The sequence below is a fragment of the Anser brachyrhynchus genome (assembly GCF_964034855.1).
Source record: "Anser brachyrhynchus genome assembly, chromosome: 10".
In the NCBI taxonomy this organism is placed as follows: domain Eukaryota; kingdom Metazoa; phylum Chordata; class Aves; order Anseriformes; family Anatidae; genus Anser; species Anser brachyrhynchus.
The window spans coordinates 24,951,442-25,022,728 of record NC_137705.1 but is presented as its reverse complement, the minus strand read 5'-3'; the positions used below and the strand labels follow the sequence as shown (position 1 = coordinate 25,022,728).

The following is a 71,287-nucleotide window of genomic DNA, read 5'->3' as shown; positions in this document are numbered from 1 at the left end:
TTACTACTTCGAGAAGAGGCAGGGTTATTAGAATTGGTTTCCGGAATCCGAAACCCCTCCCAGGGGCGCCTGCGTACCAGTCTCTGGTGGTCTCTCGGGGCTTGCTCGGGCTGAATGCTGGTTGTCTTCCTCTCAGGCTTTTGTCCTTCAATTGTCCTTCAGCTCCCCCTTCCTCCTCGTTTGGGAGCCTCTGCGCCGGATTTCAGAAACTCTAGCAACATCCCCTGCAGTAGTCAGCACTTTTCCCTAAAAACCCCTTTGTTCTCTTATCACCTAGACCCGGGCCTCGATGTTAACCCTTCAAATCCCTTAGTGACACGAATTGCTGGACCATTCCTTACAAAAGGAAGGATAAAATATGTAGAGGAGCAATGGCACACGCGAAAGCCCAGCGCCGCGGGCAGAGGCAGCGAAGGTTGACGGCAGAACAGTGCTCGGTTTGAACACGGAGAGGGAAAGCGAGGGGAAGGTGGCCGAAGCCGGCCGCAGTCTCTGAGCTCTCCTCCTCCTGATTGTTTTCTCTCAAAGCCATTTCTGTCTGTGTGCGGGCACCCGGAGCCGGCAGAAGTCCCCGTGAAGTCCTTCGGCAGGACGGAGGGCTGCGTGGGCTCCAGTGAGAGAGGGAGTTAGGAGAATCTTATCAAGTAGAGATAGAGCGCTGACAGCGTTAAACTAGGATGCTACTTAGCGTCTTTGCTAACTATGGTGCATTGTGCCAATTAACTAAAGCAAGAAGCCTTGGGCCCCTTACCAAGGTCAGTCTCCTAATAAGAGAGTGAGCCTGTCTTAAGAAACTGGGAGAAACTGGTCCTGCAGATGGACAAGAGCCAAGGAGCAACTGAGTCTGTGCAAAGACAAGAGGTCAACTAGCGGTGACGAGGAAGAGTCATCAATCTTCATGCCCACGACCTCCCGTGCTGCCCAGCGCTGAATAAACATACCTACTTTACAATCTCACTGATTGTGGAGTCCCTTTTCCGCAAGTCACTAGCAGCGGTTTCTTCCGCAGAGGTTTTCCCAGAGCCGCTTCAAAGCTTCCCTCGCGGAGCTGGGGCGTCGCAGGGGGTCGTCAAAGCACGCACACACACACACACACACACACACACACACAGGCGTTGTTGTCCAAACAGAAAGTATTTACAACAAATTCGACAAGCGGTTTTCCTCTGCCAGCAGCAAATGCCTGAGGGCCCCTACAGCTTCACAAATCATAGCACAAAGAGCCTAAAGCTCCTCTAAAATTTAGGGAAATGATTCAAAATAGATCTGCTAGGGGAAAACGATCACTGGCGGCAGGGTACACAATACACGCGAGTCTCAGCTCTCCTCCTCAGGGTCAGTGCCCACGCCCAAGTGCGACGCTGATGGCACCCGAACATTTGCTGTAGCAGGCAGCAGAGGCAGCAGCTCAGGGGAGCAATTTTAAAAACCAGGAGGCACTTAAACCAACCCTTAATTGACCCAGTTACTGCAGGAGAGTCCCGACTACTCGCCCTGGAGTCCTACTGTCACCAGCAAAAAGCACCAACCAAAGCTTGGGGGAACTTTGGTACAGCACAAGAGAAGGGAGTGGGGGTAGCGTAGCCGTATCGCAGAGCTGCTGCTTTTCACACCATTTTATCATCCCTGATAATTGAAAGTAAGGCCGAGTGGGCTGACCCCACCACCACCACTCCTGGCAGCATGTTTGGTCCACAACGCTAGAATAATTATTTTGCTCCCTCCCGCCCCTACAGCTTCATCATCTCAAAAGATTACAGTCAAAACAATGGCATACACAAATAAAAGTCAAGAGTTGACATAGTAACTCCGGGATTTGGGTATCAACTGTCCGAGAAATCAGAACACCCAGGCTTCACAATGTGCCCAACATCGAGCTGTGCCAAGGGGGGCGGAAGGAAGAAGCTTTCCGTTTAAGCCTTCAGAGTATCGCTCCATCACTACGTCAATTCACAGCCACCACAGCGTGCCGATGGACATCTTTCTGTGCCAAAAGAAACAAGTGCTTTGTCCTCTTGATATCAAAGGTAGCCACCTATAGTTACGGAACCATGCACAAGACCTTAACTCTGACCAGCAGGAAAACTTAGGACAACTGAGTGCAGATCCTGCCAATTTCTACCAGTTCCAACTGTGCTTTAAGTCTCATTGCAAAGCCTCAGTTAGAAAAAGGATCACCTCAGGGTATCCAACAAGAAGAAGAGTTGTTTGCTTTTTTTTTTTTTTTTTTTTTTTAATATACCATAGGACTATGCAGACTATGCAGTTCAATCATCAATCATCTTGGAAAGCTCAAGGAGGAGGTCATCCTCATCCTTCCCTGGGTCCAAGTCGAGCTCGGCTTCCAGTATGCCGTCTGAGAGTTCCCAAAGTAGCATCTCTAAATCCTCGTCTACAGATACGGGCGCGTTGCCTGTGGAACTCAGCCGGCGTGTCCTTGCTTCTTCTAGCTGGGAAGAAGCTGAAGTCGAGCTTGAGAACTCCATTGGCTCCACGGATTCTGCCTGGCTTCCAAGATGTGCTTCAGGTCTTGGCAGAGCAAGGAAGAGAACAATCAGTATATGCCATTTCTTAACGGGAAATCCCTTTTCTGCAAACCGGCTCTTAAAACCGTAGCCAACCCCTCCTGCACTTCAATCTTACCCAGGGATTGTTATTCAATTAACCCAGGGCTACATTTAGAGCCCAATATATTAGCAGGTACATTTTTCAGTTTGGGGGTTTCTCTGTGAAGCCAGAGCACCCGGAGTCTAGCAAAGATGGGAAACCAACATGGCCTCCCGGAAGCCCAGTGTCCGAGAACTACATCTCCCGGCATGCTCTGGGAAAACAATATGGACTCCCGGAAACCCGGTGGCCAAGAACTACATTTCCCAGCACTCCCCAGAAAATTGAGCCTCGCAGCTGGCCGTAGGACGCCATTTTTTGCTCTGTTACATTACCGGTTTCGTGTTTATGGAGGGTTTTCCCGCCGTTTTGGGGGGTTTCCCCTCAATTTCGGGTTTTCAGCTCTCCATTTCAGAGTTCTTCCCCGCAATTTTGGGGTTCCTTCCCCTAATTTGGTGCTTCGCCCCCCCCCCCCACTTTTGGGGTTCCCCCTCCATTTTGGGGATTCCCCCCAATTCCAAGCCCCCCACAATTTTGGAGGCCCCCACCATCCTTTCTTGGCCTGCCACCCTAATATTAAGGTTCTTTCCCCCAATGTTGGGGTTCTCACCACATGTTTGAGGTTCCTTCCCTTAATTTGGGGCTTAGCTCCCCGGGATCTGGGGCTTTAACCCCAATTTTGGGGGTCCCCCCCAAGTTTGGGGATTCCTCCCCAGGTCTGGGGGGGGTCCACATTCAATTCTGGAATTTCACACTTCCATTTAAGTCTTCTTCCCCCCAATTTGGGGGTTCACCCACCCAATTTTGGGGGTTCCTCCCCTAATTTGGGGGGACCCGACCAATTTTGGGGGTCCCCCCCAATTGTAGAGTCCCCCACCCTCCTTTTTTGGGTTCCCCCCTAATATTAAAGAGTTCTTCCGCCAATTTTGGGGGACCCCACAATTTGGCCGTTCCTTCCCCTAACTTTGGGCTTCAACCCTTCGATTTTGGCGGGGGCTCCCCCCCTCTTATTTTGGCCTTCCGCCCTAATATTAGGCCTAACCCCTAAGAACCTTGACCCCTAACGCTATGGCAACCACGGATCTAACCCTAACCCCTACCCCAACAAACCCTAGAAACCCTAACCCTAAAAACCCTTGCAGCCCTAACCCGATAAAATTTACCACACTAAACCCCTGAAGACTGTTCTGGGGGGTCCACATCCAATTCTGGAATTTCACACTTCCATTTAAGTGTTCTTCCCCCCCAATATGGGGGTTCGCCCACCCAATTTTGGGGGTTCCTCCCCTAATTTGGGGGGGACACAACCGATTTTAGAGTCCCCCACTCTCCTTTTTTGGGTTCCCCCCTAATATTAAAGAGTTCTTCCGCCCAATTTTGGGGGACCCCACAATTTTGACGTTCCTTCCCCTAACTTGGGGCTTCAACCCTTCAATTTTGGGGGGGGCTCCCACCCTCTTATTTTGGCCTTCCGCCCTAATATTAGGCCTAACCCCTAAGAACCTTGACCCCTAACGCTATGGCAACCACGGATCTAACCCTAACCCCTACCCCAACAAACCCTAGAAACCCTAACCCTAAAAACCCTTGCAGCCCTAACCCGATAAAATTTACCACACTAAACCCCTGAAGACTGTTCTGGGGGGTCCACATTCAATTCTGGAATTTCACACTTCCATTTAAGTGTTCTTCCCCCCCAATATGGGGGTTCGCCCACCTAATTTTGGGGGTTCCTCCCCTAATTGGGGGGGACACAACCAATTTGGGGGGGGACACAACCAATTTTGGGGTCCCCCCAATTTTAGAGTCCCCCACCCTCCTTTTTTGGGTTTCCCCCAATATTAAGAGTTCTTCCGCCCAATTTTGGGGGACCCCACAATTTTGACGTTTCTTCCCCTAAATTGGGGCTTCGACCCTTCAATTTTGGGGGGGGCTCCCCCCTTAGTTTGGCCTTCCACCCTAATATTGGGCCTTACCCCTAAGAACCCTGACCCCTAACACTACGGCTCCCACGGATCTAACCCTAACCCCTACCCCAAAAAACCCTAGAAACCCTAACCCTAAAAACCCTTACAGTCCTAACCCGATAAAATTTACCACACTAGACCTACGCCTAAAAGCCCTAACCCTAAAAATTAAGACCCTCTAAACCCTAACCCAAAACGTAAAGATTCTCAAAGCCCTAACGCTGGAGACCCTAACCTTAAAAAAAAAAAAAAAAAAGACCTTAAAACCCTAACCCTAAATACCTGACCATAACTAAAACCCTAAGACCCTAACCCTAAAAACCCTATCAACACTAAAACCACAAAATACTTTAAAACCTTAACACACTAACCCCCAAACCCTAACCCTTATAACTCCAACCCTAACAACCTTAAAATCCTAACCCTAAACCCTGGAAACCCTAACCCTGAAACCCAACCCTAGTGCCTTAGCCCTGAAACCTTAAAACCCTAACACCTTATTAGAAACACTCTGTAACCAATACCATAGGCTCAGGCAAGTATCTCAGTGAGGTAGCATTTTTATTCACGATTGCAATGGCAGGCGTCCCACAAGCCACCTACTAGTTCCATAACACAGTTTATATAATTTTTTTTTTCCTCTCGGTGACCAGGACCCTCCCCAGTTTCCCCATTGACTGGGTAATCCATGTTCACAATCTATCCAGTGCTTCACAGAAAATACACAGCTGCTGGCCTGTTACTAGTCAATTTTATTTTTTTCTTGACTGTTTTCCTCTTTGAGGTGGTAATGTTTCTTACACCGTGATTTCCACCCAATTGCTCTAAGGATTCTGGTTGTCTGCATTTTACAAGGTTGTCTGTTAAGCTTTCTTATCACTGCAAGCATATATCAATACCACCTTCCTTCCCTCTAAACGATGTAACTCTGTGCAAAAACATTTTTATTCCCACAACCTTGATCCCCTTACCCTAAAATCCTTATTCTCTTTAACCCTAACAACTCTAACCACAACCCTAACCCTTCATATCAACCCCCCGACGCTAATGACACTGACTAATGATCCAAACCCCAAACCCCAGGCAACCAACAAAGAAACAGACACAAAGCTGAAAACTACAAAAAAGGCAAAACCCTGGATACAGACCCCAAATCACAAACACGCTACCAAAATGCTACAGAAAAGCCCCAGACGCAGGCCCCAAGCACTACAGCTAGGCCCCAGAAGCTCTAGACACATCCCAAAGCCAAAATGCAATCCCCAAACACTACAGAAAAGCCCCCAAACACCAGACACAGGCTGCAGAAGTCTACAAGCAGGCCCCAGCCACACCCGGATGCAGACCCCAACTGTCCACAAGCAGCTCCCAACCCACCCCCCCCATGAACTGGACCCCCCACCACCACCACCCAGATGCATGCCCCAGGCCCCAGGCCTCAGCCCCAGCCCCCACACCCCAGACTCAGGCCCCAAAGGTGTACAACCAGCTCCCAACTGCCCCCCTCAAAGGGAGGCCCCAAAGCCTGCCAGAGGACCCTAGAGCGTACAAGCAGCTCCCAACCCCCCTGGCACAGGCCCCAACCCCCCCCCAGACACAGGCCCCAAAGGTGTACAAGCAACTCCCCATCCTCCCCAGAGGCACGCCCCAAAGGTGTACAAACAGCCCCAACCCCCCAAGACCCAGACCCCTACAGCGTAGAAGCAGCTCCCAACCCCATGCCCCCAAGGCACATGCCCCAACCCCTCCCCCAAGGCAGGCCCTAACAGTGTACAAGCAGCTCCCACCCCCCCCCCAGACGCAGGCCCCAAAGGTGTACAAGCAGGCCCCTACAGTATACAAGCAGCTCACAACCACCCCCCAAAGGCAGGCCCCAACCCCCTCCAGATGCAAGCCCGAAAGGTTAAAACCAGCTCCAACCCCCCAACCCCCCCCGCCCCGCGCAGACGCAGGCCCCAAAGGTGTACAAGCAGTTCCCAACCCCTCCAAGGCAGGCCCCAAAAGTGTACAGGCAGGCCCCTACAGTGTAGAAACGCTCCAACCCCCCCCCCTTCCACCTCGAGGGAGGCCCTCCCCCCCCAGTATACACGAAGCTCCCAACCCCCTCTCAGAGGAATGCCTAAAAAAGTATACAAGCAGCTCCTAACACCCCCCCCACCCCCCCCCCAAAAGAGGCAGTCCCCAAAGGTGTACAAGCAGGCCCTCAAATCCCTTAGGTGTACAAGCAGGCCCTTCAAATCCCTTAGCCCCTGCACCAGCTTTATTGGCGAGCAGCGAGGCTGGGGGGGGAGGGGGGCAAGACAGCCTTAAATAAAATACAAATATAAAAAGTGTTATAAATGGCTGTTATAAATCCAAATAGGATTACAATCAAAGTTTACAATTCATTAAACGAATAGAGGCAAGCAAGCAGCGCTGGGTGCGCCGGGAGTCTCTGCTCCCCCAGGACGCACACCTGTTACGTAAGGCGGCTGGTTTTGATGCTCCCAGGCTAATACATATTCATTACTACTTCGAGAAGAGGCAGGGTTATTAGAATTGGTTTCCGGAATCCGAAACCCCTCCCAGGGGCGCCTGCGTACCAGTCTCTGGTGGTCTCTCGGGGCTTGCTCGGGCTGAATGCTGGTTGTCTTCCTCTCAGGCTTTTGTCCTTCAATTGTCCTTCAGCTCCCCCTTCCTCCTCGTTTGGGAGCCTCTGCGCCGGATTTCAGAAACTCTAGCAACATCCCCTGCAGTAGTCAGCACTTTTCCCTAAAAACCCCTTTGTTCTCTTATCACCTAGACCCGGGCCTCGATGTTAACCCTTCAAATCCCTTAGTGACACGAATTGCTGGACCATTCCTTACAAAAGGAAGGATAAAATATGTAGAGGAGCAATGGCACACGCGAAAGCCCAGCGCCGCGGGCAGAGGCAGCGAAGGTTGACGGCAGAACAGTGCTCGGTTTGAACACGGAGAGGGAAAGCGAGGGGAAGGTGGCCGAAGCCGGCCGCAGTCTCTGAGCTCTCCTCCTCCTGATTGTTTTCTCTCAAAGCCATTTCTGTCTGTGTGCGGGCACCCGGAGCCGGCAGAAGTCCCCGTGAAGTCCTTCGGCAGGACGGAGGGCTGCGTGGGCTCCAGTGAGAGAGGGAGTTAGGAGAATCTTATCAAGTAGAGATAGAGCGCTGACAGCGTTAAACTAGGATGCTACTTAGCGTCTTTGCTAACTATGGTGCATTGTGCCAATTAACTAAAGCAAGAAGCCTTGGGCCCCTTACCAAGGTCAGTCTCCTAATAAGAGAGTGAGCCTGTCTTAAGAAACTGGGAGAAACTGGTCCTGCAGATGGACAAGAGCCAAGGAGCAACTGAGTCTGTGCAAAGACAAGAGGTCAACTAGCGGTGACGAGGAAGAGTCATCAATCTTCATGCCCACGACCTCCCGTGCTGCCCAGCGCTGAATAAACATACCTACTTTACAATCTCACTGATTGTGGAGTCCCTTTTCCGCAAGTCACTAGCAGCGGTTTCTTCCGCAGAGGTTTTCCCAGAGCCGCTTCAAAGCTTCCCTCGCGGAGCTGGGGCGTCGCAGGGGGTCGTCAAAGCACGCACACACACACACACACACACACACACACACACACACACAGGCGTTGTTGTCCAAACAGAAAGTATTTACAACAAATTCGACAAGCGGTTTTCCTCTGCCAGCAGCAAATGCCTGAGGGCCCCTACAGCTTCACAAATCATAGCACAAAGAGCCTAAAGCTCCTCTAAAATTTAGGGAAATGATTCAAAATAGATCTGCTAGGGGAAAACGATCACTGGCGGCAGGGTACACAATACACGCGAGTCTCAGCTCTCCTCCTCAGGGTCAGTGCCCACGCCCAAGTGCGACGCTGATGGCACCCGAACATTTGCTGTAGCAGGCAGCAGAGCCAGCAGCTCAGGGGAGCAATTTTAAAAACCAGGAGGCACTTAAACCAACCCTTAATTGACCCAGTTACTGCAGGAGAGTCCCGACTACTCGCCCTGGAGTCCTACTGTCACCAGCAAAAAGCACCAACCAAAGCTTGGGGGAACTTTGGTACAGCACAAGAGAAGGGAGTGGGGGTAGCGTAGCCGTATCGCAGAGCTGCTGCTTTTCACACCATTTTATCATCCCTGATAATTGAAAGTAAGGCCGAGTGGGCTGACCCCACCACCACCACTCCTGGCAGCATGTTTGGTCCACAACGCTAGAATAATTATTTTGCTCCCTCCCGCCCCTACAGCTTCATCATCTCAAAAGATTACAGTCAAAACAATGGCATACACAAATAAAAGTCAAGAGTTGACATAGTAACTCCGGGATTTGGGTATCAACTGTCCGAGAAATCAGAACACCCAGGCTTCACAATGTGCCCAACATCGAGCTGTGCCAAGGGGGGCGGAAGGAAGAAGCTTTCCGTTTAAGCCTTCAGAGTATCGCTCCATCACTACGTCAATTCACAGCCACCACAGCGTGCCGATGGACATCTTTCTGTGCCAAAAGAAACAAGTGCTTTGTCCTCTTGATATCAAAGGTAGCCACCTATAGTTACGGAACCATGCACAAGACCTTAACTCTGACCAGCAGGAAAACTTAGGACAACTGAGTGCAGATCCTGCCAATTTCTACCAGTTCCAACTGTGCTTTAAGTCTCATTGCAAAGCCTCAGTTAGAAAAAGGATCACCTCAGGGTATCCAACAAGAAGAAGAGTTGTTTGCTTTTTTTTTTTTTTTTTTTTTTTAATATACCATAGGACTATGCAGACTATGCAGTTCAATCATCAATCATCTTGGAAAGCTCAAGGAGGAGGTCATCCTCATCCTTCCCTGGGTCCAAGTCGAGCTCGGCTTCCAGTATGCCGTCTGAGAGTTCCCAAAGTAGCATCTCTAAATCCTCGTCTACAGATACGGGCGCGTTGCCTGTGGAACTCAGCCGGCGTGTCCTTGCTTCTTCTAGCTGGGAAGAAGCTGAAGTCGAGCTTGAGAACTCCATTGGCTCCACGGATTCTGCCTGGCTTCCAAGATGTGCTTCAGGTCTTGGCAGAGCAAGGAAGAGAACAATCAGTATATGCCATTTCTTAACGGGAAATCCCTTTTCTGCAAACCGGCTCTTAAAACCGTAGCCAACCCCTCCTGCACTTCAATCTTACCCAGGGATTGTTATTCAATTAACCCAGGGCTACATTTAGAGCCCAATATATTAGCAGGTACATTTTTCAGTTTGGGGGTTTCTCTGTGAAGCCAGAGCACCCGGAGTCTAGCAAAGATGGGAAACCAACATGGCCTCCCGGAAGCCCAGTGTCCGAGAACTACATCTCCCGGCATGCTCTGGGAAAACAATATGGACTCCCGGAAACCCGGTGGCCAAGAACTACATTTCCCAGCACTCCCCAGAAAATTGAGCCTCGCAGCTGGCCGTAGGACGCCATTTTTTGCTCTGTTACATTACCGGTTTCGTGTTTATGGAGGGTTTTCCCGCCGTTTTGGGGGGTTTCCCCTCAATTTCGGGTTTTCAGCTCTCCATTTCAGAGTTCTTCCCCGCAATTTTGGGGTTCCTTCCCCTAATTTGGTGCTTCGCCCCCCCCCCCCCCACTTTTGGGGTTCCCCCTCCATTTTGGGGATTCCCCCCAATTCCAAGCCCCCCACAATTTTGGAGGCCCCCACCATCCTTTCTTGGCCTGCCACCCTAATATTAAGGTTCTTTCCCCCAATGTTGGGGTTCTCACCACATGTTTGAGGTTCCTTCCCTTAATTTGGGGCTTAGCTCCCCGGGATCTGGGGCTTTAACCCCAATTTTGGGGGTCCCCCCCAAGTTTGGGGATTCCTCCCCAGGTCTGGGGGGGGTCCACATTCAATTCTGGAATTTCACACTTCCATTTAAGTCTTCTTCCCCCCAATTTGGGGGTTCACCCACCCAATTTTGGGGGTTCCTCCCCTAATTTGGGGGGACCCGACCAATTTTGGGGGTCCCCCCCAATTGTAGAGTCCCCCACCCTCCTTTTTTGGGTTCCCCCCTAATATTAAAAGTTCTTCCGCCCAATTTTGGGGGACCCCACAATTTTGACGTTCCTTCCCCTAACTTGGGGCTTCAACCCTTCAATTTTGGGGGGGGCTCCCCCCCTCTTATTTTGGCCTTCCGCCCTAATATTAGGCCTAACCCCTAAGAACCTTGACCCCTAAGCCTATGGCAACCACGGATCTAACCCTAACCCCTACCCCAACAAACCCTAGAAACCCTAACCCTAAAAACCCTTGCAGCCCTAACCCGATAAAATTTACCACACTAAACCCCTGAAGACTGTTCTGGGGGGTCCACATTCAATTCTGGAATTTCACACTTCCATTTAAGTGTTCATCCCCCCCAATATGGGGGTTCGCCCACCCAATTTTGGGGGTTCCTCCCCTAATTTGGGGGGGACACAACCGATTTTAGAGTCCCCCACCCTCCTTTTTTGGGTTCCCCCCTAATATTAAAAGTTCTTCCGCCCAATTTTGGGGGACCCCACAATTTTGACGTTCCTTCCCCTAACTTGGGGCTTCAACCCTTCAATTTTGGGGGGGGCTCCCCCCCTCTTATTTTGGCCTTCCGCCCTAATATTAGGCCTAACCCCTAAGAACCTTGACCCCTAACGCTATGGCAACCACGGATCTAACCCTAACCCCTACCCCAACAAACCCTAGAAACCCTAACCCTAAAAACCCTTGCAGCCCTAACCCGATAAAATTTACCACACTAAACCCCTGAAGACTGTTCTGGGGGGTCCACATTCAATTCTGGAATTTCACACTTCCATTTAAGTGTTCTTCCCCCCCAATATGGGGGTTCGCCCACCCAATTTTGGGGGTTCCTCCCCTAATTGGGGGGGACACAACCAATTTGGGGGGGGACACAACCAATTTGGGGGGGGACACAACCAATTTTGGGGTCCCCCCAATTTTAGAGTCCCCCACCCTCCTTTTTTGGGTTTCCCCCAATATTAAGAGCTCTTCCGCCCTATTTTGGGGGACCCCACAATTTTGACGTTTCTTCCCCTAAATTGGGGCTTCGACCCTTCAATTTTGGGGGGGGCTCCCCCCTTAGTTTGGCCTTCCACCCTAATATTGGGCCTTACCCCTAAGAACCCTGACCCCTAACACTACGGCTCCCACGGATCTAACCCTAACCCCTACCCCAAAAAACCCTAGAAACCCTAACCCTAAAAACCCTTACAGTCCTAACCCGATAAAATTTACCACGCTAGACCTACGCCTAAAAGCCCTAACCCTAAAAATTAAGACCCTCTAAACCCTAACCCAAAACGTAAAGATTCTCAAAGCCCTAACGCTGGAGACCCTAACCGTAAAAAAAAAAATAAGACCTTAAAACCCTAACCCTAAATACCTGACCATAACTAAAACCCTAAGACCCTAACCCTAAAAACCCTATCAACACTAAAACCACAAAATACTTTAAAACCTTAACACACTAACCCCCAAACCCTAACCCTTATAACTCCAACCCTAACAACCTTAAAATCCTAACCCTAAACCCTGGAAACCCTAACCCTGAAACCCAACCCTAGTGCCTTAGCCCTGAAACCTTAAAACCCTAACACCTTATTAGAAACACTCTGTAACCAATACCATAGGCTCAGGCAAGTATCTCAGTGAGGTAGCATTTTTATTCACGATTGCAATGGCAGGCGTCCCACAAGCCACCTACTAGTTCCATAACACAGTTTATATAATTTTTTTTTTCCTCTCGGTGACCAGGACCCTCCCCAGTTTCCCCATTGACTGGGTAATCCATGTTCACAATCTATCCAGTGCTTCACAGAAATACACAGCTGCTGGCCTGTTACTAGTCAATTTTATTTTTTTCTTGACTGTTTTCCTCTTTGAGGTGGTAATGTTTCTTACACCGTGATTTCCACCCAATTGCTCTAAGGATTCTGGTTGTCTGCATTTTACAAGGTTGTCTGTTAAGCTTTCTTATCACTGCAAGCATATATCGATACCACCTTCCTTCCCTCTAAACGATGTAACTCTGTGCAAAAACATTTTTATTCCCACAACCTTGATCCCCTTACCCTAAAATCCTTATTCTCTTTAACCCTAACAACTCTAACCACAACCCTAACCCTTCATATCAACCCCCCGACGCTAATGACACTGACTAATGATCCAAACCCCAAACCCCAGGCAACCAACAAAGAAACAGACACAAAGCTGAAAACTACAAAAAAGGCAAAACCCTGGATACAGACCCCAAATCACAAACACGCTACCAAAATGCTACAGAAAAGCCCCAGACGCAGGCCCCAAGCACTACAGCTAGGCCCCAGAAGCTCTAGACACATCCCAAAGCCAAAATGCAATCCCCAAACACTACAGAAAAGCCCCCAAACACCAGACACAGGCTGCAGAAGTCTACAAGCAGGCCCCAGCCACACCCGGATGCAGACCCCAACTGTCCACAAGCAGCTCCCAACCCACCCCCCCCATGAACTGGACCCCCCACCACCACCACCCAGATGCATGCCCCAGGCCCCAGGCCTCAGCCCCAGCCCCCACACCCCAGACTCAGGCCCCAAAGGTGTACAACCAGCTCCCAACTGCCCCCCTCAAAGGGAGGCCCCAAAGCCTGCCAGAGGACCCTAGAGCGTACAAGCAGCTCCCAACCCCCCCGGCACAGGCCCCAACCCCCCCCCAGACACAGGCCCCAAAGGTGTACAAGCAACTCCCCATCCTCCCCAGAGGCACGCCCCAAAGGTGTACAAACAGCCCCAACCCCCCAAGACCCAGACCCCTACAGCGTAGAAGCAGCTCCCAACCCCATGCCCCCAAGGCACATGCCCCAACCCCTCCCCCAAGGCAGGCCCTAACAGTGTACAAGCAGCTCCCACCCCCCCCCCAGACGCAGGCCCCAAAGGTGTACAAGCAGGCCCCTACAGTATACAAGCAGCTCACAACCACCCCCCAAAGGCAGGCCCCAACCCCCTCCAGATGCAAGCCCGAAAGGTTAAAACCAGCTCCAACCCCCCAACCCCCCCCGCCCCGCGCAGACGCAGGCCCCAAAGGTGTACAAGCAGTTCCCAACCCCTCCAAGGCAGGCCCCAAAAGTGTACAGGCAGGCCCCTACAGTGTAGAAACGCTCCAACCCCCCCCCCTTCCACCTCGAGGGAGGCCCTCCCCCCCCAGTATACACGAAGCTCCCAACCCCCTCTCAGAGGAATGCCTAAAAAAGTATACAAGCAGCTCCTAACACCCCCCCCACCCCCCCCCCAAAAAGAGGCAGTCCCCAAAGGTGTACAAGCAGGCCCTCAAATCCCTTAGGTGTACAAGCAGGCCCTTCAAATCCCTTAGCCCCTGCACCAGCTTTATTGGCGAGCAGCGAGGCTGGGGGGGGAGGGGGGCAAGACAGCCTTAAATAAAATACAAATATAAAAAGTGTTATAAATGGCTGTTATAAATCCAAATAGGATTACAATCAAAGTTTACAATTCATTAAACGAATAGAGGCAAGCAAGCAGCGCTGGGTGCGCCGGGAGTCTCTGCTCCCCCAGGACGCACACCTGTTACGTAAGGCGGCTGGTTTTGATGCTCCCAGGCTAATACATATTCATTACTACTTCGAGAAGAGGCAGGGTTATTAGAATTGGTTTCCGGAATCCGAAACCCCTCCCAGGGGCGCCTGCGTACCAGTCTCTGGTGGTCTCTCGGGGCTTGCTCGGGCTGAATGCTGGTTGTCTTCCTCTCAGGCTTTTGTCCTTCAATTGTCCTTCAGCTCCCCCTTCCTCCTCGTTTGGGAGCCTCTGCGCCGGATTTCAGAAACTCTAGCAACATCCCCTGCAGTAGTCAGCACTTTTCCCTAAAAACCCCTTTGTTCTCTTATCACCTAGACCCGGGCCTCGATGTTAACCCTTCAAATCCCTTAGTGACACGAATTGCTGGACCATTCCTTACAAAAGGAAGGATAAAATATGTAGAGGAGCAATGGCACACGCGAAAGCCCAGCGCCGCGGGCAGAGGCAGCGAAGGTTGACGGCAGAACAGTGCTCGGTTTGAACACGGAGAGGGAAAGCGAGGGGAAGGTGGCCGAAGCCGGCCGCAGTCTCTGAGCTCTCCTCCTCCTGATTGTTTTCTCTCAAAGCCATTTCTGTCTGTGTGCGGGCACCCGGAGCCGGCAGAAGTCCCCGTGAAGTCCTTCGGCAGGACGGAGGGCTGCGTGGGCTCCAGTGAGAGAGGGAGTTAGGAGAATCTTATCAAGTAGAGATAGAGCGCTGACAGCGTTAAACTAGGATGCTACTTAGCGTCTTTGCTAACTATGGTGCATTGTGCCAATTAACTAAAGCAAGAAGCCTTGGGCCCCTTACCAAGGTCAGTCTCCTAATAAGAGAGTGAGCCTGTCTTAAGAAACTGGGAGAAACTGGTCCTGCAGATGGACAAGAGCCAAGGAGCAACTGAGTCTGTGCAAAGACAAGAGGTCAACTAGCGGTGACGAGGAAGAGTCATCAATCTTCATGCCCACGACCTCCCGTGCTGCCCAGCGCTGAATAAACATACCTACTTTACAATCTCACTGATTGTGGAGTCCCTTTTCCGCAAGTCACTAGCAGCGGTTTCTTCCGCAGAGGTTTTCCCAGAGCCGCTTCAAAGCTTCCCTCGCGGAGCTGGGGCGTCGCAGGGGGTCGTCAAAGCACGCACACACACACACACACACACACACACACACACAGGCGTTGTTGTCCAAACAGAAAGTATTTACAACAAATTCGACAAGCGGTTTTCCTCTGCCAGCAGCAAATGCCTGAGGGCCCCTACAGCTTCACAAATCATAGCACAAAGAGCCTAAAGCTCCTCTAAAATTTAGGGAAATGATTCAAAATAGATCTGCTAGGGGAAAACGATCACTGGCGGCAGGGTACACAATACACGCGAGTCTCAGCTCTCCTCCTCAGGGTCAGTGCCCACGCCCAAGTGCGACGCTGATGGCACCCGAACATTTGCTGTAGCAGGCAGCAGAGCCAGCAGCTCAGGGGAGCAATTTTAAAAACCAGGAGGCACTTAAACCAACCCTTAATTGACCCAGTTACTGCAGGAGAGTCCCGACTACTCGCCCTGGAGTCCTACTGTCACCAGCAAAAAGCACCAACCAAAGCTTGGGGGAACTTTGGTACAGCACAAGAGAAGGGAGTGGGGGTAGCGTAGCCGTATCGCAGAGCTGCTGCTTTTCACACCATTTTATCATCCCTGATAATTGAAAGTAAGGCCGAGTGGGCTGACCCCACCACCACCACTCCTGGCAGCATGTTTGGTCCACAACGCTAGAATAATTATTTTGCTCCCTCCCGCCCCTACAGCTTCATCATCTGAAAAGATTACAGTCAAAACAATGGCATACACAAATAAAAGTCAAGAGTTGACATAGTAACTCCGGGATTTGGGTATCAACTGTCCGAGAAATCAGAACACCCAGGCTTCACAATGTGCCCAACATCGAGCTGTGCCAAGGGGGGGCGGAAGGAAGAAGCTTTCCGTTTAAGCCTTCAGAGTATCGCTCCATCACTACGTCAATTCACAGCCACCACAGCGTGCCGATGGACATCTTTCTGTGCCAAAAGAAACAAGTGCTTTGTCCTCTTGATATCAAAGGTAGCCACCTATAGTTACGGAACCATGCACAAGACCTTAACTCTGACCAGCAGGAAAACTTAGGACAACTGAGTGCAGATCCTGCCAATTTCTACCAGTTCCAACTGTGCTTTAAGTCTCATTGCAAAGCCTCAGTTAGAAAAAGGATCACCTCAGGGTATCCAACAAGAAGAAGAGTTGTTTGCTTTTTTTTTTTTTTTTTTTTTTTTAATATACCATAGGACTATGCAGACTATGCAGTTCAATCATCAATCATCTTGGAAAGCTCAAGGAGGAGGTCATCCTCATCCTTCCCTGGGTCCAAGTCGAGCTCGGCTTCCAGTATGCCGTCTGAGAGTTCCCAAAGTAGCATCTCTAAATCCTCGTCTACAGATACGGGCGCGTTGCCTGTGGAACTCAGCCGGCGTGTCCTTGCTTCTTCTAGCTGGGAAGAAGCTGAAGTCGAGCTTGAGAACTCCGTTGGCTCCACGGATTCTGCCTGGCTTCCAAGATGTGCTTCAGGTCTTGGCAGAGCAAGGAAGAGAACAATCAGTATATGCCATTTCTTAACGGGAAATCCCTTTTCTGCAAACCGGCTCTTAAAACCGTAGCCAACCCCTCCTGCACTTCAATCTTACCCAGGGATTGTTATTCAATTAACCCAGGGCTACATTTAGAGCCCAATATATTAGCAGGTACATTTTTCAGTTTGGGGGTTTCTCTGTGAAGCCAAAGTACCCGGAGTCTAGCAAAGATGGGAAACCAACATGGCCTCCCGGAAGCCCAGTGTCCGAGAACTACATCTCCCGGCATGCTCTGGGAAAACAATATGGACTCCCGGAAACCCGGTGGCCAAGAACTACATTTCCCAGCACTCCCCAGAAAATTGAGCCTCGCAGCTGGCCGTAGGACGCCATTTTTTGCTCTGTTACATTACCGGTTTCGTGTTTATGGAGGGTTTTCCTGCCGTTTTGGGGGGTTTCCCCTCAATTTCGGGTTTTCAGCTCTCCATTTCAGAGTTCTTCCCCGCAATTTTGGGGTTCCTTCCCCTAATTTGGTGCTTCGCCCCCCCCCCCCCCCTTTTGGGGTTCCCCCTCCATTTTGGGGATTCCCCCCAATTCCAAGCCCCCCACAATTTTGGAGGCCCCCACCATCCTTTCTTGGCCTGCCACCCTAATATTAAGGTTCTTTCCCCCAATGTTGGGGTTCTCACCACATGTTTGAGGTTCCTTCCCTTAATTTGGGGCTTAGCTCCCCGGGATCTGGGGCTTTAACCCCAATTTTGGGGGTCCCCCCCAAGTTTGGGGATTCCTCCCCAGGTCTGGGGGGGGTCCACATTCAATTCTGGAATTTCACACTTCCATTTAAGTCTTCTTCCCCCCAATTTGGGGGTTCACCCACCCAATTTTGGGGGTTCCTCCCCTAATTTGGGGGGACCCGACCAATTTTGGGGGTCCCCCCCAATTGTAGAGTCCCCCACCCTCCTTTTTTGGGTTCCCCCCTAATATTAAAGAGTTCTTCCGCCCAATTTTGGGGGACCCCACAATTTGGCCGTTCCTTCCCCTAACTTTGGGCTTCAACCCTTCGATTTTGGGGGGGGCTCCCCCCCTCTTATTTTGGCCTTCCGCCCTAATATTAGGCCTAACCCCTAAGAACCTTGACCCCTAAGCCTATGGCAACCACGGATCTAACCCTAACCCCTACCCCAACAAACCCTAGAAACCCTAACCCTAAAAACCCTTGCAGCCCTAACCCGATAAAATTTACCACACTAAACCCCTGAAGACTGTTCTGGGGGGTCCACATTCAATTCTGGAATTTCACACTTCCATTTAAGTGTTCTTCCCCCCCAATATGGGGGTTCGCCCACCCAATTTTGGGGGTTCCTCCCCTAATTTGGGGGGGACACAACCGATTTTAGAGTCCCCCACCCTCCTTTTTTGGGTTCCCCCCTAATATTAAAAGTTCTTCCGCCCAATTTTGGGGGACCCCACAATTTTGACGTTCCTTCCCCTAACTTGGGGCTTCAACCCTTCAATTTTGGGGGGGGCTCCCCCCCTCTTATTTTGGCCTTCCGCCCTAATATTAGGCCTAACCCCTAAGAACCTTGACCCCTAACGCTATGGCAACCACGGATCTAACCCTAACCCCTACCCCAACAAACCCTAGAAACCCTAACCCTAAAAACCCTTGCAGCCCTAACCCGATAAAATTTACCACACTAAACCCCTGAAGACTGTTCTGGGGGGTCCACATTCAATTCTGGAATTTCACACTCCCATTTAAGTGTTCTTCCCCCCCAATATGGGGGTTCGCCCACCCAATTTTGGGGGTTCCTCCCCTAATTGGGGGGGACACAACCAATTTGGGGGGGGACACAACCAATTTGGGGGGGGACACAACCAATTTTGGGGTCCCCCCAATTTTAGAGTCCCCCACCCTCCTTTTTTGGGTTTCCCCCAATATTAAGAGCTCTTCCGCCCAATTTTGGGGGACCCCACAATTTTGACGTTTCTTCCCCTAAATTGGGGCTTCGACCCTTCAATTTTGGGGGGGGCTCCCCCCTTAGTTTGGCCTTCCACCCTAATATTGGGCCTTACCCCTAAGAACCCTGACCCCTAACACTACGGCTCCCACGGATCTAACCCTAACCCCTACCCCAAAAAACCCTAGAAACCCTAACCCTAAAAACCCTTACAGTCCTAACCCGATAAAATTTACCACACTAGACCTACGCCTAAAAGCCCTAACCCTAAAAATTAAGACCCTCTAAACCCTAACCCAAAACGTAAAGATTCTCAAAGCCCTAACGCTGGAGACCCTAACCTTAAAAAAAAAAAAAAATAAGACCTTAAAACCCTAACCCTAAATACCTGACCATAACTAAAACCCTAAGACCCTAACCCTAAAAACCCTATCAACACTAAAACCACAAAATACTTTAAAACCTTAACACACTAACCCCCAAACCCTAACCCGTATAACTCCAACCCTAACAACCTTAAAATCCTAACCCTAAACCCTGGAAACCCTAACCCTGAAACCCAACCCTAGTGCCTTAGCCCTGAAACCTTAAAACCCTAACACCTTATTAGAAACACTCTGTAACCAATACCATAGGCTCAGGCAAGTATCTCAGTGAGGTAGCATTTTTATTCACGATTGCAATGGCAGGCGTCCCACAAGCCACCTACTAGTTCCATAACACAGTTTATATAATTTTTTTTTTCCTCTCGGTGACCAGGACCCTCCCCAGTTTCCCCATTGACTGGGTAATCCATGTTCACAATCTATCCAGTGCTTCACAGAAAATACACAGCTGCTGGCCTGTTACTAGTCAATTTTATTTTTTTCTTGACTGTTTTCCTCTTTGAGGTGGTAATGTTTCTTACACCATGATTTCCACCCAATTGCTCTAAGGATTCTGGTTGTCTGCATTTTACAAGGTTGTCTGTTAAGCTTTCTTATCACTGCAAGCATATATCAATACCACCTTCCTTCCCTCTAAACGATGTAACTCTGTGCAAAAACATTTTTATTCCCACAACCTTGATCCCCTTACCCTAAAATCCTTATTCTCTTTAACCCTAACAACTCTAACCACAACCCTAACCCTTCATATCAACCCCCCGACGCTAATGACACTGACTAATGATCCAAACCCCAAACCCCAGGCAACCAACAAAGAAACAGACACAAAGCTGAAAACTACAAAAAAGGCAAAACCCTGGATACAGACCCCAAATCACAAACACGCTACCAAAATGCTACAGAAAAGCCCCAGGCGCAGGCCCCAAGCACTACAGCTAGGCCCCAGAAGCTCTAGACACATCCCAAAGCCAAAATGCAATCCCCAAACACTACAGAAAAGCCCCCAAACACCAGACACAGGCTGCAGAAGTCTACAAGCAGGCCCCAGCCACACCCGGATGCAGACCCCAACTGTCCACAAGCAGCTCCCAACCCACCCCCCCCATGAACTGGACCCCCCACCACCACCACCCAGATGCATGCCCCAGGCCCCAGGCCTCAGCCCCAGCCCCCACACCCCAGACTCAGGCCCCAAAGGTGTACAACCAGCTCCCAACTGCCCCCCTCAAAGGGAGGCCCCAAAACCTGCCAGAGGACCCTAGAGCGTACAAGCAGCTCCCAACCCCCCCGGCACAGGCCCCAACCCCCCCCCCCCCAGACACAGGCCCCAAAGGTGTACAAGCAACTCCCCATCCTCCCCAGAGGCACGCCCCAAAGGTGTACAAACAGCCCCAACCCCCCAAGACCCAGACCCCTACAGCGTAGAAGCAGCTCCCAACCCCATGCCCCCAAGGCACATGCCCCAACCCCTCCCCCAAGGCAGGCCCTAACAGTGTACAAGCAGCTCCCACCCCCCCCCCAGACGCAGGCCCCAAAGGTGTAGAAGCAGGCCCCTACAGTATACAAGCAGCTCACAACCACCCCCCCCAAAGGCAGGCCCCAACCCCCTCCAGATGCATGCCCGAAAGGTTAAAACCAGCTCCAACCCCCCAACCCCCCCTGCCCCGCGCAGACGCAGGCCCCAAAGGTGTACAAGCAGTTCCCAACCCCTCCAAGGCAGGCCCCAAAAGTGTACAGGCAGGCCCCTACAGTGTAGAAACGCTCCAACCCCCCCCCTTCCACCTCGAGGGAGGCCCTCGCCCCCCAGCATACACGAAGCTCCCAACCCCCTCTCAGAGGAATGCCTAAAAAAGTATACAAGCAGCTCCTAACACCCACCCCCCCCCCCCCCCAAAAGAGGCAGTCCCCAAAGGTGTACAAGCAGGCCCTCAAATCCCTTAGGTGTACAAGCAGGCCCTTCAAATCCCTTAGCCCCTGCGCCAGCTTTATTGGCGAGCAGCAAGGCTGGGGGGGAGGGGGGCAAGACAGCCTTAAATAAAATACAAATATAAAAAGTGTTATAAATGGCTGTTATAAATCCAAATAGGATTACAATCAAAGTTTACAATTTATTAAACGAATAGAGGCAAGCAAGCAGCGCTGGGTGCGCCGGGAGTCTCTGCTCCCCCAGGACGCACACCTGTTACGTAAGGCGGCTGGTTTTGATGCTCCCAGGCTAATACATATTCATTACTACTTCGAGAAGAGGCAGCGTTATTAGAATTGGTTTCCGGAATCCGAAACCCCTCCCAGGGGCGCCTGCGTACCAGTCTCTGGTGGTCTCTCGGGGCTTGCTCGGGCTGAATGCTGGTTGTCTTCCTCTCAGGCTTTTGTCCTTCAATTGTCCTTCAGCTCCCCCTTCCTCCTCGTTTGGGAGCCTCTGCGCCGGATTTCAGAAACTCTAGCAACATCCCCTGCAGTAGTCAGCACTTTTCCCTAAAAACCCCTTTGTTCTCTTATCACCTAGACCCGGGCCTCGATGTTAACCCTTCAAATCCCTTAGTGACACGAATTGCTGGACCATTCCTTACAAAAGGAAGGATAAAATATGTAGAGGAGCAATGGCACACGCGAAAGCCCAGCGCCGCGGGCAGAGGCAGCGAAGGTTGACGGCAGAACAGTGCTCGGTTTGAACACGGAGAGGGAAAGCGAGGGGAAGGTGGCCGAAGCCGGCCGCAGTCTCTGAGCTCTCCTCCTCCTGATTGTTTTCTCTCAAAGCCATTTCTGTCTGTGTGCGGGCACCCGGAGCCGGCAGAAGTCCCCGTGAAGTCCTTCGGCAGGACGGAGGGCTGCGTGGGCTCCAGTGAGAGAGGGAGTTAGGAGAATCTTATCAAGTAGAGATAGAGCGCTGACAGCGTTAAACTAGGATGCTACTTAGCGTCTTTGCTAACTATGGTGCATTGTGCCAATTAACTAAAGCAAGAAGCCTTGGGCCCCTTACCAAGGTCAGTCTCCTAATAAGAGAGTGAGCCTGTCTTAAGAAACTGGGAGAAACTGGTCCTGCAGATGGACAAGAGCCAAGGAGCAACTGAGTCTGTGCAAAGACAAGAGGTCAACTAGCGGTGACGAGGAAGAGTCATCAATCTTCATGCCCACGACCTCCCGTGCTGCCCAGCGCTGAATAAACATACCTACTTTACAATCTCACTGATTGTGGAGTCCCTTTTCCGCAAGTCACTAGCAGCGGTTTCTTCCGCAGAGGTTTTCCCAGAGCCGCTTCAAAGCTTCCCTCGCGGAGCTGGGGCGTCGCAGGGGGTCGTCAAAGCACGCGCACACACACACACACACACACACACACACACACACACACAGGCGTTGTTGTCCAAACAGAAAGTATTTACAACAAATTCGACAAGCGGTTTTCCTCTGCCAGCAGCAAATGCCTGAGGGCCCCTACAGCTTCACAAATCATAGCACAAAGAACCTAAAGCTCCTCTAAAATTTAGGGAAATGATTCAAAATAGATCTGCTAGGGGAAAACGATCACTGGCGGCAGGGTACACAATACACGCGAGTCTCAGCTCTCCTCCGCAGGGTCAGTGCCCACGCCCAAGTGCGACGCTGATGGCACCCGAACATTTGCTGTAGCAGGCAGCAGAGCCAGCAGCTCAGGGGAGCAATTTTAAAAACCAGGAGGCACTTAAACCAACCCTTAATTGACCCAGTTACTGCAGGAGAGTCCCGACTACTCGCCCTGGAGTCCTACTGTCACCAGCAAAAAGCACCAACCAAAGCTTGGGGGAACTTTGGTACAGCACAAGAGAAGGGAGTGGGGGTAGCGTAGCCGTATCGCAGAGCTGCTGCTTTTCACACCATTTTATCATCCCTGATAATTGAAAGTAAGGCCGGGTGGGCTGACCCCACCACCACCACTCCTGGCAGCATGTTTGGTCCACAACGCTAGAATAATTATTTTGCTCCCTCCCGCCCCTACAGCTTCATCATCTGAAAAGATTACAGTCAAAACAATGGCATACACAAATAAAAGTCAAGAGTTGACATAGTAACTCCGGGATTTGGGTATCAACTGTCCGAGAAATCAGAACACCCAGGCTTCACAATGTGCCCAACATCGAGCTGTGCCAAGGGGTCGGAAGGAAGAAGCTTTCCGTTTAAGCCTTCAGAGTATCGCTCCATCACTACGTCAATTCACAGCCACCACAGCGTGCCGATGGACATCTTTCTGTGCCAAAAGAAACAAGTGCTTTGTCCTCTTGATATCAAAGGTAGCCACCTATAGTTACGGAACCATGCACAAGACCTTAACTCTGACCAGCAGGAAAACTTAGGACAACTGAGTGCAGATCCTGCCAATTTCTACCAGTTCCAACTGTGCTTTAAGTCTCATTGCAAAGCCTCAGTTAGAAAAAGGATCACCTCAGGGTATCCAACAAGAAGAAGAGTTGTTTTCTTTTTTTTTTTTTTTTTTTTTAATATACCATAGGACTATGCAGACTATGCAGTTCAATCATCAATCATCTTGGAAAGCTCAAGGAGGAGGTCATCCTCATCCTTCCCTGGGTCCAAGTCGAGCTCGGCTTCCAGTATGCCGTCTGAGAGTTCCCAAAGTAGCATCTCTAAATCCTCGTCTACAGATACGGGCGCGTTGCCTGTGGAACTCAGCCGGCGTGTCCTTGCTTCTTCTAGCTGGGAAGAAGCTGAAGTCGAGCTTGAGAACTCCATTGGCTCCACGGATTCTGCCTGGCTTCCAAGATGTGCTTCAGGTCTTGGCAGAGCAAGGAAGAGAACAATCAGTATATGCCATTTCTTAACGGGAAATCCCTTTTCTGCAAACCGGCTCTTAAAACCGTAGCCAACCCCTCCTGCACTTCAATCTTACCCAGGGATTGTTATTCAATTAACCCAGGGCTACATTTAGAGCCCAATATATTAGCAGGTACATTTTTCAGTTTGGGGGTTTCTCTGTGAAGCCAGAGCACCCGGAGTCTAGCAAAGATGGGAAACCAACATGGCCTCCCGGAAGCCCAGTGTCCGAGAACTACATCTCCCGGCATGCTCTGGGAAAACAATATGGACTCCCGGAAACCCGGTGGCCAAGAACTACATTTCCCAGCACTCCCCAGAAAATTGAGCCTCGCAGCTGGCCGTAGGACGCCATTTTTTGCTCTGTTACATTACCGGTTTCGTGTTTATGGAGGGTTTTCCCGCCGTTTTGGGGGGTTTCCCCTCAATTTCGGGTTTTCAGCTCTCCATTTCAGAGTTCTTCCCCGCAATTTTGGGGTTCCTTCCCCTAATTTGGTGCTTCGCCCCCCCCCCCCACTTTTGGGGTTCCCCCTCCATTTTGGGGATTCCCCCCAATTCCAAGCCCCCCACAATTTTGGAGGCCCCCACCATCCTTTCTTGGCCTGCCACCCTAATATTAAGGTTCTTTCCCCCAATGTTGGGGTTCTCACCACATGTTTGAGGTTCCTTCCCTTAATTTGGGGCTTAGCTCCCCGGGATCTGGGGCTTTAACCCCAATTTTGGGGGTCCCCCCCAAGTTTGGGGATTCCTCCCCAGGTCTGGGGGGGGTCCACATTCAATTCTGGAATTTCACACTTCCATTTAAGTCTTCTTCCCCCCAATTTGGGGGTTCGCCCACCCAATTTTGGGGGTTCCTCCCCTAATTTGGGGGGACCCGACCAATTTTGGGGGTCCCCCCCAATTGTAGAGTCCCCCACCCTCCTTTTTTGGGTTCCCCCCTAATATTAAAGAGTTCTTCCGCCCAATTTTGGGGGACCCCACAATTTGGCCGTTCCTTCCCCTAACTTTGGGCTTCAACCCTTCGATTTTGGCGGGGGCTCCCACCCTCTTATTTTGGCCTTCCGCCCTAATATTCGGCCTAACCCCTAAGAACCTTGACCCCTAACGCTATGGCAACCACGGATCTAACCCTAACCCCTACCCCAACAAACCCTAGAAACCCTAACCCTAAAAACCCTTGCAGCCCTAACCCGATAAAATTTACCACACTAAACCCCTGAAGACTGTTCTGGGGGGTCCACATTCAATTCTGGAATTTCACACTTCCATTTAAGTGTTCTTCCCCCCCAATATGGGGGTTCGCCCACCCAATTTTGGGGGTTCCTCCCCTAATTTGGGGGGGACACAACTGATTTTAGAGTCCCCCACCCTCCTTTTTTGGGTTCCCCCCTAATATTAAAAGTTCTTCCGCCCAATTTTGGGGGACCCCACTATTTTGACGTTCCTTCCCCTAACTTTGGGCTTCAACCCTTCAATTTTGGGGGGGGCTCCCCCCCTCTTATTTTGGCCTTCCGCCCTAATATTAGGCCTAACCCCTAAGAACCTTGACCCCTAACGCTATGGCAACCACGGATCTAACCCTAACCCCTACCCCAACAAACCCTAGAAACCCTAACCCTAAAAACCCTTACAGCCCTAACCCGATAAAATTTACCACACTAAACCCCTGAAGACTGTTCTGGGGGGTCCACATTCAATTCTGGAATTTCACACTTCCATTTAAGTGTTCTTCCCCCCCAATATGGGGGTTCGCCCACCCAATTTTGGGGGTTCCTCCCCTAATTGGGGGGGACACAACCAATTTGGGGGGGGACACAACCAATTTGGGGGGTCCCCCCAATTTTAGAGTCCCCCACCCTCCTTTTTTGGGTTTCCCCCAATATTAAGAGCTCTTCCGCCCAATTTTGGGGGACCCCACAATTTTGACGTTTCTTCCCCTAAATTGGGGCTTCGACCCTTCAATTTTGGGGGGGGCTCCCCCCTTGGTTTGGCCTTCCACCCTAATATTGGGCCTTACCCCTAAGAACCCTGACCCCTAACACTACGGCTCCCACGGATCTAACCCTAACCCCTACCCCAAAACACCCTAGAAACCCTAACCCTAAAAACCCTTACAGTCCTAACCCGATAAAATTTACCACACTAGACCTACGCCTAAAAGCCCTAACCCTAAAAATTAAGACCCTCTAAACCCTAACCCAAAACGTAAAGATTCTCAAAGCCCTAACGCTGGAGACCCTAACCTTAAAAAAAAAAAAAAATAAGACCTTAAAACCCTAACCCTAAATACCTGACCATAACTAAAACCCTAAGACCCTAACCCTAAAAACCCTATCAACACTAAAACCACAAAATACTTTAAAACCTTAACACACTAACCCCCAAACCCTAACCCGTATAACTCCAACCCTAACAACCTTAAAATCCTAACCCTAAACCCTGGAAACCCTAACCCTGAAACCCAACCCTAGTGCCTTAGCCCTGAAACCTTAAAACCCTAACACCTTATTAGAAACACTCTGTAACCAATACCATAGGCTCAGGCAAGTATCTCAGTGAGGTAGCATTTTTATTCACGATTGCAATGGCAGGCGTCCCACAAGCCACCTACTAGTTCCATAACACAGTTTATATAATTTTTTTTTTCCTCTCGGTGACCAGGACCCTCCCCAGTTTCCCCATTGACTGGGTAATCCATGTTCACAATCTATCCAGTGCTTCACAGAAAATACACAGCTGCTGGCCTGTTACTAGTCAATTTTATTTTTTTCTTGACTGTTTTCCTCTTTGAGGTGGTAATGTTTCTTACACCGTGATTTCCACCCAATTGCTCTAAGGATTCTGGTTGTCTGCATTTTACAAGGTTGTCTGTTAAGCTTTCTTATCACTGCAAGCATATATCAATACCACCTTCCTTCCCTCTAAACGATGTAACTCTGTGCAAAAACATTTTTATTCCCACAACCTTGATCCCCTTACCCTAAAATCCTTATTCTCTTTAACCCTAACAACTCTAACCACAACCCTAACCCTTCATATCAACCCCCCGACGCTAATGACACTGACTAATGATCCAAACCCCAAACCCCAGGCAACCAACAAAGAAACAGACACAAAGCTGAAAACTACAAAAAAGGCAAAACGATGGATACAGACCCCAAATCACAAACACGCTACCAAAATGCTACAGAAAAGCCCCAGACGCAGGCCCCAAGCACTACAGCTAGGCCCCAGAAGCTCTAGACACATCCCAAAGCCAAAATGCAATCCCCAAACACTACAGAAAAGCCCCCAAACACCAGACACAGGCTGCAGAAGTCTACAAGCAGGCCCCAGCCACACCCAGATGCAGACCCCAACTGTCCACAAGCAGCTCCCAACCCACCCCCCCCATGAACTGGACCCCCCACCACCACCACCCAGATGCATGCCCCAGGCCCCAGGCCTCAGCCCCAGCCCCCACACCCCAGACTCAGGCCCCAAAGGTGTACAACCAGCTCCCAACTGCCCCCCTCAAAGGGAGGCCCCAAAGCCTGCCAGAGGACCCTAGAGCGTACAAGCAGCTCCCAACCCCCCCGGCACAGGCCCCAACCCCCCCCCAGACACAGGCCCCAAAGGTGTACAAGCAACTCCCCATCCTCCCCAGAGGCACGCCCCAAAGGTGTACAAACAGCCCCAACCCCCCAAGACCCAGACCCCTACAGCTTAGAAGCAGCTCCCAACCCCATGCCCCCAAGGCACATGCCCCAACCCCTCCCCCAAGGCAGGCCCTAACAGTGTACAAGCAGCTCCCACCCCCCCCCCAGACGCAGGCCCCAAAGGTGTACAAGCAGGCCCCTACAGTATACAAGCAGCTCACAACCACCCCCCCAAAGGCAGGCCCCAACCCCCTCCAGATGCAAGCCCGAAAGGTTAAAACCAGCTCCAACCCCCCAACCCCCCCCGCCCCGCGCAGACGCAGGCCCCAAAGGTGTACAAGCAGTTCCCAACCCCTCCAAGGCAGGCCCCAAAAGTGTACAGGCAGGCCCCTACAGTGTAGAAACGCTCCAACCCCCCCCCCTTCCACCTCGAGGGAGGCCCTCCCCCCCCAGTATACACGAAGCTCCCAACCCCCTCTCAGAGGAATGCCTAAAAAAGTATACAAGCAGCTCCTAACACCCCCCCACCCCCCCCCAAAAAGAGGCAGTCCCCAAAGGTGTACAAGCAGGCCCTCAAATCCCTTAGGTGTACAAGCAGGCCCTTCAAATCCCTTAGCCCCTGCGCCAGCTTTATTGGCGAGCAGCGACGCTGGGGGGGGAGGGGGGCAAGACAGCCTTAAATAAAATACAAATATAAAAAGTGTTATAAATGGCTGTTATAAATCCAAATAGGATTACAATCAAAGTTTACAATTTATTAAACGAATAGAGGCAAGCAAGCAGCGCTGGGTGCGCCGGGAGTCTCTGCTCCCCCAGGACGCACACCTGTTACGTAAGGCGGCTGGTTTTGATGCTCCCAGGCTAATACATATTCATTACTACTTCGAGAAGAGGCAGGGTTATTAGAATTGGTTTCCGGAATCCGAAACCCCTCCCAGGGGCGCCTGCGTACCAGTCTCTGGTGGTCTCTCGGGGCTTGCTCGGGCTGAATGCTGGTTGTCTTCCTCCCAGGCTTTTGTCCTTCAATTGTCCTTCAGCTCCCCCTTCCTCCTCGTTTGGGAGCCTCTGCGCCGGATTTCAGAAACTCTAGCAACATCCCCTGCAGTAGTCAGCACTTTTCCCTAAAAACCCCTTTGTTCTCTTATCACCTAGACCCGGGCCTCGATGTTAACCCTTCAAATCCCTTAGTGACACGAATTGCTGGACCATTCCTTACAAAAGGAAGGATAAAATATGTAGAGGAGCAATGGCACACGCGAAAGCCCAGCGCCGCGGGCAGAGGCAGCGAAGGTTGACGGCAGAACAGTGCTCGGTTTGAACACGGAGAGGGAAAGCGAGGGGAAGGTGGCCGAAGCCGGCCGCAGTCTCTGAGCTCTCCTCCTCCTGATTGTTTTCTCTCAAAGCCATTTCTGTCTGTGTGCGGGCACCCGGAGCCGGCAGAAGTCCCCGTGAAGTCCTTCGGCAGGACGGAGGGCTGCGTGGGCTCCAGTGAGAGAGGGAGTTAGGAGAATCTTATCAAGTAGAGATAGAGCGCTGACAGCGTTAAACTAGGATGCTACTTAGCGTCTTTGCTAACTATGGTGCATTGTGCCAATTAACTAAAGCAAGAAGCCTTGGGCCCCTTACCAAGGTCAGTCTCCTAATAAGAGAGTGAGCCTGTCTTAAGAAACTGGGAGAAACTGGTCCTGCAGATGGACAAGAGCCAAGGAGCAACTGAGTCTGTGCAAAGACAAGAGGTCAACTAGCGGTGACGAGGAAGAGTCATCAATCTTCATGCCCACGACCTCCCGTGCTGCCCAGCGCTGAATAAACATACCTACTTTACAATCTCACTGATTGTGGAGTCCCTTTTCCACAAGTCACTAGCAGCGGTTTCTTCCGCAGAGGTTTTCCCAGAGCCGCTTCAAAGCTTCCCTCGCGGAGCTGGGGCGTCGCAGGGGGTCGTCAAAGCACGCACACACACACACACACACACACACACACACACACACAGGCGTTGTCCAAACAGAAAGTATTTACAACAAATTCGACAAGCGGTTTTCCTCTGCCAGCAGCAAATGCCTGAGGGCCCCTACAGCTTCACAAATCATAGCACAAAGAGCCTAAAGCTCCTCTAAAATTTAGGGAAATGATTCAAAATAGATCTGCTAGGGGAAAACGATCACTGGCGGCAGGGTACACAATACACGCGAGTCTCAGCTCTCCTCCGCAGGGTCAGTGCCCACGCCCAAGTGCGACGCTGATGGCACCCGAACATTTGCTGTAGCAGGCAGCAGAGCCAGCAGCTCAGGGGAGCAATTTTAAAAACCAGGAGGCACTTAAACCAACCCTTAATTGACCCAGTTACTGCAGGAGAGTCCCGACTACTCGCCCTGGAGTCCTACTGTCACCAGCAAAAAGCACCAACCAAAGCTTGGGGGAACTTTGGTACAGCACAAGAGAAGGGAGTGGGGGTAGCGTAGCCGTATCGCAGAGCTGCTGCTTTTCACACCATTTTATCATCCCTGATAATTGAAAGTAAGGCCGCGTGGGCTGACCCCACCACCACCACTCCTGGCAGCATGTTTGGTCCACAACGCTAGAATAATTATTTTGCTCCCTCCCGCCCCTACAGCTTCATCATCTGAAAAGATTACAGTCAAAACAATGGCATACACAAATAAAAGTCAAGAGTTGACATAGTAACTCCGGGATTTGGGTATCAACTGTCCGAGAAATCAGAACACCCAGGCTTCACAATGTGCCCAACATCGAGCTGTGCCAAGGGGGGCGGAAGGAAGAAGCTTTCCGTTTAAGCCTTCAGAGTATCGCTCCATCACTACGTCAATTCACAGCCACCACAGCGTGCCGATGGACATCTTTCTGTGCCAAAAGAAACAAGTGCTTTGTCCTCTTGATATCAAAGGTAGCCACCTATAGTTACGGAACCATGCACAAGACCTTAACTCTGACCAGCAGGAAAACTTAGGACAACTGAGTGCAGATCCTGCCAATTTCTACCAGTTCCAACTGTGCTTTAAGTCTCATTGCAAAGCCTCAGTTAGAAAAAGGATCACCTCAGGGTATCCAACAAGAAGAAGAGTTGTTTTCTTTTTTTTTTTTTTTTTTTTTTTTTCAATATACCATAGGACTATGCAGTTCAATCATCAATCATCTTGGAAAGCTCAAGGAGGAGGTCATCCTCATCCTTCCCTGGGTCCAAGTCGAGCTCGGCTTCCAGTATGCCGTCTGAGAGTTCCCAAAGTAGCATCTCTAAATCCTCGTCTACAGATACGGGCGCGTTGCCTGTGGAACTCAGCCGGCGTGTCCTTGCTTCTTCTAGCTGGGAAGAAGCTGAAGTCGAGCTTGAGAACTCCATTGGCTCCACGGATTCTGCCTGGCTTCCAAGATGTGCTTCAGGTCTTGGCAGAGCAAGGAAGAGAACAATCAGTATATGCCATTTCTTAACGGGAAATCCCTTTTCTGCAAACCGGCTCTTAAAACCGTAGCCAACCCCTCCTGCACTTCAATCTTACCCAGGGATTGTTATTCAATTAACCCAGGGCCACATTTAGAGCCCAATATATTAGCAGGTACATTTTTCAGTTTGGGGGTTTCTCTGTGAAGCCAGAGCACCCGGAGTCTAGCAAAGATGGGAAACCAACATGGCCTCCCGGAAGCCCAGTGTCCGAGAACTACATCTCCCGGCATGCTCTGGGAAAACAATATGGACTCCCGGAAACCCGGTGGCCAAGAACTACATTTCCCAGCACTCCCCAGAAAATTGAGCCTCGCAGCTGGCCGTAGGACGCCATTTTTTGCTCTGTTACATTACCGGTTTCGTGTTTATGGAGGGTTTTCCCGCCGTTTTGGGGGGTTTCCCCTCAATTTCGGGTTTTCAGCTCTCCATTTCAGAGTTCTTCCCCGCAATTTTGGGGTTCCTTCCCCTAATTTGGTGCTTCGCCCCCCCCCCCCCCTTTTGGGGTTCCCCCTCCATTTTGGGGATTCCCCCCAATTCCAAGCCCCCCACAATTTTGGAGGCCCCCACCATCCTTTCTTGGCCTGCCACCCTAATATTAAGGTTCTTTCCCCCAATGTTGGGGTTCTCACCACATGTTTGAGGTTCCTTCCCTTAATTTGGGGCTTAGCTCCCCGGGATCTGGGGCTTTAACCCCAATTTTGGGGGTCCCCCCCAAGTTTGGGGATTCCTCCCCAGGTCTGGGGGGGGTCCACATTCAATTCTGGAATTTCACGCTTCCATTTAAGTCTTCTTCCCCCCAATTTGGGGGTTCGCCCACCCAATTTTGGGGGTTCCTCCCCTAATTTGGGGGGACCCGACCAATTTTGGGGGTCCCCCCCAATTGTAGAGTCCCCCACCCTCCTTTTTTGGGTTCCCCCCTAATATTAAAGAGTTCTTCCGCCCAATTTTGGGGGACCCCACAATTTGGCCGTTCCTTCCCCTAACTTTGGGCTTCAACCCTTCGATTTTGGGGGGGGCTCCCCCCCTCTTATTTTGGCCTTCCGCCCTAATATTAGGCCTAACCCCTAAGAACCTTGACCCCTAACGCTATGGCAACCACGGATCTAACCCTAACCCCTACCCCAACAAACCCTAGAAACCCTAACCCTAAAAACCCTTGCAGCCCTAACCCGATAAAATTTACCACACTAAACCCCTGAAGACTGTTCTGGGGGGTCCACATTCAATTCTGGAATTTCACACTTCCATTTAAGTGTTCTTCCCCCCCAATATGGGGGTTCGCCCACCCAATTTTGGGGGTTCCTCCCCTAATTGGGGGGGACACAACCAATTTGGGGGGGGACACAACCAATTTGGGGGGTCCCCCCAATTTTAGAGTCCCCCACCCTCCTTTTTTGGGTTTCCCCCAATATTAAGAGCTCTTCCGCCCAATTTTGGGGGACCCCACAATTTTGACGTTTCTTCCCCTAAATTGGGGCTTCGACCCTTCAATTTTGGGGGGGGCTCCCCCCTTAGTTTGGCCTTCCACCCTAATATTGGGCCTTACCTCTAAGAACCCTGACCCCTAACACTACGGCTCCCACGGATCTAACCCTAACCCCTACCCCAAAAAACCCTAGAAACCCTAACCCTAAAAACCCTTACAGTCCTAACCCGATAAAATTTACCACACTAGACCTACGCCTAAAAGCCCTAACCCTAAAAATTAAGACCCTCTAAACCCTAACCCAAAACGTAAAGATTCTCAAAGCCCTAACGCTGGAGACCCTAACCTTAAAAAAAAAAAAAAATAAGACCTTAAAACCCTAACCCTAAATACCTGACCATAACTAAAACCCTAAGACCCTAACCCTAAAAACCCTATCAACACTAAAACCACAAAATACTTTAAAACCTTAACACACTAACCCCCAAACCCTAACCCGTATAACTCCAACCCTAACAACCTTAAAATCCTAACCCTAAACCCTGGAAACCCTAACCCTGAAACCCAACCCTAGTGCCTTAGCCCTGAAACCTTAAAACCCTAACACCTTATTAGAAACACTCTGTAACCAATACCATAGGCTCAGGCAAGTATCTCAGTGAGGTAGCATTTTTATTCACGATTGCAATGGCAGGCGTCCCACAAGCCACCTACTAGTTCCATAACACAGTTTATATAATTTTTTTTTTCCTCTCGGTGACCAGGACCCTCCCCAGTTTCCCCATTGACTGGGTAATCCATGTTCACAATCTATCCAGTGCTTCACAGAAAATACACAGCTGCTGGCCTGTTACTAGTCAATTTTATTTTTTTCTTGACCGTTTTCCTCTTTGAGGTGGTAATGTTTCTTACACCGTGATTTCCACCCAATTGCTCTAAGGATTCTGGTTGTCTGCATTTTACAAGGTTGTCTGTTAAGCTTTCTTATCACTGCAAGCATATATCAATACCACCTTCCTTCCCTCTAAACGATGTAACTCTGTGCAAAAACATTTTTATTCCCACAACCTTGATCCCCTTACCCTAAAATCCTTATTCTCTTTAACCCTAACAACTCTAACCACAACCCTAACCCTTCATATCAACCCCCCGACGCTAATGACACTGACTAATGATCCAAACCCCAAACCCCAGGCAACCAACAAAGAAACAGACACAAAGCTGAAAACTACAAAAAAGGCAAAACCCTGGATACAGACCCCAAATCACAAACACGCTACCAAAATGCTACAGAAAAGCCCCAGACGCAGGCCCCAAGCACTACAGCTAGGCCCCAGAAGCTCTAGACACATCCCAAAGCCAAAATGCAATCCCCAAACACTACAGAAAAGCCCCCAAACACCAGACACAGGCTGCAGAAGTCTACAAGCAGGCCCCAGCCACACCCAGATGCAGACCCCAACTGTCCACAAGCAGCTCCCAACCCACCCCCCCCATGAACTGGACCCCCCACCACCACCACCCAGATGCATGCCCCAGGCCCCAGGCCTCAGCCCCAGCCCCCACACCCCAGACTCAGGCCCCAAAGGTGTACAACCAGCTCCCAACTGCCCCCCTCAAAGGGAGGCCCCAAAGCCTGCCAGAGGACCCTAGAGCGTACAAGCAGCTCCCAACCCCCCCGGCACAGGCCCCAACCCCCCCCCCCAGACACAGGCCCCAAAGGTGTACAAGCAACTCCCCATCCTCCCCAGAGGCACGCCCCAAAGGTGTACAAACAGCCCCAACCCCCCAAGACCCAGACCCCTACAGCGTAGAAGCAGCTCCCAACCCCATGCCCCCAAGGCACATGCCCCAACCCCTCCCCCAAGGCAGGCCCTAACAGTGTACAAGCAGCTCCCACCCCCCCCCCAGACGCAGGCCCCAAAGGTGTACAAGCAGTTCCCAACCCCTCCAAGGCAGGCCCCAAAAGTGTACAGGCAGGCCCCTACAGTGTAGAAACGCTCCAACCCCCCCCCCTTCCACCTCGAGGGAGGCCCTCCCCCCCCAGCATACACGAAGCTCCCAACCCCCTCTCAGAGGAATGCCTAAAAAAGTATACAAGCAGCTCCTAACACCCCCCCCCCGCCCCCCAAAAGAGGCAGTCCCCAAAGGTGTACAAGCAGGCCCTCAAATCCCTTAGGTGTACAAGCAGGCCCTTCAAATCCCTTAGCCCCTGCGCCAGCTTTATTGGCGAGCAGCGAGGCTGGGGGGGGAGGGGGGCAAGACAGCCTTAAATAAAATACAAATATAAAAAGTGTTATAAATGGCTGTTATAAATCCAAATAGGATTACAATCAAAGTTTACAATTCATTAAACGAATAGAGGCAAGCAAGCAGCGCTGGGTGCGCCGGGAGTCTCTGCTCCCCCAGGACGCACACTTGTTACGTAGGCGGCTGGTTTTGATGCTCCCAGGCTAATACATATTCATTACTACTTCGAGAAGAGGCAGGGTTATTAGAATTGGTTTCCGGAATCCGAAACCCCTCCCAGGGGCGCCTGCGTACCAGTCTCTGGTGGTCTCTCGGGGCTTGCTCGGGCTGAATGCTGGTTGTCTTCCTCTCAGGCTTTTGTCCTTCAATTGTCCTTCAGCTCCCCCTTCCTCCTCGTTTGGGAGCCTCTGCGCCGGATTTCAGAAACTCTAGCAACATCCCCTGCAGTAGTCAGCACTTTTCCCTAAAAACCCCTTTGTTCTCTTATCACCTAGACCCGGGCCTCGATGTTAACCCTTCAAATCCCTTAGTGACACGAATTGCTGGACCATTCCTTACAAAAGGAAGGATAAAATATGTAGAGGAGCAATGGCACACGCGAAAGCCCAGCGCCGCGGGCAGAGGCAGCGAAGGTTGATGGCAGAACAGTGCTCGGTTTGAACACGGAGAGGGAAAGCGAGGGGAAGGTGGCCGAAGCCGGCCGCAGTCTCTGAGCTCTCCTCCTCCTGATTGTTTTCTCTCAAAGCCATTTCTGTCTGTGTGCGGGCACCCGGAGCCGGCAGAAGTCCCCGTGAAGTCCTTCAGCAGGACGGAGGGCTGCGTGGGCTCCAGTGAGAGAGGGAGTTAGGAGAATCTTATCAAGTAGAGATAGAGCGCTGACAGCGTTAAACTAGGATGCTACTTAGTGTCTTTGCTAACTATGGTGCATTGTGCCAATTAACTAAAGCAAGAAGCCTTGGGCCCCTTACCAAGGTCAGTCTCCTAATAAGAGAGTGAGCCTGTCTTAAGAAACTGGGAGAAACTGGTCCTGCAGATGGACAAGAGCCAAGGAGCAACTGAGTCTGTGCAAAGACAAGAGGTCAACTAGCGGTGACGAGGAAGAGTCATCAGTCTTCATGCCCACGACCTCCCGTGCTGCCCAGCGCTGAATAAACATACCTACTTTACAATCTCACTGATTGTGGAGTCCCTTTTCCGCAAGTCACTAGCAGCGGTTTCTTCCGCAGAGGTTTTCCCAGAGCCACTTCAAAGCTTCCCTCGCGGAGCTGGGGCGTCGCAGGGGGTCGTCAAAGCACGCGCACACACACACACACACACACACACACACAGGCGTTGTTGTCCAAACAGAAAGTATTTACAACAAATTCGACAAGCGGTTTTCCTCTGCCAGCAGCAAATGCCTGAGGGCCCCTACAGCTTCACAAATCATAGCACAAAGAGCCTAAAGTTCCTCTAAAATTTAGGGAAATGATTCAAAATAGATCTGCTAGGGGAAAACGATCACTGGCGGCAGGGTACACAATACACGCGAGTCTCAGCTCTCCTCCGCAGGGTCAGTGCCCACGCCCAAGTGCGACGCTGATGGCACCCGAACATTTGCTGTAGCAGGCAGCAGAGCCAGCAGCTCAGGGGAGCAATTTTAAAAACCAGGAGGCACTTAAACCAACCCTTAATTGACCCAGTTACTGCAGGAGAGTCCCGACTACGCGCCCTGGAGTCCTACTGTCACCAGCAAAAAGCACCAACCAAAGCTTGGGGGAACTTTGGTACAGCACAAGAGAAGGGAGTGGGGGTAGCGTAGCCGTATCGCAGAGCTGCTGCTTTTCACACCATTTTATCATCCCTGATAATTGAAAGTAAGGCCGGGTGGGCTGACCCCACCACCACCACTCCTGGCAGCATGTTTGGTCCACAACGCTAGAATAATCATTTTGCTCCCTCCCGCCCTTACAGCTTCATCATCTGAAAAGATTACAGTCAAAACAATGGCATACACAAATAAAAGTCAAGAGTTGACATAGTAACTCCGGGATTTGGGTATCAACTGTCCGAGAAATCAGAACACCCAGGCTTCACAATGTGCCCAACATCGAGCTGTGCCAAGGGGGGGCGGAAGGAAGAAGCTTTCCGTTTAAGCCTTCAGAGCATCGCTCCATCACTACGTTAATTCACAGCCACCACAGCGTGCCGATGGACATCTTTCTGTGCCAAAAGAAACAAGTGTTTTGTCCTCTTGATATCAAAGGTAGCCACCTATAGTTACGGAACCATGCACAAGACCTTAACTCTGACCAGCAGGAAAACTTAGGACAACTGAGTGCAGATCCTGCCAATTTCTACCAGTTCCAACTGTGCTTTAAGTCTCATTGCAAAGCCTCAGTTAGAAAAAGGATCACCTCAGGGTATCCAACAAGAAGAAGAGTTGTTTTCTTTTTTTTTTTTTTTTTTTTTTTTTCAATATACCATAGGACTATGCAGTTCAATCATCAATCATCTTGGAAAGCTCAAGGAGGAGGTCATCCTCATCCTTCCCTGGGTCCAAGTCGAGCTCGGCTTCCAGTATGCCGTCTGAGAGTTCCCAAAGTAGCATCTCTAAATCCTCGTCTACAGATACGGGCGCGTTGCCTGTGGAACTCAGCCGGTGTGTCCTTGCTTCTTCTAGCTGGGAAGAAGCTGAAGTCGAGCTTGAGAACTCCATTGGCTCCACGGATTCTGCCTGGCTTCCAAGATGTGCTTCAGGTCTTGGCAGAGCAAGGAAGAGAACAATCAGTATATGCCATTTCTTAACGGGAAATCCCTTTTCTGCAAACCGGCTCTTAAAACCGTAGCCAACCCCTCCTGCACTTCAATCTTACCCAGGGATTGTTATTCAATTAACCCAGGGCCACATTTAGAGCCCAATATATTAGCAGGTACATTTTTCAGTTTGGGGGTTTCTCTGTGAAGCCAAAGTACCCGGAGTCTAGCAAAGATGGGAAACCAACATGGCCTCCCGGAAGCCCAGTGTCCGAGAACTACATCTCCCGGCATGCTCTGGGAAAACAATATGGACTCCCGGAAACCCGGTGGCCAAGAACTGCATTTCCCAGCACTCCCCAGAAAATTGAGCCTCGCAGCTGGCCGTAGGACGCCATTTTTTGCTCTGTTACATTACCGGTTTCGTGTTTATGGAGGGTTTTCCCGCCGTTTTGGGGGGTTTCCCCTCAATTTCGGGTTTTCAGCTCTCCATTTCAGAGTTCTTCCCCGCAATTTTGGGGTTCCTTCCCCTAATTTGGTGCTTCGCCCCCCCCCCCCTTTTGGGGTTCCCCCTCCATTTTGGGGATTCCCCCCAATTCCAAGCCCCCCACAATTTTGGAGGCCCCCACCATCCTTTCTTGGCCTGCCACCCTAATATTAAGGTTCTTTCCCCCAATGTTGGGGTTCTCACCACATGTTTGAGGTTCCTTCCCTGAATTTGGGGCTTAGCTCCCCGGGATCTGGGGCTTTAACCCCAATTTTGGGGGTCCCCCCCAAGTTTGGGGATTCCTCCCCAGGTCTGGGGAGGGTCCACATTCAATTCTGGAATTTCACGCTTCCATTTAAGTCTTCTTCCCCCCAATTTGGGGGTTCGCCCACCCAATTTTGGGGGTTCCTCCCCTAATTTGGGGGGACCCGACCAATTTTGGGGGTCCCCCCCAATTGTAGAGTCCCCCACCCTCCTTTTTTGGGTTCCCCCCTAATATTAAAGAGTTCTTCCGCCCAATTTTGGGGGACCCCACAATTTGGCCGTTCCTTCCCCTAACTTTGGGCTTCAACCCTTCGATTTTGGGGGGGGCTCCCCCCCTCTTATTTTGGCCTTCCGCCCTAATATTAGGCCTAACCCCTAAGAACCTTGACCCCTAACGCTATGGCAACCACGGATCTAACCCTAACCCCTACCCCAACAAACCCTAGAAACCCTAACCCTAAAAACCCTTGCAGCCCTAACCCGATAAAATTTACCACACTAAACCCCTGAAGACTGTTCTGGGGGGTCCACATTCAATTCCGGAATTTCACACTTCCATTTAAGTGTTCTGCCCCCCCAATATGGGGGTTCGCCCACCCAGTTTTGGGGGTTCCTCCCGTAATTGGGGGGGACACAACCAATTTTGGGGGGGACACAACCAATTTGGGGGGGGACACAACCAATTTGGGGGGTCCCCCCAATTTTAGAGTCCCCCACCCTCCTTTTTTGGGTTTCCCCCAATATTAAGAGCTCTTTGAGGTGGTAATGTTTCTTACACCGTGATTTCCACCCAATTGCTCTAAGGATTCTGGTTGTCTGCATTTTACAAGGTTGTCTGTTAAGCTTTCTTATCACTGCAAGCATATATCAATACCACCTTCCTTCCCTCTAAACGATGTAACTCTGTGCAAAAACATTTTTATTCCCACAACCTTGATCCCCTTACCCTAAAATCCTTATTCTCTTTAACCCTAACAACTCTAACCACAACCCTAACCCTTCATATCAACCCCCCGACACTAATGACACTGACTAATGATCCAAACCCCAAACCCCAGGCAACCAACAAAGAAACAGACACAAAGCTGAAAACTACAAAAAAGGCAAAACCCTGGATACAGACCCCAAATCACAAACACGCTACCAAAATGCTACAGAAAAGCCCCAGACGCAGGCCCCAAGCACTACAGCTAGGCCCCAGAAGCTCTAGACACATCCCAAAGCCAAAATGCAATCCCCAAACACTACAGAAAAGCCCCCAAACACCAGACACAGGCTGCAGAAGTCTACAAGCAGGCCCCAGCCACACCCGGATGCAGACCCCAACTGTCCACAAGCAGCTCCCAACCCACCCCCCCCATGAACTGGACCCCCCACCACCACCACCCAGATGCATGCCCCAGGCCCCAGGCCTCAGCCCCAGCCCCCACACCCCAGACTCAGGCCCCAAAGGTGTACAACCAGCTCCCAACTGCCCCCCTCAAAGGGAGGCCCCAAAGCCTGCCAGAGGACCCTAGAGCGTACAAGCAGCTCCCAACCCCCCCGGCACAGGCCCCAACCCCCCCCCCCAGACACAGGCCCCAAAGGTGTACAAGCAACTCCCCATCCTCCCCAGAGGCACGCCCCAAAGGTGTACAAACAGCCCCAACCCCCCAAGACCCAGACCCCTACAGCGTAGAAGCAGCTCCCAACCCCATGCCCCCAAGGCACATGCCCCAACCCCTCCCCCAAGGCAGGCCCTAACAGTGTACAAGCAGCTCCCACCCCCCCCCAGACGCAGGCCCCAAAGGTGTACAAGCAGGCCCCTACAGTATACAAGCAGCTCACAACCACCCCCCCAAAGGCAGGCCCCAACCCCCTCCAGATGCAAGCCCGAAAGTTTAAAACCAGCTCCAAACCCCCCCCCCCACCCCGCCCCGCGCAGACGCAGGCCCCAAAGGTGTACAAGCAGTTCCCAACCCCTCCAAGGCAGGCCCCAAAAGTGTACAGGCAGGCCCCTACAGTGTAGAAACGCTCCAACCCCCCCCCCTTCCACCTCGAGGGAGGCCCTCGCCCCCCAGCATACACGAAGCTCCCAACCCCCTCTCAGAGGAATGCCTAAAAAAGTATACAAGCAGCTCCTAACACCCCCCCCACCCCCCCCCCCCAAAAGAGGCAGTCCCCAAAGGTGTACAAGCAGGCCCTCAAATCCCTTAGGTGTACAAGCAGGCCCTTCAAATCCCTTAGCCCCTGCGCCAGCTTTATTGGCGAGCAGCGAGGCTGGGGGGGGGAGGGGGGCAAGACAGCCTTAAATAAAATACAAATATAAAAAGTGTTATAAATGGCTGTTATAAATCCAAATAGGATTACAATCAAAGTTTACAATTCATTAAACGAATAGAGGCAAGCAAGCAGCGCTGGGTGCGCCGGGAGTCTCTGCTCCCCCAGGACGCACACCTGTTACGTAAGGCGGCTGGTTTTGATGCTCCCAGGCTAATACATATTCATTACTACTTCGAGAAGAGGCAGGGTTATTAGAATTGGTTTCCGGAATCCGAAACCCCTCCCAGGGGCGCCTGCGTACCAGTCTCTGGTGGTCTCTCGGGGCTTGCTCGGGCTGAATGCTGGTTGTCTTCCTCTCAGGCTTTTGTCCTTCAATTGTCCTTCAGCTCCCCCTTCCTCCTCGTTTGGGAGCCTCTGCGCCGGATTTCAGAAACTCTAGCAACATCCCCTGCAGTAGTCAGCACTTTTCCCTAAAAACCCCTTTGTTCTCTTATCACCTAGACCCGGGCCTCGATGTTAACCCTTCAAATCCCTTAGTGACACGAATTGCTGGACCATTCCTTACAAAAGGAAGGATAAACTATGTAGAGGAGCAATGGCACACGCGAAAGCCCAGCGCCGCGGGCAGAGGCAGCGAAGGTTGACGGCAGAACAGTGCTCGGTTTGAACACGGAGAGGGAAAGCGAGGGGAAGGTGGCCGAAGCCGGCCGCAGTCTCTGAGCTCTCCTCCTCCTGATTGTTTTCTCTCAAAGCCATTTCTGTCTGTGTGCGGGCACCCGGAGCCGGCAGAAGTCCCCGTGAAGTCCTTCGGCAGGACGGAGGGCTGCGTGGGCTCCAGTGAGAGAGGGAGTTAGGAGAATCTTATCAAGTAGAGATAGAGCGCTGACAGCGTTAAACTAGGATGCTACTTAGTGTCTTTGCTAACTATGGTGCATTGTGCCAATTAACTAAAGCAAGAAGCCTTGGGCCCCTTACCAAGGTCAGTCTCCTAATAAGAGAGTGAGCCTGTCTTAAGAAACTGGGAGAAACTGGTCCTGCAGATGGACAAGAGCCAAGGAGCAACTGAGTCTGTGCAAAGACAAGAGGTCAACTAGCGCTGACGAGGAAGAGTCATCAATCTTCATGCCCACGACCTCCCGTGCTGCCCAGCGCTGAATAAACATACCTACTTTACAATCTCACTGATTGTGGAGTCCCTTTTCCGCAAGTCACTAGCAGCGGTTTCTTCCGCAGAGGTTTTCCCAGAGCCGCTTCAAAGCTTCCCTCGCGGAGCTGGGGCGTCGCAGGGGGTCGTCAAAGCACGCGCACACACACACACACACACACACACACACACACACACACAGGCGTTGTTGTCCAAACAGAAAGTATTTACAACAAATTCGACAAGCGGTTTTCCTCTGCCAGCAGCAAATGCCTGAGGGCCCCTACAGCTTCACAAATCATAGCACAAAGAGCCTAAAGTTCCTCTAAAATTTAGGGAAATGATTCAAAATAGATCTGCTAGGGGAAAACGATCACTGGCGGCAGGGTACACAATACACGCGAGTCTCAGCTCTCCTCCGCAGGGTCAGTGCCCACGCCCAAGTGCGACGCTGATGGCACCCGAACATTTGCTGTAGCAGGCAGCAGAGCCAGCAGCTCAGGGGAGCAATTTTAAAAACCAGGAGGCACTTAAACCAACCCTTAATTGACCCAGTTACTGCAGGAGAGTCCCGACTACTCGCCCTGGAGTCCTACTGTCACCAGCAAAAAGCACCAACCAAAGCTTGGGGGAACTTTGGTACAGCACAAGAGAAGGGAGTGGGGGTAGCGTAGCCGTATCGCAGAGCTGCTGCTTTTCACACCATTTTATCATCCCTGATAATTGAAAGTAAGGCCGCGTGGGCTGACCCCACCACCACCACTCCTGGCAGCATGTTTGGTCCACAACGCTAGAATAATTATTTTGCTCCCTCCCGCCCCTACAGCTTCATCATCTGAAAAGATTACAGTCAAAACAATGGCATACACAAATAAAAGTCAAGAGTTGACATAGTAACTCCGGGATTTGGGTATCAACTGTCCGAGAAATCAGAACACCCAGGCTTCACAATGTGCCCAACATCGAGCTGTGCCAAGGGGGGGCGGAAGGAAGAAGCTTTCCGTTTAAGCCTTCAGAGCATCGCTCCATCACTACGTCAATTCACAGCCACCACAGCGTGCCGATGGACATCTTTCTGTGCCAAAAGAAACAAGTGTTTTGTCCTCTTGATATCAAAGGGAGCCACCTATAGTTACGGAACCATGCACAAGACCTTAACTCTGACCAGCAGGAAAACTTAGGACAACTGAGTGCAGATCCTGCCAATTTCTACCAGTTCCAACTGTGCTTTAAGTCTCATTGCAAAGCCTCAGTTAGAAAAAGGATCACCTCAGGGTATCCAACAAGAAGAAGAGTTGTTTTCTTTTTTTTTTTTTTTTTTTTTAATATACCATAGGACTATGCAGTTCAATCATCAATCATCTTGGAAAGCTCAAGGAGGAGGTCATCCTCATCCTTCCCTGGGTCCAAGTCGAGCTCGGCTTCCAGTATAACGTCTGAGAGTTCCCAAAGTAGCATCTCTAAATCCTCGTCTACAGATACGGGCGCGTTGCCTGTGGAACTCAGCCGGCGTGTCCTTGCTTCTTCTAGCTGGGAAGAAGCTGAAGTCGAGCTTGAGAACTCCATTGGCTCCACGGATTCTGCCTGGCTTCCAAGATGTGCTTCAGGTCTTGGCAGAGCAAGGAAGAGAACAATCAGTATATGCCATTTCTTAACGGGAAATCCCTTTTCTGCAAACCGGCTCTTAAAACCGTAGCCAACCCCTCCTGCACTTCAATCTTACCCAGGGATTGTTATTCAATTAACCCAGGGCTACATTTAGAGCCCAATATATTAGCAGGTACATTTTTCAGTTTGGGGGTTTCTCTGTGAAGCCAGAGCACCCGGAGTCTAGCAAAGATGGGAAACCAACATGGCCTCCCGGAAGCCCAGTGTCCGAGAACTACATCTCCCGGCATGCTCTGGGAAAACAATATGGACTCCCGGAAACCCGGTGGCCAAGAACTACATTTCCCAGCACTCCCCAGAAAATTGAGCCTCGCAGCTGGCCGTAGGACGCCATTATTTGCTCTGGGTCATTACCGGTTTCGTGTTTATGGAGGGTTTTCCCGCCGTTTTGGGGGGTTTCCCCTCAATTTCGGGTTTTCAGCTCTCCATTTCAGAGTTCTTCCCCGCAATTTTGGGGTTCCTTCCCCTAATTTGGTGCTTCGCCCCCCCCCCACTTTTGGGGTTCCCCCTCCATTTTGGGGATTCCCCCCAATTCCAAGCCCCCCACAATTTTGGAGGCCCCCACCATCCTTTCTTGGCCTGCCACCCTAATATTAAGGTTCTTTCCCCCAATGTTGGGGTTCTCACCACATGTTTGAGGTTCCTTCCCTTAATTTGGGGCTTAGCTCCCCGGGATCTGGGGCTTTAACCCCAATTTTGGGGGTCCCCCCCAAGTTTGGGGATTCCTCCCCAGGTCTGGGGGGGGTCCACATTCAATTCTGGAATTTCACGCTTCCATTTAAGTCTTCTTCCCCCCAATTTGGGGGTTCGCCCACCCAATTTTGGGGGTTCCTCCCCTAATTTGGGGGGACCCGACCAATTTTGGGGGTCCCCCCCAATTGTAGAGTCCCCCACCCTCCTTTTTTGGGTTCCCCCCTAATATTAAAGAGTTCTTCCGCCCAATTTTGGGGGACCCCACAATTTGGCCGTTCCTTCCCCTAACTTTGGGCTTCAACCCTTCGATTTTGGGGGGGGCTCCCCCCCTCTTATTTTGGCCTTCCGCCCTAATATTAGGCCTAACCCCTAAGAACCTTGACCCCTAACGCTATGGCAACCACGGATCTAACCCTAACCCCTACCCCAACAAACCCTAGAAACCCTAACCCTAAAAACCCTTGCAGCACTAACCCGATAAAATTTACCACACTAAACCCCTGAAGACTGTTCTGGGGGGTCCACATTCAATTCTGGAATTTCACACTTCCATTTAAGTGTTCTTCCCCCCCAATATGGGGGTTCGCCCACCCAATTTTGGGGGTTCCTCCCCTAATTTGGGGGGGACACAACCGATTTTAGAGTCCCCCACCCTCCTTTTTTGGGTTCCCCCCTAATATTAAAAGTTCTTCCGCCCAATTTTGGGGGACCCCACAATTTTGACGTTCCTTCCCCTAACTTGGGGCTTCGACCCTTCAATTTTGGGGGGGGCTCCCACCCTCTTATTTTGGCCTTCCGCCCTAATATTAGGCCTAACCCCTAAGAACCTTGACCCCTAACGCTATGGCAACCACGGATCTAACCCTAACCCCTACCCCAAAAAACCCTAGAAACCCTAACCCTAAAAACCCTTACAGCCCTAACCCAATAAAATTTACCACACTAAACCCCTGAAGACTGTTCTGGGGGGTCCACATTCAATTCTGGAATTTCACACTTCCATTTAAGTGTTCTTCCCCCCCAATATGGGGGTTCGCCCACCCAATTTTGGGGGTTCCTCCCCTAATTGGGGGGGACACAATCAATTTGGGGGGGGACACAACCAATTTGGGGGGGGACACAACCAATTTTGGGGTCCCCCCAATTTTAGAGTCCCCCACCCTCCTTTTTTGGGTTTCCCCCAATATTAAGAGCTCTTCCGCCCAATTTTGGGGGACCCCACAATTTTGACGTTTCTTCCCCTAAATTGGGGCTTCGACCCTTCAATTTTGGGGGGGGCTCCCCCCTTAGTTTGGCCTTCCACCCTAATATTGGGCCTTACCCCTAAGAACCCTGACCCCTAACACTACGGCTCCCACGGATCTAACCCTAACCCCTACCCCAAAAAACCCTAGAAACCCTAACCCTAAAAACCCTTACAGTCCTAACCCGATAAAATTTACCACACTAGACCTACGCCTAAAAGCCCTAACCCTAAAAATTAAGACCCTCTAAACCCTAACCCAAAACGTAAAGATTCTCAAAGCCCTAACGCTGGAGACCCTAACCTTAAAAAAAAAAAAAAATAAGACCTTAAAACCCTAACCCTAAATACCTGACCATAACTAAAACCCTAAGACCCTAACCCTAAAAACCCTATCAACACTAAAACCACAAAATACTTTAAAACCTTAACACACTAACCCCCAAACCCTAACCCGTATAACTCCAACCCTAACAACCTTAAAATCCTAACCCTAAACCCTGGAAACCCTAACCCTGAAACCCAACCCTAGTGCCTTAGCCCTGAAACCTTAAAACCCTAACACCTTATTAGAAACACTCTGTAACCAATACCATAGGCTCAGGCAAGTATCTCAGTGAGGTAGCATTTTTATTCACGATTGCAATGGCAGGCGTCCCACAAGCCACCTACTAGTTCCATAACACAGTTTATATAATTTTTTTTTTCCTCTCGGTGACCAGGACCCTCCCCAGTTTCCCCATTGACTGGGTAATCCATGTTCACAATCTATCCAGTGCTTCACAGAAAATACACAGCTGCTGGCCTGTTACTAGTCAATTTTATTTTTTTCTTGACTGTTTTCCTCTTTGAGGTGGTAATGTTTCTTACACCATGATTTCCACCCAATTGCTCTAAGGATTCTGGTTGTCTGCATTTTACAAGGTTGTCTGTTAAGCTTTCTTATCACTGCAAGCATATATCAATACCACCTTCCTTCCCTCTAAACGATGTAACTCTGTGCAAAAACATTTTTATTCCCACAACCTTGATCCCCTTACCCTAAAATCCTTATTCTCTTTAACCCTAACAACTCTAACCACAACCCTAACCCTTCATATCAACCCCCCGACGCTAATGACACTGACTAATGATCCAAACCCCAAACCCCAGGCAACCAACAAAGAAACAGACACAAAGCTGAAAACTACAAAAAAGGCAAAACCCTGGATACAGACCCCAAATCACAAACACGCTACCAAAATGCTACAGAAAAGCCCCAGACGCAGGCCCCAAGCACTACAGCTAGGCCCCAGAAGCTCTAGACACATCCCAAAGCCAAAATGCAATCCCCAAACACTACAGAAAAGCCCCCAAACACCAGACACAGGCTGCAGAAGTCTACAAGCAGGCCCCAGCCACACCCGGATGCAGACCCCAACTGTCCACAAGCAGCTCCCAACCCACCCCCCCCATGAACTGGACCCCCCCCCCCCCACCACCCAGATGCATGCCCCAGGCCCCAGGCCTCAGCCCCAGCCCCCACACCCCAGACTCAGGCCCCAAAGGTGTACAACCAGCTCCCAACTGCCCCCCTCAAAGGGAGGCCCCAAAGCCTGCCAGAGGACCCTAGAGCGTACAAGCAGCTCCCAACCCCCCCGGCACAGGCCCCAACCCCCCCCCCCCCAGACACAGGCCCCAAAGGTGTACAAGCAACTCCCCATCCTCCCCAGAGGCACGCCCCAAAGGTGTACAAACAGCCCCAACCCCCCAAGACCCAGACCCCTACAGCGTAGAAGCAGCTCCCAACCCCATGCCCCCAAGGCACATGCCCCAACCCCTCCCCCAAGGCAGGCCCTAACAGTGTACAAGCAGCTCCCACCCCCCCCCCCAGACGCAGGCCCCAAAGGTGTACAAGCAGGCCCCTACAGTATACAAGCAGCTCACAACCACCCCCCCAAAGGCAGGCCCCAACCCCCTCCAGATGCAAGCCCGAAAGGTTAAAACCAGCTCCAACCCCCCAACCCCCCCCGCCCCGCGCAGACGCAGGCCCCAAAGGTGTACAAGCAGTTCCCAACCCCTCCAAGGCAGGCCCCAAAAGTGTACAGGCAGGCCCCTACAGTGTAGAAACGCTCCAACCCCCCCCCCTTCCACCTCGAGGGAGGCCCTCCCCCCCCAGTATACACGAAGCTCCCAACCCCCTCTCAGAGGAATGCCTAAAAAAGTATACAAGCAGCTCCTAACACCCCCCCCACCCCCCCCCCAAAAAGAGGCAGTCCCCAAAGGTGTACAAGCAGGCCCTCAAATCCCTTAGGTGTACAAGCAGGCCCTTCAAATCCCTTAGCCCCTGCACCAGCTTTATTGGCGAGCAGCGAGGCTGGGGGGGGAGGGGGGCAAGACAGCCTTAAATAAAATACAAATATAAAAAGTGTTATAAATGGCTGTTATAAATCCAAATAGGATTACAATCAAAGTTTACAATTCATTAAACGAATAGAGGCAAGCAAGCAGCGCTGGGTGCGCCGGGAGTCTCTGCTCCCCCAGGACGCACACCTGTTACGTAAGGCGGCTGGTTTTGATGCTCCCAGGCTAATACATATTCATTACTACTTCGAGAAGAGGCAGGGTTATTAGAATTGGTTTCCGGAATCCGAAACCCCTCCCAGGGGCGCCTGCGTACCAGTCTCTGGTGGTCTCTCGGGGCTTGCTCGGGCTGAATGCTGGTTGTCTTCCTCTCAGGCTTTTGTCCTTCAATTGTCCTTCAGCTCCCCCTTCCTCCTCATTTGGGAGCCTCTGCGCCGGATTTCAGAAACTCTAGCAACATCCCCTGCAGTAGTCAGCACTTTTCCCTAAAAACCCCTTTGTTCTCTTATCACCTAGACCCGGGCCTCGATGTTAACCCTTCAAATCCCTTAGTGACACGAATTGCTGGACCATTCCTTACAAAAGGAAGGATAAAATATGTAGAGGAGCAATGGCACACGCGAAAGCCCAGCGCCGCGGGCAGAGGCAGCGAAGGTTGACGGCAGAACAGTGCTCGGTTTGAACACGGAGAGGGAAAGCGAGGGGAAGGTGGCCGAAGCCGGCCGCAGTCTCTGAGCTCTCCTCCTCCTGATTGTTTTCTCTCAAAGCCATTTCTGTCTGTGTGCGGGCACCCGGAGCCGGCAGAAGTCCCCGTGAAGTCCTTCGGCAGGACGGAGGGCTGCGTGGGCTCCAGTGAGAGAGGGAGTTAGGAGAATCTTATCAAGTAGAGATAGAGCGCTGACAGCGTTAAACTAGGATGCTACTTAGCGTCTTTGCTAACTATGGTGCATTGTGCCAATTAACTAAAGCAAGAAGCCTTGGGCCCCTTACCAAGGTCAGTCTCCTAATAAGAGAGTGAGCCTGTCTTAAGAAACTGGGAGAAACTGGTCCTGCAGATGGACAAGAGCCAAGGAGCAACTGAGTCTGTGCAAAGACAAGAGGTCAACTAGCGGTGACGAGGAAGAGTCATCAATCTTCATGCCCACGACCTCCCGTGCTGCCCAGCGCTGAATAAACATACCTACTTTACAATCTCACTGATTGTGGAGTCCCTTTTCCGCAAGTCACTAGCAGCGGTTTCTTCCGCAGAGGTTTTCCCAGAGCCGCTTCAAAGCTTCCCTCGCGGAGCTGGGGCGTCGCAGGGGGTCGTCAAAGCACGCGCACACACACACACACACACACACACACACACACACACACAGGCGTTGTTGTCCAAACAGAAAGTATTTACAACAAATTCGACAAGCGGTTTTCCTCTGCCAGCAGCAAATGCCTGAGGGCCCCTACAGCTTCACAAATCATAGCACAAAGAACCTAAAGCTCCTCTAAAATTTAGGGAAATGATTCAAAATAGATCTGCTAGGGGAAAACGATCACTGGCGGCAGGGTACACAATACACGCGAGTCTCAGCTCTCCTCCGCAGGGTCAGTGCCCACGCCCAAGTGCGACGCTGATGGCACCCGAACATTTGCTGTAGCAGGCAGCAGAGCCAGCAGCTCAGGGGAGCAATTTTAAAAACCAGGAGGCACTTAAACCAACCCTTAATTGACCCAGTTACTGCAGGAGAGTCCCGACTACTCGCCCTGGAGTCCTACTGTCACCAGCAAAAAGCACCAACCAAAGCTTGGGGGAACTTTGGTACAGCACAAGAGAAGGGAGTGGGGGTAGCGTAGCCGTATCGCAGAGCTGCTGCTTTTCACACCATTTTATCATCCCTGATAATTGAAAGTAAGGCCGCGTGGGCTGACCCCACCACCACCACTCCTGGCAGCATGTTTGGTCCACAACGCTAGAATAATTATTTTGCTCCCTCCCGCCCCTACAGCTTCATCATCTGAAAAGATTACAGTCAAAACAATGGCATACACAAATAAAAGTCAAGAGTTGACATAGTAACTCCGGGATTTGGGTATCAACTGTCCGAGAAATCAGAACACCCAGGCTTCACAATGTGCCCAACATCGAGCTGTGCCAAGGGGTCGGAAGGAAGAAGCTTTCCGTTTAAGCCTTCAGAGTATCGCTCCATCACTACGTCAATTCACAGCCACCACAGCGTGCCGATGGACATCTTTCTGTGCCAAAAGAAACAAGTGCTTTGTCCTCTTGATATCAAAGGTAGCCACCTATAGTTACGGAACCATGCACAAGACCTTAACTCTGACCAGCAGGAAAACTTAGGACAACTGAGTGCAGATCCTGCCAATTTCTACCAGTTCCAACTGTGCTTTAAGTCTCATTGCAAAGCCTCAGTTAGAAAAAGGATCACCTCAGGGTATCCAACAAGAAGAAGAGTTGTTTTCTTTTTTTTTTTTTTTTTTTTTTTTAATATACCATAGGACTATGCAGACTATGCAGTTCAATCATCAATCATCTTGGAAAGCTCAAGGAGGAGGTCATCCTCATCCTTCCCTGGGTCCAAGTCGAGCTCGGCTTCCAGTATGCCGTCTGAGAGTTCCCAAAGTAGCATCTCTAAATCCTCGTCTACAGATACGGGCGCGTTGCCTGTGGAACTCAGCCGGCGTGTCCTTGCTTCTTCTAGCTGGGAAGAAGCTGAAGTCGAGCTTGAGAACTCCATTGGCTCCACGGATTCTGCCTGGCTTCCAAGATGTGCTTCAGGTCTTGGCAGAGCAAGGAAGAGAACAATCAGTATATGCCATTTCTTAACGGGAAATCCCTTTTCTGCAAACCGGCTCTTAAAACCGTAGCCAACCCCTCCTGCACTTCAATCTTACCCAGGGATTGTTATTCAATTAACCCAGGGCTACATTTAGAGCCCAATATATTAGCAGGTACATTTTTCAGTTTGGGGGTTTCTCTGTGAAGCCAGAGCACCCGGAGTCTAGCAAAGATGGGAAACCAACATGGCCTCCCGGAAGCCCAGTGTCCGAGAACTACATCTCCCGGCATGCTCTGGGAAAACAATATGGACTCCCGGAAACCCGGTGGCCAAGAACTACATTTCCCAGCACTCCCCAGAAAATTGAGCCTCGCAGCTGGCCGTAGGACGCCATTTTTTGCTCTGTTACATTACCGGTTTCGTGTTTATGGAGGGTTTTCCCGCCGTTTTGGGGGGTTTCCCCTCAATTTCGGGTTTTCAGCTCTCCATTTCAGAGTTCTTCCCCGCAATTTTGGGGTTCCTTCCCCTAATTTGGTGCTTCGCCCCCCCCCCCCCACTTTTGGGGTTCCCCCTCCATTTTGGGGATTCCCCCCAATTCCAAGCCCCCCACAATTTTGGAGGCCCCCACCATCCTTTCTTGGCCTGCCACCCTAATATTAAGGTTCTTTCCCCCAATGTTGGGGTTCTCACCACATGTTTGAGGTTCCTTCCCTTAATTTGGGGCTTAGCTCCCCGGGATCTGGGGCTTTAACCCCAATTTTGGGGGTCCCCCCCAAGTTTGGGGATTCCTCCCCAGGTCTGGGGGGGGTCCACATTCAATTCTGGAATTTCACACTTCCATTTAAGTCTTCTTCCCCCCAATTTGGGGGTTCGCCCACCCAATTTTGGGGGTTCCTCCCCTAATTTGGGGGGACCCGACCAATTTTGGGGGTCCCCCCCAATTGTAGAGTCCCCCACCCTCCTTTTTTGGGTTCCCCCCTAATATTAAAGAGTTCTTCCGCCCAATTTTGGGGGACCCCACAATTTGGCCGTTCCTTCCCCTAACTTTGGGCTTCAACCCTTCGATTTTGGCGGGGGCTCCCACCCTCTTATTTTGGCCTTCCGCCCTAATATTCGGCCTAACCCCTAAGAACCTTGACCCCTAACGCTATGGCAACCACGGATCTAACCCTAACCCCTACCCCAACAAACCCTAGAAACCCTAACCCTAAAAACCCTTGCAGCCCTAACCCGATAAAATTTACCACACTAAACCCCTGAAGACTGTTCTGGGGGGTCCACATTCAATTCTGGAATTTCACACTTCCATTTAAGTGTTCTTCCCCCCCAATATGGGGGTTCGCCCACCCAATTTTGGGGGTTCCTCCCCTAATTTGGGGGGGACACAACCGATTTTAGAGTCCCCCACCCTCCTTTTTTGGGTTCCCCCCTAATATTAAAGAGTTCTTCCGCCCAATTTTGGGGGACCCCACAATTTGGCCGTTCCTTCCCCTAACTTTGGGCTTCAACCCTTCGATTTTGGGGGGGGCTCCCCCCCTCTTATTTTGGCCTTCCGCCCTAATATTAGGCCTAACCCCTAAGAACCTTGACCCCTAACGCTATGGCAACCACGGATCTAACCCTAACCCCTACCCCAACAAACCCTAGAAACCCTAACCCTAAAAACCCTTGCAGCCCTAACCCGATAAAATTTACCACACTAAACCCCTGAAGACTGTTCTGGGGGGTCCACATTCAATTCTGGAATTTCACACTTCCATTTAAGTGTTCTTCCCCCCCAATATGGGGGTTCGCCCACCCAATTTTGGGGGTTCCTCCCCTAATTGGGGGGGACACAACCAATTTGGGGGGGGACACAACCAATTTGGGGGGTCCCCCCAATTTTAGAGTCCCCCACCCTCCTTTTTTGGGTTTCCCCCAATATTAAGAGCTCTTCCGCCCAATTTTGGGGGACCCCACAATTTTGACGTTTCTTCCCCTAAATTGGGGCTTCGACCCTTCAATTTTGGGGGGGGCTCCCCCCTTAGTTTGGCCTTCCACCCTAATATTGGGCCTTACCCCTAAGAACCCTGACCCCTAACACTACGGCTCCCACGGATCTAACCCTAACCCCTACCCCAAAAAACCCTAGAAACCCTAACCCTAAAAACCCTTACAGTCCTAACCCGATAAAATTTACCACACTAGACCTACGCCTAAAAGCCCTAACCCTAAAAATTAAGACCCTCTAAACCCTAACCCAAAACGTAAAGATTCTCAAAGCCCTAACGCTGGAGACCCTAACCTTAAAAAAAAAAAAAATAAGACCTTAAAACCCTAACCCTAAATACCTGACCATAACTAAAACCCTAAGACCCTAACCCTAAAAACCCTATCAACACTAAAACCACAAAATACTTTAAAACCTTAACACACTAACCCCCAAACCCTAACCCGTATAACTCCAACCCTAACAACCTTAAAATCCTAACCCTAAACCCTGGAAACCCTAACCCTGAAACCCAACCCTAGTGCCTTAGCCCTGAAACCTTAAAACCCTAACACCTTATTAGAAACACTCTGTAACCAATACCATAGGCTCAGGCAAGTATCTCAGTGAGGTAGCATTTTTATTCACGATTGCAATGGCAGGCGTCCCACAAGCCACCTACTAGTTCCATAACACAGTTTATATAATTTTTTTTTTCCTCTCGGTGACCAGGACCCTCCCCAGTTTCCCCATTGACTGGGTAATCCATGTTCACAATCTATCCAGTGCTTCACAGAAAATACACAGCTGCTGGCCTGTTACTAGTCAATTTTATTTTTTTCTTGACCGTTTTCCTCTTTGAGGTGGTAATGTTTCTTACACCGTGATTTCCACCCAATTGCTCTAAGGATTCTGGTTGTCTGCATTTTACAAGGTTGTCTGTTAAGCTTTCTTATCACTGCAAGCATATATCAATACCACCTTCCTTCCCTCTAAACGATGTAACTCTGTGCAAAAACATTTTTATTCCCACAACCTTGATCCCCTTACCCTAAAATCCTTATTCTCTTTAACCCTAACAACTCTAACCACAACCCTAACCCTTCATATCAACCCCCCGACGCTAATGACGCTGACTAATGATCCAAACCCCAAACCCCAGGCAACCAACAAAGAAACAGACACAAAGCTGAAAACTACAAAAAAGGCAAAACCCTGGATACAGACCCCAAATCACAAACACGCTACCAAAATGCTACAGAAAAGCCCCAGACGCAGGCCCCAAGCACTACAGCTAGGCCCCAGAAGCTCTAGACACATCCCAAAGCCAAAATGCAATCCCCAAACACTACAGAAAAGCCCCCAAACACCAGACACAGGCTGCAGAAGTCTACAAGCAGGCCCCAGCCACACCCAGATGCAGACCCCAACTGTCCACAAGCAGCTCCCAACCCACCCCCCCCATGAACTGGACCCCCCACCACCACCACCCAGATGCATGCCCCAGGCCCCAGGCCTCAGCCCCAGCCCCCACACCCCAGACTCAGGCCCCAAAGGTGTACAACCAGCTCCCAACTGCCCCCCTCAAAGGGAGGCCCCAAAGCCTGCCAGAGGACCCTAGAGCGTACAAGCAGCTCCCAACCCCCCCGGCACAGGCCCCAACCCCCCCCCCCAGACACAGGCCCCAAAGGTGTACAAGCAACTCCCCATCCTCCCCAGAGGCACGCCCCAAAGGTGTACAAACAGCCCCAACCCCCCAAGACCCAGACCCCTACAGCGTAGAAGCAGCTCCCAACCCCATGCCCCCAAGGCACATGCCCCAACCCCTCCCCCAAGGCAGGCCCTAACAGTGTACAAGCAGCTCCCACCCCCCCCCAGACGCAGGCCCCAAAGGTGTACAAGCAGTTCCCAACCCCTCCAAGGCAGGCCCCAAAAGTGTACAGGCAGGCCCCTACAGTGTAGAAACGCTCCAACCCCCCCCCCTTCCACCTCGAGGGAGGCCCTCCCCCCCCAGCATACACGAAGCTCCCAACCCCCTCTCAGAGGAATGCCTAAAAAAGTATACAAGCAGCTCCTAACACCCCCCCCCCGCCCCCCAAAAGAGGCAGTCCCCAAAGGTGTACAAGCAGGCCCTCAAATCCCTTAGGTGTACAAGCAGGCCCTTCAAATCCCTTAGCCCCTGCGCCAGCTTTATTGGCGAGCAGCGAGGCTGGGGGGGGAGGGGGGCAAGACAGCCTTAAATAAAATACAAATATAAAAAGTGTTATAAATGGCTGTTATAAATCCAAATAGGATTACAATCAAAGTTTACAATTTATTAAACGAATAGAGGCAAGCAAGCAGCGCTGGGTGCGCCGGGAGTCTCTGCTCCCCCAGGACGCACACTTGTTACGTAGGCGGCTGGTTTTGATGCTCCCAGGCTAATACATATTCATTACTACTTCGAGAAGAGGCAGGGTTATTAGAATTGGTTTCCGGAATCCGAAACCCCTCCCAGGGGCGCCTGCGTACCAGTCTCTGGTGGTCTCTCGGGGCTTGCTCGGGCTGAATGCTGGTTGTCTTCCTCTCAGGCTTTTGTCCTTCAATTGTCCTTCAGCTCCCCCTTCCTCCTCGTTTGGGAGCCTCTGCGCCGGATTTCAGAAACTCTAGCAACATCCCCTGCAGTAGTCAGCACTTTTCCCTAAAAACCCCTTTGTTCTCTTATCACCTAGACCCGGGCCTCGATGTTAACCCTTCAAATCCCTTAGTGACACGAATTGCTGGACCATTCCTTACAAAAGGAAGGATAAACTATGTAGAGGAGCAATGGCACACGCGAAAGCCCAGCGCCGCGGGCAGAGGCAGCGAAGGTTGACGGCAGAACAGTGCTCGGTTTGAACACGGAGAGGGAAAGCGAGGGGAAGGTGGCCGAAGCCGGCCGCAGTCTCTGAGCTCTCCTCCTCCTGATTGTTTTCTCTCAAAGCCATTTCTGTCTGTGTGCGGGCACCCGGAGCCGGCAGAAGTCCCCGTGAAGTCCTTCGGCAGGACGGAGGGCTGCGTGGGCTCCAGTGAGAGAGGGAGTTAGGAGAATCTTATCAAGTAGAGATAGAGCGCTGACAGCGTTAAACTAGGATGCTACTTAGTGTCTTTGCTAACTATGGTGCATTGTGCCAATTAACTAAAGCAAGAAGCCTTGGGCCCCTTACCAAGGTCAGTCTCCTAATAAGAGAGTGAGCCTGTCTTAAGAAACTGGGAGAAACTGGTCCTGCAGATGGACAAGAGCCAAGGAGCAACTGAGTCTGTGCAAAGACAAGAGGTCAACTAGCGGTGACGAGGAAGAGTCATCAGTCTTCATGCCCACGACCTCCCGTGCTGCCCAGCGCTGAATAAACATACCTACTTTACAATCTCACTGATTGTGGAGTCCCTTTTCCGCAAGTCACTAGCAGCGGTTTCTTCCGCAGAGGTTTTCCCAGAGCCACTTCAAAGCTTCCCTCGCGGAGCTGGGGCGTCGCAGGGGGTCGTCAAAGCACGCACACACACACACACACACACACACACACACAGGCGTTGTTGTCCAAACAGAAAGTATTTACAACAAATTCGACAAGCGGTTTTCCTCTGCCAGCAGCAAATGCCTGAGGGCCCCTACAGCTTCACAAATCATAGCACAAAGAGCCTAAAGTTCCTCTAAAATTTAGGGAAATGATTCAAAATAGATCTGCTAGGGGAAAACGATCACTGGCGGCAGGGTACACAATACACGCGAGTCTCAGCTCTCCTCCGCAGGGTCAGTGCCCACGCCCAAGTGCGACGCTGATGGCACCCGAACATTTGCTGTAGCAGGCAGCAGAGCCAGCAGCTCAGGGGAGCAATTTTAAAAACCAGGAGGCACTTAAACCAACCCTTAATTGACCCAGTTACTGCAGGAGAGTCCCGACTACGCGCCCTGGAGTCCTACTGTCACCAGCAAAAAGCACCAACCAAAGCTTGGGGGAACTTTGGTACAGCACAAGAGAAGGGAGTGGGGGTAGCGTAGCCGTATCGCAGAGCTGCTGCTTTTCACACCATTTTATCATCCCTGATAATTGAAAGTAAGGCCGGGTGGGCTGACCCCACCACCACCACTCCTGGCAGCATGTTTGGTCCACAACGCTAGAATAATCATTTTGCTCCCTCCCGCCCTTACAGCTTCATCATCTGAAAAGATTACAGTCAAAACAATGGCATACACAAATAAAAGTCAAGAGTTGACATAGTAACTCCGGGATTTGGGTATCAACTGTCCGAGAAATCAGAACACCCAGGCTTCACAATGTGCCCAACATCGAGCTGTGCCAAGGGGGGGCGGAAGGAAGAAGCTTTCCGTTTAAGCCTTCAGAGCATCGCTCCATCACTACGTTAATTCACAGCCACCACAGCGTGCCGATGGACATCTTTCTGTGCCAAAAGAAACAAGTGTTTTGTCCTCTTGATATCAAAGGTAGCCACCTATAGTTACGGAACCATGCACAAGACCTTAACTCTGACCAGCAGGAAAACTTAGGACAACTGAGTGCAGATCCTGCCAATTTCTACCAGTTCCAACTGTGCTTTAAGTCTCATTGCAAAGCCTCAGTTAGAAAAAGGATCACCTCAGGGTATCCAACAAGAAGAAGAGTTGTTTTCTTTTTTTTTTTTTTTTTTTTTTTTTTCAATATACCATAGGACTACGCAGTTCAATCATCAATCATCTTGGAAAGCTCAAGGAGGAGGTCATCCTCATCCTTCCCTGGGTCCAAGTCGAGCTCGGCTTCCAGTATGCCGTCTGAGAGTTCCCAAAGTAGCATCTCTAAATCCTCGTCTACAGATACGGGCGCGTTGCCTGTGGAACTCAGCCGGTGTGTCCTTGCTTCTTCTAGCTGGGAAGAAGCTGAAGTCGAGCTTGAGAACTCCATTGGCTCCACGGATTCTGCCTGGCTTCCAAGATGTGCTTCAGGTCTTGGCAGAGCAAGGAAGAGAACAATCAGTATATGCCATTTCTTAACGGGAAATCCCTTTTCTGCAAACCGGCTCTTAAAACCGTAGCCAACCCCTCCTGCACTTCAATCTTACCCAGGGATTGTTATTCAATTAACCCAGGGCCACATTTAGAGCCCAATATATTAGCAGGTACATTTTTCAGTTTGGGGGTTTCTCTGTGAAGCCAAAGTACCCGGAGTCTAGCAAAGATGGGAAACCAACATGGCCTCCCGGAAGCCCAGTGTCCGAGAACTACATCTCCCGGCATGCTCTGGGAAAACAATATGGACTCCCGGAAACCCGGTGGCCAAGAACTGCATTTCCCAGCACTCCCCAGAAAATTGAGCCTCGCAGCTGGCCGTAGGACGCCATTTTTTGCTCTGTTACATTACCGGTTTCGTGTTTATGGAGGGTTTTCCCGCCGTTTTGGGGGGTTTCCCCTCAATTTCGGGTTTTCAGCTCTCCATTTCAGAGTTCTTCCCCGCAATTTTGGGGTTCCTTCCCCTAATTTGGTGCTTCGCCCCCCCCCCTTTTGGGGTTCCCCCTCCATTTTGGGGATTCCCCCCAATTCCAAGCCCCCCACAATTTTGGAGGCCCCCACCATCCTTTCTTGGCCTGCCACCCTAATATTAAGGTTCTTTCCCCCAATGTTGGGGTTCTCACCACATGTTTGAGGTTCCTTCCCTGAATTTGGGGCTTAGCTCCCCGGGATCTGGGGCTTTAACCCCAATTTTGGGGGTCCCCCCCAAGTTTGGGGATTCCTCCCCAGGTCTGGGGAGGGTCCACATTCAATTCTGGAATTTCACGCTTCCATTTAAGTCTTCTTCCCCCCAATTTGGGGGTTCGCCCACCCAATTTTGGGGGTTCCTCCCCTAATTTGGGGGGACCCGACCAATTTTGGGGGTCCCCCCCAATTGTAGAGTCCCCCACCCTCCTTTTTTGGGTTCCCCCCTAATATTAAAGAGTTCTTCCGCCCAATTTTGGGGGACCCCACAATTTGGCCGTTCCTTCCCCTAACTTTGGGCTTCAACCCTTCGATTTTGGGGGGGGCTCCCCCCCTCTTATTTTGGCCTTCCGCCCTAATATTAGGCCTAACCCCTAAGAACCTTGACCCCTAAGCCTATGGCAACCACGGATCTAACCCTAACCCCTACCCCAACAAACCCTAGAAACCCTAACCCTAAAAACCCTTGCAGCCCTAACCCGATAAAATTTACCACACTAAACCCCTGAAGACTGTTCTGGGGGGTCCACATTCAATTCCGGAATTTCACACTTCCATTTAAGTGTTCTGCCCCCCCAATATGGGGGTTCGCCCACCCAGTTTTGGGGGTTCCTCCCCTAATTGGGGGGGACACAACCAATTTTGGGGGGGACACAACCAATTTGGGGGGGGACACAACCAATTTGGGGGGTCCCCCCAATTTTAGAGTCCCCCACCCTCCTTTTTTGGGTTTCCCCCAATATTAAGAGCTCTTTGAGGTGGTAATGTTTCTTACACCGTGATTTCCACCCAATTGCTCTAAGGATTCTGGTTGTCTGCATTTTACAAGGTTGTCTGTTAAGCTTTCTTATCACTGCAAGCATATATCAATACCACCTTCCTTCCCTCTAAACGATGTAACTCTGTGCAAAAACATTTTTATTCCCACAACCTTGATCCCCTTACCCTAAAATCCTTATTCTCTTTAACCCTAACAACTCTAACCACAACCCTAACCCTTCATATCAACCCCCCGACACTAATGACACTGACTAATGATCCAAACCCCAAACCCCAGGCAACCAACAAAGAAACAGACACAAAGCTGAAAACTACAAAAAAGGCAAAACCCTGGATACAGACCCCAAATCACAAACACGCTACCAAAATGCTACAGAAAAGCCCCAGACGCAGGCCCCAAGCACTACAGCTAGGCCCCAGAAGCTCTAGACACATCCCAAAGCCAAAATGCAATCCCCAAACACTACAGAAAAGCCCCCAAACACCAGACACAGGCTGCAGAAGTCTACAAGCAGGCCCCAGCCACACCCGGATGCAGACCCCAACTGTCCACAAGCAGCTCCCAACCCACCCCCCCCATGAACTGGACCCCCCACCACCACCACCCAGATGCATGCCCCAGGCCCCAGGCCTCAGCCCCAGCCCCCACACCCCAGACTCAGGCCCCAAAGGTGTACAACCAGCTCCCAACTGCCCCCCTCAAAGGGAGGCCCCAAAGCCTGCCAGAGGACCCTAGAGCGTACAAGCAGCTCCCAACCCCCCCGGCACAGGCCCCAACCCCCCCCCCCAGACACAGGCCCCAAAGGTGTACAAGCAACTCCCCATCCTCCCCAGAGGCACGCCCCAAAGGTGTACAAACAGCCCCAACCCCCCAAGACCCAGACCCCTACAGCGTAGAAGCAGCTCCCAACCCCATGCCCCCAAGGCACATGCCCCAACCCCTCCCCCAAGGCAGGCCCTAACAGTGTACAAGCAGCTCCCACCCCCCCCCAGACGCAGGCCCCAAAGGTGTACAAGCAGGCCCCTACAGTATACAAGCAGCTCACAACCACCCCCCCAAAGGCAGGCCCCAACCCCCTCCAGATGCATGCCCGAAAGGTTAAAACCAGCTCCAACCCCCCCCCCCCACCCCGCCCCGCGCAGACGCAGGCCCCAAAGGTGTACAAGCAGTTCCCAACCCCTCCAAGGCAGGCCCCAAAAGTGTACAGGCAGGCCCCTACAGTGTAGAAACGCTCCAACCCCCCCCCCTTCCACCTCGAGGGAGGCCCTCGCCCCCCAGCATACACGAAGCTCCCAACCCCCTCTCAGAGGAATGCCTAAAAAAGTATACAAGCAGCTCCTAACACCCCCCCCACCCCCCCCCCCCCCAAAAGAGGCAGTCCCCAAAGGTGTACAAGCAGGCCCTCAAATCCCTTAGGTGTACAAGCAGGCCCTTCAAATCCCTTAGCCCCTGCGCCAGCTTTATTGGCGAGCAGCGAGGCTGGGGGGGGAGGGGGGCAAGACAGCCTTAAATAAAATACAAATATAAAAAGTGTTATAAATGGCTGTTATAAATCCAAATAGGATTACAATCAAAGTTTACAATTTATTAAACGAATAGAGGCAAGCAAGCAGCGCTGGGTGCGCCGGGAGTCTCTGCTCCCCCAGGACGCACACCTGTTACGTAGGCGGCTGGTTTTGATGCTCCCAGGCTAATACATATTCATTACTACTTCGAGAAGAGGCAGGGTTATTAGAATTGGTTTCCGGAATCCGAAACCCCTCCCAGGGGCGCCTGCGTACCAGTCTCTGGTGGTCTCTCGGGGCTTGCTCGGGCTGAATGCTGGTTGTCTTCCTCTCAGGCTTTTGTCCTTCAATTGTCCTTCAGCTCCCCCTTCCTCCTCGTTTGGGAGCCTCTGCGCCGGATTTCAGAAACTCTAGCAACATCCCCTGCAGTAGTCAGCACTTTTCCCTAAAAACCCCTTTGTTCTCTTATCACCTAGACCCGGGCCTCGATGTTAACCCTTCAAATCCCTTAGTGACACGAATTGCTGGACCATTCCTTACAAAAGGAAGGATAAACTATGTAGAGGAGCAATGGCACACGCGAAAGCCCAGCGCCGCGGGCAGAGGCAGCGAAGGTTGACGGCAGAACAGTGCTCGGTTTGAACACGGAGAGGGAAAGCGAGGGGAAGGTGGCCGAAGCCGGCCGCAGTCTCTGAGCTCTCCTCCTCCTGATTGTTTTCTCTCAAAGCCATTTCTGTCTGTGTGCGGGCACCCGGAGCCGGCAGAAGTCCCCGTGAAGTCCTTCGGCAGGACGGAGGGCTGCGTGGGCTCCAGTGAGAGAGGGAGTTAGGAGAATCTTATCAAGTAGAGATAGAGCGCTGACAGCGTTAAACTAGGATGCTACTTAGTGTCTTTGCTAACTATGGTGCATTGTGCCAATTAACTAAAGCAAGAAGCCTTGGGCCCCTTACCAAGGTCAGTCTCCTAATAAGAGAGTGAGCCTGTCTTAAGAAACTGGGAGAAACTGGTCCTGCAGATGGACAAGAGCCAAGGAGCAACTGAGTCTGTGCAAAGACAAGAGGTCAACTAGCGGTGACGAGGAAGAGTCATCAGTCTTCATGCCCACGACCTCCCGTGCTGCCCAGCGCTGAATAAACATACCTACTTTACAATCTCACTGATTGTGGAGTCCCTTTTCCGCAAGTCACTAGCAGCGGTTTCTTCCGCAGAGGTTTTCCCAGAGCCGCTTCAAAGCTTCCCTCGCGGAGCTGGGGCGTCGCAGGGGGTCGTCAAAGCACGCACACACACACACACACACACACACACACACAGGTGTTGTTGTCCAAACAGAAAGTATTTACAACAAATTCGACAAGCGGTTTTCCTCTGCCAGCAGCAAATGCCTGAGGGCCCCTACAGCTTCACAAATCATAGCACAAAGAGCCTAAAGTTCCTCTAAAATTTAGGGAAATGATTCAAAATAGATCTGCTAGGGGAAAACGATCACTGGCGGCAGGGTACACAATACACGCGAGTCTCAGCTCTCCTCCGCAGGGTCAGTGCCCACGCCCAAGTGCGACGCTGATGGCACCCGAACATTTGCTGTAGCAGGCAGCAGAGCCAGCAGCTCAGGGGAGCAATTTTAAAAACCAGGAGGCACTTAAACCAACCCTTAATTGACCCAGTTACTGCAGGAGAGTCCCGACTACTCGCCCTGGAGTCCTACTGTCACCAGCAAAAAGCACCAACCAAAGCTTGGGGGAACTTTGGTACAGCACAAGAGAAGGGAGTGGGGGTAGCGTAGCCGTATCGCAGAGCTGCTGCTTTTCACACCATTTTATCATCCCTGATAATTGAAAGTAAGGCCGCGTGGGCTGACCCCACCACCACCACTCCTGGCAGCATGTTTGGTCCACAACGCTAGAATAATTATTTTGCTCCCTCCCGCCCCTACAGCTTCATCATCTGAAAAGATTACAGTCAAAACAATGGCATACACAAATAAAAGTCAAGAGTTGACATAGTAACTCCGGGATTTGGGTATCAACTGTCCGAGAAATCAGAACACCCAGGCTTCACAATGTGCCCAACATCGAGCTGTGCCAAGGGGGGGCGGAAGGAAGAAGCTTTCCATTTAAGCCTTCAGAGCATCGCTCCATCACTACGTCAATTCACAGCCACCACAGCGTGCCGATGGACATCTTTCTGTGCCAAAAGAAACAAGTGTTTTGTCCTCTTGATATCAAAGGTAGCCACCTATAGTTACGGAACCATGCACAAGACCTTAACTCTGACCAGCAGGAAAACTTAGGACAACCGAGTGCAGATCCTGCCAATTTCTACCAGTTCCAACTGTGCTTTAAGTCTCATTGCAAAGCCTCAGTTAGAAAAAGGATCACCTCAGGGTATCCAACAAGAAGAAGAGTTGTTTTCTTTTTTTTTTTTTTTTTTTTTTTAATATACCATAGGACTATGCAGTTCAATCATCAATCATCTTGGAAAGCTCAAGGAGGAGGTCATCCTCATCCTTCCCTGGGTCCAAGTCGAGCTCGGCTTCCAGTATGCCGTCTGAGAGTTCCCAAAGTAGCATCTCTAAATCCTCGTCTACAGATACGGGCGCGTTGCCTGTGGAACTCAGCCGGCGTGTCCTTGCTTCTTCTAGCTGGGAAGAAGCTGAAGTCGAGCTTGAGAACTCCATTGGCTCCACGGATTCTGCCTGGCTTCCAAGATGTGCTTCAGGTCTTGGCAGAGCAAGGAAGAGAACAATCAGTATATGCCATTTCTTAACGGGAAATCCCTTTTCTGCAAACCGGCTCTTAAAACCGTAGCCAACCCCTCCTGCACTTCAATCTTACCCAGGGATTGTTATTCAATTAACCCAGGGCTACATTTAGAGCCCAATATATTAGCAGGTACATTTTTCAGTTTGGGGGTTTCTCTGTGAAGCCAGAGCACCCGGAGTCTAGCAAAGATGGGAAACCAACATGGCCTCCCGGAAGCCCAGTGTCCGAGAACTACATCTCCCGGCATGCTCTGGGAAAACAATATGGACTCCCGGAAACCCGGTGGCCAAGAACTACATTTCCCAGCACTCCCCAGAAAATTGAGCCTCGCAGCTGGCCGTAGGACGCCATTATTTGCTCTGGGTCATTACCGGTTTCGTGTTTATGGAGGGTTTTCCCGCCGTTTTGGGGGGTTTCCCCTCAATTTCGGGTTTTCAGCTCTCCATTTCAGAGTTCTTCCCCGCAATTTTGGGGTTCCTTCCCCTAATTTGGTGCTTCGCCCCCCCCCCCCTTTTGGGGTTCCCCCTCCATTTTGGGGATTCCCCCCAATTCCAAGCCCCCCACAATTTTGGAGGCCCCCACCATCCTTTCTTGGCCTGCCACCCTAATATTAAGGTTCTTTCCCCCAATGTTGGGGTTCTCACCACATGTTTGAGGTTCCTTCCCTTAATTTGGGGCTTAGCTCCCCGGGATCTGGGGCTTTAACCCCAATTTTGGGGGTCCCCCCCAAGTTTGGGGATTCCTCCCCAGGTCTGGGGGGGGTCCACATTCAATTCTGGAATTTCACGCTTCCATTTAAGTCTTCTTCCCCCCAATTTGGGGGTTCGCCCACCCAATTTTGGGGGTTCCTCCCCTAATTTGGGGGGACCCGACCAATTTTGGGGGTCCCCCCCAATTGTAGAGTCCCCCACCCTCCTTTTTTGGGTTCCCCCCTAATATTAAAGAGTTCTTCCGCCCAATTTTGGGGGACCCCACAATTTGGCCGTTCCTTCCCCTAACTTTGGGCTTCAACCCTTCGATTTTGGGGGGGGCTCCCCCCCTCTTATTTTGGCCTTCCGCCCTAATATTAGGCCTAACCCCTAAGAACCTTGACCCCTAACGCTATGGCAACCACGGATCTAACCCTAACCCCTACCCCAACAAACCCTAGAAACCCTAACCCTAAAAACCCTTGCAGCACTAACCCGATAAAATTTACCACACTAAACCCCTGAAGACTGTTCTGGGGGGTCCACATTCAATTCTGGAATTTCACACTTCCATTTAAGTGTTCTTCCCCCCCAATATGGGGGTTCGCCCACCCAATTTTGGGGGTTCCTCCCCTAATTGGGGGGGACACAACCAATTTGGGGGGGGACACAACCAATTTGGGGGGTCCCCCCAATTTTAGAGTCCCCCACCCTCCTTTTTTGGGTTTCCCCCAATATTAAGAGCTCTTCCGCCCAATTTTGGGGGATCCCACAATTTTGACGTTTCTTCCCCTAAATTGGGGCTTCGACCCTTCAATTTTGGGGGGGGCTCCCCCCTTAGTTTGGCCTTCCACCCTAATATTGGGCCTTACCCCTAAGAACCCTGACCCCTAACACTACGGCTCCCACGGATCTAACCCTAACCCCTACCCCAAAAAACCCTAGAAACCCTAACCCTAAAAACCCTTACAGTCCTAACCCGATAAAATTTACCACACTAGACCTACGCCTAAAAGCCCTAACCCTAAAAATTAAGACCCTCTAAACCCTAACCCAAAACGTAAAGATTCTCAAAGCCCTAACGCTGGAGACCCTAACCTTAAAAAAAAAAAAATAAGACCTTAAAACCCTAACCCTAAATACCTGACCATAACTAAAACCCTAAGACCCTAACCCTAAAAACCCTATCAACACTAAAACCACAAAATACTTTAAAACCTTAACACACTAACCCCCAAACCCTAACCCGTATAACTCCAACCCTAACAACCTTAAAATCCTAACCCTAAACCCTGGAAACCCTAACCCTGAAACCCAACCCTAGTGCCTTAGCCCTGAAACCTTAAAACCCTAACACCTTATTAGAAACACTCTGTAACCAATACCATAGGCTCAGGCAAGTATCTCAGTGAGGTAGCATTTTTATTCACGATTGCAATGGCAGGCGTCCCACAAGCCACCTACTAGTTCCATAACACAGTTTATATAATTTTTTTTTCCTCTCGGTGACCAGGACCCTCCCCAGTTTCCCCATTGACTGGGTAATCCATGTTCACAATCTATCCAGTGCTTCACAGAAAATACACAGCTGCTGGCCTGTTACTAGTCAATTTTATTTTTTTCTTGACTGTTTTCCTCTTTGAGGTGGTAATGTTTCTTACACCGTGATTTCCACCCAATTGCTCTAAGGATTCTGGTTGTCTGCATTTTACAAGGTTGTCTGTTAAGCTTTCTTATCACTGCAAGCATATATCAATACCACCTTCCTTCCCTCTAAACGATGTAACTCTGTGCAAAAACATTTTTATTCCCACAACCTTGATCCCCTTACCCTAAAATCCTTATTCTCTTTAACCCTAACAACTCTAACCACAACCCTAACCCTTCATATCAACCCCCCGACGCTAATGACACTGACTAATGATCCAAACCCCAAACCCCAGGCAACCAACAAAGAAACAGACACAAAGCTGAAAACTACAAAAAAGGCAAAACCCTGGATACAGACCCCAAATCACAAACACGCTACCAAAATGCTACAGAAAAGCCCCAGACGCAGGCCCCAAGCACTACAGCTAGGCCCCAGAAGCTCTAGACACATCCCAAAGCCAAAATGCAATCCCCAAACACTACAGAAAAGCCCCCAAACACCAGACACAGGCTGCAGAAGTCTACAAGCAGGCCCCAGCCACACCCGGATGCAGACCCCAACTGTCCACAAGCAGCTCCCAACCCACCCCCCCCATGAACTGGACCCCCCACCACCACCACCCAGATGCATGCCCCAGGCCCCAGGCCTCAGCCCCAGCCCCCACACCCCAGACTCAGGCCCCAAAGGTGTACAACCAGCTCCCAACTGCCCCCCTCAAAGGGAGGCCCCAAAACCTGCCAGAGGACCCTAGAGCGTACAAGCAGCTCCCAACCCCCCCGGCACAGGCCCCAACTCACCCCCCCCCAGACACAGGCCCCAAAGGTGTACAAGCAACTCCCCATCCTCCCCAGAGGCACGCCCCAAAGGTGTACAAACAGCCCCAACCCCCCAAGACCCAGACCCCTACAGCGTAGAAGCAGCTCCCAACCCCATGCCCCCAAGGCACATGCCCCAACCCCTCCCCCAAGGCAGGCCCTAACAGTGTACAAGCAGCTCCCACCCCCCCCCCAGACGCAGGCCCCAAAGGTGTACAAGCAGTTCCCAACCCCTCCAAGGCAGGCCCCAAAAGTGTACAGGCAGGCCCCTACAGTGTAGAAACGCTCCAACCCCCCCCCTTCCACCTCGAGGGAGGCCCTCGCCCCCCAGCATACACGAAGCTCCCAACCCCCTCTCAGAGGAATGCCTAAAAAAGTATACAAGCAGCTCCTAACACCCCCCCACCCCCCCCCCCAAAAGAGGCAGTCCCCAAAGGTGTACAAGCAGGCCCTCAAATCCCTTAGGTGTACAAGCAGGCCCTTCAAATCCCTTAGCCCCTGCGCCAGCTTTATTGGCGAGCAGCGAGGCTGGGGGGGAGGGGGGCAAGACAGCCTTAAATAAAATACAAATATAAAAAGTGTTATAAATGGCTGTTATAAATCCAAATAGGATTACAATCAAAGTTTACAATTTATTAAACGAATAGAGGCAAGCAAGCAGCGCTGGGTGCGCCGGGAGTCTCTGCTCCCCCAGGACGCACACCTGTTACGTAAGGCGGCTGGTTTTGATGCTCCCAGGCTAATACATATTCATTACTACTTCGAGAAGAGGCAGGGTTATTAGAATTGGTTTCCGGAATCCGAAACCCCTCCCAGGGGCGCCTGCGTACCAGTCTCTGGTGGTCTCTCGGGGCTTGCTCGGGCTGAATGCTGGTTGTCTTCCTCTCAGGCTTTTGTCCTTCAATTGTCCTTCAGCTCCCCCTTCCTCCTCGTTTGGGAGCCTCTGCGCCGGATTTCAGAAACTCTAGCAACATCCCCTGCAGTAGTCAGCACTTTTCCCTAAAAACCCCTTTGTTCTCTTATCACCTAGACCCGGGCCTCGATGTTAACCCTTCAAATCCCTTAGTGACACGAATTGCTGGACCATTCCTTACAAAAGGAAGGATAAAATATGTAGAGGAGCAATGGCACACGCGAAAGCCCAGCGCCGCCGGCAGAGGCAGCGAAGGTTGACGGCAGAACAGTGCTCGGTTTGAACACGGAGAGGGAAAGCGAGGGGAAGGTGGCCGAAGCCGGCCGCAGTCTCTGAGCTCTCCTCCTCCTGATTGTTTTCTCTCAAAGCCATTTCTGTCTGTGTGCGGGCACCCGGAGCCGGCAGAAGTCCCCGTGAAGTCCTTCGGCAGGACGGAGGGCTGCGTGGGCTCCAGTGAGAGAGGGAGTTAGGAGAATCTTATCAAGTAGAGATAGAGCGCTGACAGCGTTAAACTAGGATGCTACTTAGCGTCTTTGCTAACTATGGTGCATTGTGCCAATTAACTAAAGCAAGAAGCCTTGGGCCCCTTACCAAGGTCAGTCTCCTAATAAGAGAGTGAGCCTGTCTTAAGAAACTGGGAGAAACTGGTCCTGCAGATGGACAAGAGCCAAGGAGCAACTGAGTCTGTGCAAAGACAAGAGGTCAACTAGCGCTGACGAGGAAGAGTCATCAATCTTCATGCCCACGACCTCCCGTGCTGCCCAGCGCTGAATAAACATACCTACTTTACAATCTCACTGATTGTGGAGTCCCTTTTCCGCAAGTCACTAGCAGCGGTTTCTTCCGCAGAGGTTTTCCCAGAGCCGCTTCAAAGCTTCCCTCGCGGAGCTGGGGCGTCGCAGGGGGTCGTCAAAGCACGCACACACACACACACACACACACACACACACACAGGCGTTGTTGTCCAAACAGAAAGTATTTACAACAAATTCGACAAGCGGTTTTCCTCTGCCAGCAGCAAATGCCTGAGGGCCCCTACAGCTTCACAAATCATAGCACAAAGAGCCTAAAGCTCCTCTAAAATTCAGGGAAATGATTCAAAATAGATCTGCTAGGGGAAAACGATCACTGGCGGCAGGGTACACAATACACGCGAGTCTCAGCTCTCCTCCGCAGGGTCAGTGCCCACGCCCAAGTGCGACGCTGATGGCACCCGAACATTTGCTGTAGCAGGCAGCAGAGCCAGCAGCTCAGGGGAGCAATTTTAAAAACCAGGAGGCACTTAAACCAACCCTTAATTGACCCAGTTACTGCAGGAGAGTCCCGACTACTCGCCCTGGAGTCCTACTGTCACCAGCAAAAAGCACCAACCAAAGCTTGGGGGAACTTTGGTACAGCACAAGAGAAGGGAGTGGGGGTAGCGTAGCCGTATCGCAGAGCTGCTGCTTTTCACACCATTTTATCATCCCTGATAATTGAAAGTAAGGCCGCGTGGGCTGACCCCACCACCACCACTCCTGGCAGCATGTTTGGTCCACAACGCTAGAATAATTATTTTGCTCCCTCCCGCCCCTACAGCTTCATCATCTGAAAAGATTACAGTCAAAACAATGGCATACACAAATAAAAGTCAAGAGTTGACATAGTAACTCCGGGATTTGGGTATCAACTGTCCGAGAAATCAGAACACCCAGGCTTCACAATGTGCCCAACATCGAGCTGTGCCAAGGGGGGGCGGAAGGAAGAAGCTTTCCATTTAAGCCTTCAGAGCATCGCTCCATCACTACGTCAATTCACAGCCACCACAGCGTGCCGATGGACATCTTTCTGTGCCAAAAGAAACAAGTGCTTTGTCCTCTTGATATCAAAGGGAGCCACCTATAGTTACGGAACCATGCACAAGACCTTAACTCTGACCAGCAGGAAAACTTAGGACAACTGAGTGCAGATCCTGCCAATTTCTACCAGTTCCAACTGTGCTTTAAGTCTCATTGCAAAGCCTCAGTTAGAAAAAGGATCACCTCAGGGTATCCAACAAGAAGAAGAGTTGTTTTCTTTTTTTTTTTTTTTTTTTTTTTTCAATATACCATAGGACTATGCAGTTCAATCATCAATCATCTTGGAAAGCTCAAGGAGGAGGTCATCCTCATCCTTCCCTGGGTCCAAGTCGAGCTCGGCTTCCAGTATGCCGTCTGAGAGTTCCCAAAGTAGCATCTCTAAATCCTCGTCTACAGATACGGGCGCGTTGCCTGTGGAACTCAGCCGGCGTGTCCTTGCTTCTTCTAGCTGGGAAGAAGCTGAAGTCGAGCTTGAGAACTCCATTGGCTCCACGGATTCTGCCTGGCTTCCAAGATGTGCTTCAGGTCTTGGCAGAGCAAGGAAGAGAACAATCAGTATATGCCATTTCTTAACGGGAAATCCCTTTTCTGCAAACCGGCTCTTAAAACCGTAGCCAACCCCTCCTGCACTTCAATCTTACCCAGGGATTGTTATTCAATTAACCCAGGGCTACATTTAGAGCCCAATATATTAGCAGGTACATTTTTCAGTTTGGGGGTTTCTCTGTGAAGCCAGAGCACCCGGAGTCTAGCAAAGATGGGAAACCAACATGGCCTCCCGGAAGCCCAGTGTCCGAGAACTACATCTCCCGGCATGCTCTGGGAAAACAATATGGACTCCCGGAAACCCGGTGGCCAAGAACTACATTTCCCAGCACTCCCCAGAAAATTGAGCCTCGCAGCTGGCCGTAGGACGCCATTTTTTGCTCTGTTACATTACCGGTTTCGTGTTTATGGAGGGTTTTCCCGCCGTTTTGGGGGGTTTCCCCTCAATTTCGGGTTTTCAGCTCTCCATTTCAGAGTTCTTCCCCGCAATTTTGGGGTTCCTTCCCCTAATTTGGTGCTTCGCCCCCCCCCCACTTTTGGGGTTCCCCCTCCATTTTGGGGATTCCCCCCAATTCCAAGCCCCCCACAATTTTGGAGGCCCCCACCATCCTTTCTTGGCCTGCCACCCTAATATTAAGGTTCTTTCCCCCAATGTTGGGGTTCTCACCACATGTTTGAGGTTCCTTCCCTTAATTTGGGGCTTAGCTCCCCGGGATCTGGGGCTTTAACCCCAATTTTGGGGGTCCCCCCTGTTATAAATGACTGAGTCCCAAATAGGATTACAATCAGAGTTTACAATTTATTAAACGAATAGAGGCAAGCAAACAGCGCTGGGTGCGCCGGGAGTCTCTGCTCCACCGGGACGCACACCCGTTACGTAAGGCATCTACTTTTTTATACTCCTAGGCTAATACATATTTATTACTACTTCTAGAAGAGGCAGGGTTATTATAATTGGTTTCCCAAATCCGATGTCGCCTGCTTATCAGTCTCTGTTACTTTCTCAGGGGCCGCTCGAACAGGGAGACAGGGAGGCTCATATTTTCCTCCTTATCTCGTGGTCCAGGGAGACAGGGAGACAGGAAGGCTCTTATTCTTCCTCCTTATCTAGTGGTCTCTTGGCCGGCTGTCAGAAGTTACTGCACATCCGTGCAAAGTCAGCAGTTTTTCTCCGAAGAAATCCCTTTGTTCTTTTCTCGCCTAAACCCAGGCCTCAATGTTAACCCTTCAAAACCCCTTAGTGGCACGAATTGCTGGACCATTTCTTACAATTCCTCCTTTTTTTTTTTTTAATCATCAATTCGTGTCTCTCCTTCAACCTTTGTCAGTAACAATTGGATTTCATCAGTCAGTTCTCGGGGTGTCCACTTCTGAAGCATCATTATCGACACGTCACCTTTTCTCTCCACTGAAGTCATCACAAATTGGGTGCTATTTATTACTCGCCGTATCAACAACGTAAAGCAAGGTATCATACAAGGTATAAACAATAATGTCATTACACCACATAAAAATAAAAACAGCATCCTTTTAACCCATGGTTCACCAGGCAACCATGAAAAGAAATCCCAATCCATACCCTTCCAAGTTTGTACTGGGACGTGGGCTAACTTTCTAATTTCCTTTGTTATCTGCTTGACCACTTTTCCATTATCATCAATCTGTAGACAACAATTAGAATCGTTCAGTTTTCCACATACTCCCCCTTCTTCTGCTAGTAAATAGTCTAAGACCATTCTATGTTGGAATATAGCATTTCTCATTTGAGTGGATTGGTCAGCCAAAAGATCCAAGGCTGTCGCTGTTTGATTTGTTACAACTTCGAGGATAGCTTGCAACCTAATTATTCGGTTCAA

At 51.0% G+C, this 71,287-nt stretch overlaps 4 long non-coding RNA genes across 4 annotated transcripts in view; 1 reads left to right on the top strand and 3 right to left on the bottom strand.

Annotated features, from left to right (window-relative positions):
• The first annotated feature begins 11,865 nt into the window (after positions 1-11,865).
• Positions 11,866-20,346, top strand: LOC308200284. The gene is made up of 2 exons (XR_013955431.1): positions 11,866-13,287; positions 13,492-20,346. It is a non-coding gene; the product is annotated as an uncharacterized lncRNA (long non-coding RNA).
• Positions 20,347-30,423: 10,077 nt separating this feature from the next.
• LOC308200517 lies at positions 30,424-34,289 on the bottom strand. The gene is made up of 2 exons (XR_013955659.1): positions 31,021-34,289; positions 30,424-30,906 (listed from the first exon to the last, which is right to left on the bottom strand). It is a non-coding gene; the product is annotated as an uncharacterized lncRNA (long non-coding RNA).
• A 2,672-nt stretch (positions 34,290-36,961) lies between these two features.
• On the bottom strand, positions 36,962-38,146 carry LOC308200280. Its single transcript, XR_013955414.1, has 2 exons — positions 37,497-38,146; positions 36,962-37,382 (listed from the first exon to the last, which is right to left on the bottom strand). It is a non-coding gene; the product is annotated as an uncharacterized lncRNA (long non-coding RNA).
• Positions 38,147-70,205: 32,059 nt separating this feature from the next.
• Positions 70,206-71,287, bottom strand: part of LOC308200516 — a 6,873-nt gene continuing 5,791 nt past the window's right edge. Inside the window, exon 2 of the long non-coding RNA XR_013955658.1 lies at positions 70,206-71,287. This exon is cut by the window's right edge and continues 635 nt beyond it. This is a non-coding gene — a long non-coding RNA (uncharacterized lncRNA).